Here is a 72,089-nt window from a genome sequence, read left to right on the forward strand (position 1 = left end):
AAATACAATAGCAGCTTAGGAATAAATAGCACAAATAAGGAAATTACTGTGTGTAAACGAGGAACATCAAAGAATATGATGAGAGCGTTGTTAAACATTATTTGATAAACAACATAAACCACATGAAATACATTGCATAAATTGAGATATAACATAACACATAAATGACAAGACAAGAAAATCAGAGTTGGAGCACCTTAAAATGATATGCGTGACCATCAAGTTAAATTACCTTTATAGGTTAGAGGCACTTCTTTACTTTCTTGCTTCCCCAATATTTTCAAGCGCAATACATGCTGTAACGTGCGTATTTTAGTGTCTTTCATGGGCTTTTATTTTCTTTATGTACGTTTTTGCAGGAAGACGCTTACGTCGTCGCATTCTACTGACGCCGAAATTCAACGACAACTATTCGTGGCATGGGAGCCCGAATAAGCTGCGCGTCTCACGTGAAATGAGCATTTTCTATTTCTTCCAGTATCTTTAGGATAAATGATTTGATATCACGAGTTATACAGCTGTGCTTCTTTTGCGTACATCCGGAGCAATGTGATGAAAATTGTGCGCACATTGTTATATTTCAGGTCAGTTCAACATTGAAACGCAACTATGTCCCGAGATTACTTGATCGATCAGTCGCTGCCTCGTACACATGAAAAGTAGAAGTGTTTGAGAAAATGCAGTCTGCTTGCTTCCTGCAAGTGGACAATACTGTGATCGGTAATGCCCCTCAGCACATGTATCAATCGACGTGATTACACGTACTTTTTAAAGACATATATAAAAGAGAACTGATACAGAAAAAGCGAGAAACAACTTATGAAATTCGCCATGCATTCCCAATTTCTGGCATGCCATCAACAGCCTTGCTTTGTGCGAGCAGTGGGATGACAACAGCAAAGGGGTGTTAATTTAAGTGCAACATGCACATTCTCGTTTTTCTGAAACCTGTACTATTAGCATTATCAAATCATCTGTGCTTTTTCAGATACAAAAGTGTTCAGAATGGCTGATTGGTCAAGTTCAGGATTAGAAAACATAATGAGCTTTTCCTTGTATTTTTAGAGAGAGAGAGCGGCGCAAAGGAATGCAGTAAGGTTAACCAGACGCACATTCGATTTGCTGCAATTTAAGTGCCTGCTAGTCAGGCGCTGGTATTTAAAGCATAATAAAAGAAGGCCATAAAGGTCTACTTTTGAAAACACATTCGTGTATTTCAATTGCGAATATATCGACACTCTCGCTTGGATTTTGCCGCTGGCGTCGGCGTTGCCGTCATTCACCGTATAGGTATATATACGTATCTATATATAGAAAAATGCAAGAAACAAACATATTCAGGAAAAACCTCTGGCGCGCGGAATCGATCGTCCGCCCTCCAGCTTGTGAGTGCGAAGCGTTAGCCACTGAGCCACAAAGGAGCACCTCCTCCAACATTGGAACAGCAAGCTATTTATAGCTATCACTTACCGCTGACGATTCCCCTATCGGGGAAACTATCGTGTTTTCAGAACTACCAGCAAGATGCCGCAATGAGTGTGCGTTGCCAGATCGTCACGACGCAGTGACGGGCGCTCTCATCTCCCACGCGTACTTTGGCCCGCGGAGAGGGGGGGAGGGGGACGCTCATGCGTGTGCGCTCTCATTCCGCGGTGGGAACAATTGTACGCCTGGAGCTTTCACTGGTACTATTCTGCTGTAGCTACCAGACGCAAAAATGTCAGTGCACTCACTGCAGTCTCTGTTTTCGAAATGGGCACGCTTTTCAGACACGGGAAGTAACAACTGAGGCACTTATTCGCACTAATCTGTACCTTTGAGTTAAATTTCATGCGTCATTTGTGCGTGAGCAACGCGGGGCAGGTTTCGAGCTGTTTGCCATTGTTCGTGAGGCATTCTAATCTGTTGCTATCACATTCGCTGCTTCGCCTTTTTGGCAAAGCTGTGACTTTTTAAAATTCATCAATATTCTTATGCAGCATACTTCTGTATATGGTTTGCTTAAAACACTGAACATTAGGAAACAAAAATTAGCAGTCCGATTAGCGATCACATAACCAAGGTATTGAATGAGCACGTTTCAACAAATGCACATTTTAGAAAATTTTATAGCGTGCCCCTGACTCGCTAAAATAGTTCAATAATATTAAAGAGCACTGGTATAGTTATCACTTTGTTTTCTATTGTCATTCAGCTGCTGTTATCTCTTTCCAAACTACTGCAGTAACAAAGTGATTTAATGTATTAGAAAACTATCAACTTACTAGCATCGTTTTAAAACGTTTTGGCAAGACATAGATGTGTCTTGTCTGATTCCTCCTGTACGTAAGGCGATGAAAACACCACAAGAAAACTGAGTAGGCAATCTAAAGTAGGCCCTACGTCCGCGGTATTGGTAGGGTTAAGTTATAAACTCTCCACGGAAATAATTATGATGTAGAGGCCATCATTGAAGGTGGTCTCATAAAATACGGATTGCCAATGACACTTATGATTCACTAATTTTAGTTGGTTCATCGTTTAGCACTACTTCTCTGGAAAAACTTTCTTCTGGTGAAATTATGTGTCTGTGACTGGAACAATTCCCGTTGACCTAACGAAACGAACAGACAAGCACTGCGAAGTTGCAACTGATTTCCTTAGTGCTAACGAAAGAAAATCAGCTGTAGCCTTAAAAACGACAAATTGAATGTTGAAATGGACGGGAGCTGCAGCACCCACCTCGTTTTTATGAATCTCTTGCAGTAGTGTGTATGCTCGAATATTTTGCATGAGATAGCAGATACCAATACTTGGTGGCAGTTGTATAAAGAAACACTGCTACCTTATTTATGGATTAAAACCACAAGTCCTAGTCGTCAGGAATATCGGCCGTACCAACACGCTGTTGAAAGATCCGAAATAAAACGTGTGATAACTATGTCCTTGTAAGTACAGAAAGCTTCATGGCTGTAAGGTTCTGCTAGACCTGGTTTTGCGAAAAATGTCGAGTTATCCACTATTTATTTATTATCGCGACTTTCAATAACAATGTCATTCACTGGTAAATAGGTATTAAAGGGTGATTCAGTAAAACAGGCAGTTGTGTTGAACAAATGTATTGCAAAATACATTTTTATGGATACTTATAAATAGAAATTTAGTGAGAGGGAGTCCTCAAGGGTCAGTCGGTCACTGATGATACGTAGCGATGATGAACTGCCAACTATGTCATCGATAAGTAAGCACATCCCCAAAGAAAATGCGTATATACTTAGAACTACATAGAGCTTTGGATGAACGCCCAGTATATGCATGTACTTCTTCCTTTGCCTACGTCATTTTCTGTATTGCGCCAATTCCACATTTTTTAATGTGCTCAGCTGCCGTGGTATGCGCTAGTTGAATGCGAGAACTGTAAAAAAGAACCGTGTCACTACCACCATCGGGCGCTTTACCAGCAAGTGTCCTTTAATCGATGGTGCCACGCTACCCGTCAGATGGCGAGTAATGTGTTGGCTTCGGGTTATTCATCGGCCTGGTAGAACTTACCAATGACCATCAATTAAAACAGGATCTCATTTTCCCGCTCTATATTGACGCCTGTTTCCCACATCTCCAGCATCATTTTACCTTATTTTTTCTTCAATTAGTGCTTCTGTCTGTCACTCTACTTTCTGTTTTCATTGCGTTTCTATTAGAAGGGTTGGTTGCATAGTTTGAAAACCACTTGTCTCAGACAGCAGTCTTCACAACGGCCTTAAGAGACAAGAAAAGGACCAAGTGGATCAGGGAACAAACCCGGGTTAAGGATATTATATATTATAGTTCAAATCAAGAAGAAGAAATGGACATGGGCTGGTACAGAGTAGTGACAGGTGGAAGTGCATACGTTAGCTGCAACATTGTCCATGCGTGGTATTGCACGTTTGATAAATGTGGCCTGACTCAAGTTCTCTGAGACAACATAAACACTAATGGCTCCTTCCGCTGCACCGAGAAAAAAAAAACAGGGCCATTCCTGTGAACTGAAGCTCAGTTAGGGTATAGTGATTATGTGTTCATTTCTACTCTGTGGATGCTTTTTTTTACGGACGAAGCTCCTTACGGCGTCGCCCTTTCATCTCCCGTTATCGCTTGTAACCACCGGTGGCACATACCTGAAAGTGCTGTCCTTCGAATGTCCGCTGGATGGCGGTACTTGTATATTGTCACGTAGGTGACGTCATACTGACACGTGGCAATATGATGAATACACGACGAAAAGATGGGAGATGGCAGTACTTGGTGTGTTCACCAGAAAGACGCACGGACGGACGAACATACAGATGAACGGACGTACTGATGAACGCACGGGCTGATGGACAGACAGACAGACAGACAGACAGACAACAGACAGACAGACAGACAGACAGACACACAGACAGACACACAGACAGACACACAGACAGACAAACAGACAGACAAACAGACAGGCAGACAGGCAGACAGACAGACAGACAGACAGACAGACAGACAGACAGACAGACAGATGAATGAACGGACTGACAGAAGAACGGACGGACGGATGCATGAACGGCCGGAAGCAAGAACGAATGGACAGATGGAAGCACGGACGGACTTACGAACGCTTCGCCCCACCAATAATTATTCGCTGCGATGCTGGGATTTTTTCATGCAGGCAAATGTATCATGAATTTGAAGATGTGCAACATAATATCTATGAAAAACTACAGCGTAGGAATCTGTATCTCGAAAAGTTAACGAGCAGAAAGCTGTAGGTCAAACACAAAGGGAGAATTTCTAAATGAAAATATCTCACCATACGGCAACATCTCCGTTCCCGCTTTATAAAACACGTGATTTTTTATGGGTATTACGGAATATTAATTACCACATACTACACCATTTCGTGCAGCACTCTGTTGAGCTTTGTATGCCTAATAGCGCAGGGTTCAAACTGCGATTCATTTTGTCACTTTAGATCCTTTCAATGCAAGCGCTGCCAAATAATAACCAACATTGGTGATTATACTGAAGCGGTTCTTGGTATTGAATAAATATTCAAGTAATTTTTTTTGTCTTTACCTGTCTATTTCTGCGCAACACTTGTCCCTCTCGAGACACTTTCTAGTCTACTTATGCAACGCATTGTTTCGCTACATTTGTCATACAGACATCTTGTGTGTTCGCGCACCTTGTCGACACACTTCATTGTGTAGACAGAAAGTGCGCAGTAACTAGTGCGATATCGCCAGCTGCATATTAAGCGAGTTGCCTCATCTGTAGGTGAATGTGGGCAGTGGCAAATACTTCCTGCATTCCGTTCTTGAATACTCCGTTGTACGACTCCACCATTCTTTTCAGCTTACGACAAGGAAAGGGCTAAGAGTGTAATTGCGGAATAAAACTGTAAATTATTGTTCAAAACGCACAGTTTGTTCTGCTATTAACTCCCTCATGAAGATAGCATGGCATCGTAATGTCTTTTCAAGGTAATTTTAAGGCCAGGTTATCTTAAGGCTGCTCTTTGCAGCTTTTTTGACAGGTGTCCTCGAAACCTTGTTGCGCAAAAACTTCATCCCATTCAAATATTTATTAATTCTATTCAATTCAATTTGTCTACCTTTTGCAGCGTCAGCTTCTACGAGCTCGCACGCTCAGTCAATAGTGGTGAATATATGTTGTCTCCAATTGTCGCTGGAAGTATCCGTCGCAGCTATCACGCACATTTAAAGATATGACAGAACTGCAAGGAACTGACAGCGCAGTCACAGCTAAATCTAGAAAAGTTGCCTTTCTATAGCCCCCTTGTAGGCTTTTGTTTGTATTCACCTATTCATTGTTTCTACAGCTAGTTTGGGAAATCGGGCTCAAATTGGGTGATTTTATGAAGGGTCTTAACTCTTGTGGCAACTAATGCAAGAAAAACTGCAGGATATCCACTATGCCTTAAATCACATCAAGTTTGCGAAGAAACGCAGCACCCAATACATCACTATTGGTCATTCTGCTGAGAATATAGGTGCCCGCTGTCTATCTGTATGGAATTATGTTCACTTATTTGATGCTGTGGCAGGTAATGATGAAGCATTATGGCCAAATACTCTGCAATGAGAATACCCAAGCACTCGTTGCGTATTTACAGTGTTCGACCACTGATTGTGTTTTGCTCGTCTACCCCGCCATAATTCATATGTTAACGTGACCCCTTGCCTGACAGGACCTCTATGTGTGGTCGTTTCGGAAAGGAATTTTTGCTCAGTCTTTACAATATTCAAAAAAAAAAAACACAGCAGTTGATCAGGCCAGTATTAGCACTTGTCCTCTCTTCCTTTCTGTTTATTCGTGCGCTTGAACTGACAGTTATACCAATATTATCAATATACAGCCTATTCATAAATAATTCCACGAACTAATCTCCAACTTTGTTAAATATCTTATGGACAGGAACCTGCAAGCATAGTGGTTTTTCAACTCAGACTTTTGGCACAGATTGTCTCTCTTAGGCATAAAAGAATTATAACCGTAAATGAAATCTGGCATGTCTCTCTGGCCAATTGGTTGGTCGACTACACCAATCAGAACTGTAGTTCAAGGTGTGTGTCTGTGAGGGCCATTTCATATCAATCAAACCCGGTCAATCTTCGACCATCGCCGATCATGCTGAAAATGAAATTGTGCAGCTATATGCGAATGTGAAAAATATTTCTTGAGGCGTTGTATTTCGCAAAAATCTGTGTTGCCTGGAGAGCGTTCGAAACTTTGGGCCCCAAAGGGAAACTGCGTCACGCCAAATAATTTGTGTAATATTACTAATCTGAATAACAAACAAGAAGTACATTTTTCATAAATATCAAGGCACTACTCTTTTATGACTATGATAGTTTATTCATTTTGTTTTATTTTTTACCTCTTTCTTTGAAGCGAAATTGCGCTATGCTGCATGTTTAGATATTTTTCATGAAAAGCACAAATATTTCTCTACTAATGCAGTTACAGTTTATGTTTTACATGCCCCTATATTCTATTAAGAAAATACTTCGAGAGCAATCGACGCAAAAAGGTTGCCAAAATATTGAGACAAAGCAGAAAACAATAGCATGTTCACTGATATTGAGACGTGGTTTTCCCCACGCAGCTGTCCAAGTATAAATGTTTCTTATATATTGTTGCATATAAAGTAAGATTTCTTAGTAAGACGTTCAGAACGTATCGGAAAAGTAGTTTTTGTTTTCACCGAGAAAACTTTCCGATCTGAAGAAACACAAAGTAAGTACGATACTTGTCTTTGCCTCGCCTTCACTGTATATCACGTCAGAGCAAAAATACTGTGAGGGCTACCCGGAAATGAGTGATGTGTGTCACACATCTGCTTGTATTTTGTTTGAGTAATAATGCTTGGTATATGCTACCCCTAAGCCACTCCAGGGCTTGAACGTTAGATTGGGAAGAGGCCTGAAAGCGCGCCAGGTAGCACCCTATCTGAATTGCGCAGGTAGTGGTTGGTTTAAAGCTACACACCTACTACGTTAGGCTCGGTAATAAATCCTCTTCATCAGCCGCAGCAAAAAAAAAATCACAGCATAGTCCCAAAGTGAATGATTGTTGTAGGCCCGTGTGCTCAGATTTAGGTTCACGTTAAATAACCCCAGGTGGTCCAAATTTTCGGAGCCCCCATTACGACGTCTCTCATAATCATATGGTGGTTTAAGGACGTTAAATCCCACATATCATTAAAGTGAATGAGAATGAGTGGGGCGAATCATCTAAGGCTTTCATCAGAAAACCGTGAATATCCGCTGGCAGATGATTCACGGTTTCTGTCCATTCATCCGTACGATGATGCCGATGATTCCGTCTGTCCGTGCGTCTGCCCGTCTGTCTGTTCACCTGTCTATCAGTCCGTCCGTCTGCCCGCGCGTGTCTGTCTGTTGATCCATCCATGAGTTCATCTGTCTGTCCGTCTGTCCGTCCGTCCGTCCGTCTGTATGTCTGTATGTCCATCCGTCCATCTATCTGTCCGTCCACAGTCTGACAGCCCGTCTGTTTGCCTGAATGTACGTGTGTCTGTCTATACGTCCGTCCGTTCGTCTGCCTGTCCGTCTGTCCATCTATCCGTTGGTCTGTCTGTCGTCTGTTTGTTTGCCGGTCCACATGTCCACCTCTCTGTATGTCTGTCCGTCCATCCCACCTGTCCGTCCAAGTACTGTCCTGTCTTTGCGTTCAAGTAGCGCCATCTCGCAACTTTTCATCATACATTGACCATATATAAGAACCCTCATCTAGCGGGCATTCCAAGGACTAAAACTAGAGCTGGCTACTACATACAGGATGCACTCTACCCATGCCTTAAGGAGCTTCGCCACTAAAATAAAGTGTACAACAAAGCAGCACATTGCATTACCGATGCGTAGTGCATATATGACCACATCGCAAAATAAATATCACTTACGCGGTGAAGGTTCCTTGACAATTTCACAAGCATTTGGTGCCCTGAAACAGTTGGTAATAGGTCTCAAAGCCGCCTTTATATGTGTTAAATAGCAGTCAAAACCAGCCGTAAAGCACAAGAAGATAGCAGTGGTAAGGACTGAATCAACCTGAAATAACGCTGAAAATTGTCCTTTCTTTTTATACTTACATGTTTGTCGTTGGCCACTATGCATATGGTTGATATGTGGGTTTAACTTCCCAAAACCACCATATGATCATGAGAGACGCCATGGAAGACTCCAGAAATTTTGACCACCTGGGGTTCTTTAACCTGCAGCACACGGGCCTACAGCATTTTCGCCTCTACCGGAAATGCAGCCGCCACAGCCGGGAGTCGATTCCTCGACCTGTGGGTCAGCAGCCGAGTACCTTAGCCACTTGACCACCGCGGTGGGACATGCATAATGTTGAATGTACTTTATAATTGTTCGCTGGCCACTACGCAAATGGGCGAATGTATTTTATAAAAAAGCATCAGTAGCAAGTGCAATGTGTGTATGTGATGGTAACACATAACTCACAAACCCAGGAGTAGTAAACAATGAAAAATTCTGCTAGCAATAAAAAAGCTTATTATACCGCCTTCTTATGAAAAATAATGAGTCTTAAAAGAGGCATGCCACCAACGACTTGTGCGATGTCACTGTAACACATTATTAAAAACTGAAGCTGAATAGTCAGTGAAAAGTCATTGCAGAAGTTCCAGAATTCTGAACACAGCTAACGCACCTGCGCATGTCATAGTCCATTACACAAAAACACAACTTTTAGGTGATTCCAGCTAAATATTTTGCATTTGCGAAGTGCGAACAAGCTTTTCTTGGAATAGGCAATACGATATAATGCGATATACTTTTTGCTGGCTGCTGCTCTTTCAAACATGTGCCACTTAGACCAGAGAAAAAAATGGAGTCTTCCTCGTCTGAAAAAAAACTGTCCTATGGAAGGACAGCATTCATGCACGGCTGCAATTTGCTTCACCTAGAATTTATATTTGTTTATGAAGCACTTTGTAAGCATTCCTGCTCTGACACAATCATAAAGTGGTGGGGACAGGGTGATTCAATGTAACGCGAGAGCACTATATAATACAAACCGTACACTTTTGGGGGTAAATGCATAAGCCTGTAATCAATTTCGCAGTAATAACTGCAGCATTTGTGTTCACATTCAGGTGTCCTGTGAACCTTCCTACACAATGGAGCATTGCAGCTATATTAGAAGACAAACGACTCCACGTCCCTGTTATAGCGTTGTTGCGGTGAAAGAATCATCATTCTTCCACACCACGCTGCACTGTCCCACGCACAGTTCGCCTAAGTAACCGTATAGGCTAGTGCAATGGGGCGTTTGTGCCACTGCCATGCTATTATTATGTGCATCGTCATCTTTTCTGGTATGTAACATTATCTCTAATGTTCATATTTGAAGCGAAAGCTGACATCAGGTAACTAAACCTAACCTACATGTTATATCGATTTCTGCAACCACGAATTGACTGAGCATGTCCTCGTGCTTCTCGCTTCTCTTCGGCCGTTGTTTCACTGTCTGTACAGAAGTTCTAGGTCGTCTATCGATAGAGCAACGTGTCCAGTATTAGTTAAACCTAATGATTCTTATTAGTTAGCACTTGGTCATCTTGTTACATGCATGTCTCAAATTCTATCCCACAGAGGAGCGAAAACACTGTTTGAAATTATGGTGGCCCTACAGAACCTTAGGAATCGATTATTTACCTGTGGACATTGACTTCAATACACGAATGTAACATTTGACGGTTAAAATACAATTTATTCTGGTTTTGTATGCACACATTGGCACCGTACCTATGCATGCCACGAGCTGTGTGTGTTCAGTTATGAAGTACCTTTAAGAAAATACCTCCTCATTGCACTAATCAGTGCCCGCGCCAGACTTGACAAAATTTCAGGGATAAGGAAAGTGACCGCGACGTATAAACGAGGGAGCGGGACCTGTTACAAAATGTCACCCATGAGCAAACAAACTCTGTGAACCGCCCAGGCTAGGTACGATTCCTCAGGTTTTCTCAATAAAGTCAGTTAATAGGTGCCGAGCACTTTAGGGATCCAGATAGATAGATAGATAGATAGATAGATAGATAGATAGATAGATAGATAGATAGATAGATAGATAGATAGATAGATAGATAGATAGATAGATGGATAGATATGTAGATAGATAGATAGATAGATAGATAGATAGATAGATAGATAGATAGATAGATAGATAGATAGATAGATGATAGATAGATAGATAGATAGATAGATAGATAGATAGATAGATAGATAGATAGATAGATAGATAGATAGATAGATAGATAGATAGATAGATAGATAGATAGATAGATAGATAGATAGATAGATAGATAGATAGATAGATAGATAGATAGATAGATAGATAGATAGATAGATAGATAGATACGTCTGACGTGCCTTCGGTGTCTAAGAAATGCTTCACATTCGAAGTCCTGTCGTGGAAGTCATCAAACCGTTTTCGACTTGACAAGCATGGCGATGACACGTGTGGCCTAATTATGAGCATACCAGAAGCCGCTGTATGCAGTACTCCACAGGTGACTGACAGCTCATATCTATACTTTGAAATGATGAGAACTGACATTGATAATTCGAATGCAAGGGCGTTAAGATAAACGTACATCTGCAGCCTTCACCCAACCAAAGGGGGAAAATCAAAATTCCAGTTGCAATTCAATCTAAGCTTTTAGCGGGGCTGTCAGATACTCTACCAGAGAGCCATGGTCATGAAATTTCTCAAGAAAGATACATACACAAGTATTGCCGCTGAGATTATAATTTGTTTGGAGTGTTGGATACCTTAATAAACATTGCATATGAAGTTGTTTTGTCACTACTTCAAAACAGAGGTCTTGCCACAGAGATCGAGATACCACAAGCATGTCGGTCTCTTTTTTAAAATAACGCGCAAGCGAGTGCTTCTTTGATGATAGCACGATGCGGGTGTGATAATGGACTATTTTCCAATTTTGGCTCCACTTTTATAGCGTTCGAATATTGATGTTGTTTTATAGCGGTCCAATGTTGATTCGACAACAACATTCAAATGTTGCTCAAACCTGGAGGAACACGTAAAGCAAACTTATAAATGATTTTGACATTATGGGTTTTAAGGTGCATTTCATTTCGATAATACTGTTATCTGCAGTGTAACGCGATCGCTGACGTTACGCTAGAGCATAAGTTACCCTTTAAAGGTACAAGCAGTCGATCTTTTCGGTAAACCGGCGATTCGCGCACAGACACTTTACTTAAATGGAGAAGCCAAACGAAGCACATCGTTACTCCTGGCCAACAAATGCACAGAGACAGTAACTGTTTGGTTGCTAAGAATAATGCCAATATCTTCAACACGTCGGATCAGCCGATACTTCATTGTAATGATCGGCTCTTCGTGCTCATTCATCTTTAGTGCACTCTCATGGTAACTTTCGTAAATATCATAATTATGAGAATACTATAAGAACGCCCAGATGTAGGCGGGTAGAGATACAAACAAGTAGGTAGAAACGATCGAAGTGTCTTTCGTTCACTAAGAAATACCTCGCGTAAAAAATAATGTGTTGAAATGATACACAGCAAGTGTTAAGTAATGAAGTGAGCCTCCAGTTGTTAGTGTGAGGAGCAGAGCCGGATTCATGCACTGAAATTATTTAGCTGAGCATCTATCACCAGGGAAAACTAGTGTTATAATAAAAATTATTTCAATAGTTTGCACTTCGTGTGGCATATCTGCTCAAAGTAGTTTGACAGTTCGTCACTAACAGGTCGTTTTTTTTACATTCACTATGCGCAGAAGCCAAAAGACAATCATCCTCAGTAATTTTTACTCGTGTCATAAGTCAGTCGCCATCGTATGACTGTAGCTACGCATGCGAAGCCGTCCGCGTAAAGCGAGACTAGAAAAGAGGGTTAAATGGGGGGGGGGAGGGGCAATGTTGCAATCTGCAATATTTTTTTCCGTGACTCTTACGGCCGAAATACGTGGAGGAGAAAATGCTGTAGGCCCGTGTACTCAGATCTGGGTGCAGGTTGAAGAACCCCAGGTGGTCGAAATTTTTGGAGCCCTTAACTACGGCGTCTCTCATATTCATATCGTGGTTTTGGACGTTAAACCCCTCATATCAATCAATTACGTCCGAAATGCCTCGTTTACTGTTTCGCAGATATCGCTAGATTTTTTCGGCGTTTTCTCATCGGGAATGACTACTGAACAATTGTAAATATGCTTTCTTTTTGGAGATTCAGTTACCCGTCACAAGTGAGAAATGAGGCTTAAAAGGTCACTCTTGATTTCAGGCTTGCGTTAACTTGTAATATTCCGTTTCCAATGAATAACTTCTCGCTGGAACCACAGACAATCCCTATTAGGGCATTTTGTTTTAACGACACCTTGCAAAACTCACTAAACAAAGCAATAACTTTAAAGTTTGATCATGTTTTATTAACATAGTCCATTTGACCAAAGCACAAACACGATGCCAAATATTCTAGAACAAAGTTATCACCCACATTCAGCGTAACATTCTGATAAAAATATACGAAAGTGCGCTGCATGCTTGTAGACCCTTCATTTATATCTATCTTCTGAGTAGTTTTTTTTTCATGCCAATCGCCACTTATTACAAAATTATGTGATCACTATATTGTATGCAAAATATATGAATAAAAAATAGGTGTATTGTGCTATACTTTTAGTTAGGTTACTACAATGTCTTAGTCAATCAGACAAAGCCTTTTACTTGACGTATAGCTTGTGTTTAGGTCTCAGCTGCCTTACTCCTGTTCTAATTCCCACCTACGAGTGCCTATGTTGCAAGGTAGTAGATCTGAAGCCAGCGCGCGTTTCTAGGTCTTTATTTCACGACTGATACGTGTTAAATAGGCCTACCGCATAGCCAATAAAATATCATGTGCGCAAGCTTGTAATCTATATCTTGACACAGCTCCAACATCGCTAGTAACTATTCATTTATTAATGTAGAAGAACCTTAATTTATCACATAACGAAAAAGGACTAAGTGGACCTTAATAAGAAACAAGGTAGGTTACCTGAGCATGCTCCTCCTACCCACCAGACAATATTTTTTCGAAGAACAAGGCCATTTCACTCTTCCTTTTACTTACGGGAGCACAATTTCTGGATTCCTTTGTCAAGAGCTCTTAATGCCCTAAATTTTTCGCTACCATTCAACAAAGAACCAAGAACCCTAAAACAAGATAAAAAAAAATCACAGCGTGTCCACGGAGTGAATGATGATAAGTGGGGCTAAGCGTCCGTCCGTCCATTCGTCCATGTGTCCGTCCATCCGTGCATGCGTCCATGCGTCCGATCATGTTCGAGAATGCAGACGGCGCACGGGTAACACCGACGAGGCTAGAGCCAAGGAAGCCAAGCGCGAGTGTCTTCAACGCGCCCGCCGCCCTGCTTCGTCCATGCCCCACCAACGGACCGCCATGTACGGCGACTATCCAGGAGACTGAGAGAGGCACTCGTTCTCCGTGTACCCAAACACACCCCGCACAGCAGCCAATCAGAAAGTAGCGGTATGCGCCAACTAGAATATCCTTACTCAACTGCAGTTTGTATGTACTCCTATGAGACAGCACCGTCTATTATGCTGTTCGGGAGATACTGTCTTGTTTTCTTTCTCGTCTCTTCTTCTCAAGGTGACGCGTGACGCATGACAAGCTTAGACTAGGAAAAGCTTCGCCCCTAAAATGGAAGGGTTGTTGTGGGTGGTTTTTGTGACTAACTGATGACGTGTGAGGATGTGCATGCCGAGCATATTTTCAAAGGCATCCAGGACGATGTACCTCAGATGCTTCTAGCGCAGAACTCTGCTTTTGTCATGGCGCATCACTCTTTGTCAACGCTTTGACGAGCTCTATCGAGAAAGAGTGTATAGGTGCAGCGCTTTCACATCTGCTGAATCACTCTCGGGCCTCCTGATCGCCCCCTACCCGTCGCATGCTAAAACACTGTCTCTTGAGCACTTCCACCAGATGTCGTGGGGCGGTTCATGGTGAATCACTTTTGAGGAGTGTAGTCGATGTACCGCTGGTCCCACATGAAAACTGCTCGTGTGACAGACCGCAAGCATTTCTTCTTCATCCTCCTTCTTACAGTTATAAACAACGCATATATATTGTTTAAGTGTGGTCACCATTTGTGGCCTTTCGTGAGTTATAAAACAGTCTCTCATAAATAAATCCCATGTTGTCGAATTTTTTTACTCAGTAGACATGACGGCTCATCTGTCAGTGCTGGTGATACTTTTTCAACTTAGATAATCACTGAATTCTTGCTATTAGTTCGTTTTCTAAGTGAAAATAGTAATTATATAAATAAACTTTGGGGCTTATGGGTTGCTATGTCACGTGCTCGAACATGACATCGACCCTAGTAAACTGAAAAAAGCTGAATCCTAACTACAATCCCTGGTCTGGAAATCTCTGAAGAATTCGTAAGTTGTTTCTACAGTAATATTTATCGAAGTATTATTGACACAGTTACAAAGCATGATTCATATCAATCGACAGATTATTTGAAGTGACATGTCATATCATCTTATTTAATAAACTTGAAGAAAGCAGTGATAATTTAGGGTTGGTTGCTGTCTAATAAGACTTATGTTCAAGGAGAACCAGAATAAACAAAATGCGCCACACCTGCCTTCTAGGTATGAAGGAAAGTGATGCCCTAAATGTCAATAATGACATTGGTGGGAAGAATGACGATACCGTCAATGAAACAGGTAAGTAACTTGCAAAGTGCTTTATTATAAATGTATTATTACTATCACAACTTTTACATCATCATATTTAGGCAAGAAGCATTATCTCGCACTGCAATAATTCAGGGAAGTGCATAAAACGACGTATCATTCATGATGTTCAATTTAAACCACTTTCGTTGAAAGCATACAATTGTTATGATTTATTTTTACGTAGAGGCATTACTTGTCTGAGGAAAATTTATGGGTCATGACGGTAGGCAGTACTGATTGAAAAGAAGTTTATGATATAGATTGCAATATTTAAGTCGCCTAGCTTGAAAACTTCTACCAATTTCTAATGACTGTACCCTGGTTTGCTCACGAAACGCTTGTTCAGACGAATCTTGCGCACGCCTCAAAATTTTATAACGCTCACCAAATTAGTCTTATTAACTCCCTCGACGAATGCCAGAATCAGTACAGCGTTTTACTGCTTTAAGTTATGACTGGCACAAGGGTATCCCGTGAAACCATTGCAAAGCATGCCCATACCTAGTGTACCACTGCGTAATAATAATTCACACCTTTCCATTTTCCACAAACTCTACTAGATATTATCTCACCTCACAAGCGCTACTTTGCTTCCACACAACCGCACTTCACACCCTCTGTTTAGTAACGTCAGTGTATACCACCTTCACGGCACCGCTAAAACCTTCAACAAATCCTTTTTACGGACTGGTATTTAGCCATGGAACGCGTTACGCAAAGATATAGCTATCGAACAATTCTCTAATAAATTTGGATCATATAGGTATACTTTCACTTTTGTTTACCTTTTATTTGCCGCCACTTCACTGGTAGTGTGAGTACATCTCTTTTTTAACTGCATTTAAAGCGTTTCTTTTATCTTTTAAACTGTCTATGTTTCACTTTTCGAATTCAAACAAATTATGAAGATGTGCCACTGTGAAAACAACGCAGTGTATCAAAATGCGAAAGCTCGCACGAAATGGTGCGTCTGATGCGTGCAATAGAAGGAAGAAAGACCAGCCACCATCCTCGGACAAACGGTGCCAGAAGCTGGAGCGAAGAAGACGCGTTGGCCTGGCCAGACGTCAGGGTTGGGGAGGCACAGTACTCAGAAGGTAGCTCATCAGATGTCAACGCCCAAAAGGCTTTCGTATGGCACGCCTGCTGCCTCGACGGTCAGTGCACGCAGAACCTGTGACAACCCACCTGGTTTTTATTGTCGAAGACCAGCGATGCAGCACCATTACGTCAAGACCCTTAGAGTGACCCAGGCAATTAATAAATGCGAAGCATTTCCTGACGAACTTCGGCGACTTAGAACGTATCTGTCTATCTCTCTGTCTAGCCGCTTACGTTGGGGTGCTTTCGTGGTCACTCCCTTAACTCGGCGTGAACTAAAGTTAGCATGGGATGGTAAGATGGTTTGACGAATAAAACGCGCTCGTCAAGACATGAATAATGTCCCAATCTCGACACGTACGTCGTCAAACACTTCCCGCCAGACAGTGGTATGTGCCACAGGTGACTGACACTTGGTATCTACGCAGGAACGACGAGCACACGCGCGGCAATTTTAACGCGGGAGCGTTAGGCAATACCCGACATCGGTAGCGTTGACTCGACGAATGCAAAGGATATATGTCGGTGTTGAGAAAACCCTGACATGTGCAGCGTTGACCACCAACGAATGCACATAATTATTTTAGGGTCCCAGCAGCAATCAAACCCAAGCACTCTGCGCGAGAGCCAAACATTCCACCACAGAGCTACGCCCGGTCTGAGAACTCCTTTTCAAATAGACGCTAATATTCGAGAAACGTCAATAATGGTTGCAGTACTGCCTACCCAATTTTAGAAACATTACATATGAACTCCTTTGATACAGCCGTCACGTATTGTTGACATAAATTGTGGTTAGATGCCATGCTCTGAAGTTCATTTACGTAGCAGTACCCAGGGCCAGCATCTTCGCGAGCATCAGCGCTTCATATGAGCTTCTGGTGTCGCTAATACGCGTGTTCCAGTTGACAAGGTTGCGCAAGTGCTAACAGCTGGTTATATAAACATCTGCAGCTCTTCAACAAACGCCTGTGCGTGCAACGTTTGTACACATATTTAGCGTTATTTCGTGACGTGTCACTCAATATAAAAAAATTTCAACTTCGTCACCTTCTTTCCGCATGCTTCGCATAACGTCAATTCCCAGGTACGTGGAATCTCCGGATTTTTTGAACAGATTTTTAAATATAATTTGAGTTTCATTTTGAGTGCTGTTTCTGCAATTGTGTTGTTTGTTCCTTTTTGTTTTGGAATACGCAATTGTGCGCCAGACCAGTTGCTTTCCTCGTGACTCTAGCCATCGTTTCTCCCACACTTCTTAAACCTACTTTCCGAAACTATTTCTTAACACATGTATACTGCAGTGCATTTTAAAATCATCTGTTTGCTTATCGCTGTATAGTATTTACCATGCGATTCTTGATGCTTTTGTGTCCTTCTTCTTAAGAAATATCTTGCAAACGGCAATTAAGAGTGAAATGGTTAGTGCGATGATGATTATTGCTTGCAAAAGGTTTTTGAAACAATCGCCACTAATGAATTGTAACATCCAATGGCAAATACAGAAGTTAATATATTTGACAGTTAAGCAGCACGTACTTTTTTCATTCTTTTCTTAGGTTAACCGCGCGCACGATTGAGCTAGAAGGCAAGGAAGTTTATAAACGAACAAAGCTCATACTTTCTTTAATTACATAGAATGTAGTGTCGAGACTCCTCGGCCTAAATGCTCTATTGAAGTTGCAAGTGTAAATATTATGCGCAACTGTCTAAACTGATTCGCAAGTCGTGTCAACCTTTTCAGTTTGCTAATTTCACTTATGTCTGAGTCAGTCACTTCTCTTGTTGAAGCGCATAGCGTTTTATAATTCTCGAATATTTTCATTAAGAGCATCTTCACATGATTGCTTGGAAACGTTGCTGTTGTACAATGAGAGCCATGAAAACATTTAAAGCTATATTGAACAGCAATCTAATAATATAGAGACAGTATTAGTGGCAAACCTTAGATTTTTGCATGATCACAGTAGGTTTACCAGGGCATTCTGGAACTGTCACTTCAATCCCCCTCAGAAATCTAGATTAGGCATGAACTATCCTGTACCTCAGCAATAATGCATGCACTCATGTGTGTCTCACTTCTGCCTAAAAACATTGACGAGCCCAGACTCGAAGGAAGCGTACGCAAGAGAATAATTACGGAAAAACACGCATGCTGGGACTATAGCCGAAGTTCATAGAAACAACAGCTACACGAAAAAACCAAGATGCACGTCATACATTATACAGTAGAGAATGGTAAGTATGGGACAAACCAAGTATCACCAAAACGCCCACGCGCCTTAAAGAAGCGTTCAGATAAAATCTAAGTTCATGGTACTTTCTATAGTTCCACTTCTCTAGAAACGACATCTCTATTCATGAAATAGCGCTATGAAAGGCGCATTTACGCACTAATGATTGTCATAATTTTGCATTCAATGCTCTTTGAAAATTTCTATTGGAACTTTCGTGAGTGCTTTTGCTATATTCTGGCTGTCTTAAAAAATGGTGGAGCAACCACATGCTTTGCAATTACCTGGTATTTTTGCGCCAACTTCTGAAGTTCCTCACATAAGACTTTTTTAATTGATTAGTGAAGCAGCGACGCGTCTTTCGGATGTACGTACACTCTACCAGAAGAAAGGGGTATGCGATGATCGAAATTTATAATGCATTCTGTGAATCTTATGAAAATCCGACTGTTGAGAATAAGCACCTGACAGTAGACCAGAGGGCACGACGAAGCTCTTTGGGCCGCCTTAGCATTGTTCGTACCGACCGCCGGGGATAATAAGAAAGTGGAACGCTTGCTGAACACAGCGACACGCTGAAGTGTCCATGCCCTTTTTGGCACGTTTTCAAAGAACGCTTCCAGGGCTTTTACATAATCAGCCGTGACCCCTTGTTCACAACTAAAAAAAAATCATATGCACGTGCAAGTTCGGTTTTTCTCCGTCTACTCGCCAGGCTACGCATTCGAAGACTCGGTTTTTCTGCGTCTACTCACTAGGCTGTGTGTTCTGACGCTATCTTCATATCTCTGAAACTGCATTGCCGGGTTCCAATACTCTTTATTTTCCGGTTTGAAATTCGGTGAATACCTTACATATATCGTGTATCGCATATCACATTTTTTTTAGGGAGAGTGTACTTTTAGCAAGTCGTGGTTTAACAGTGGCTCGACTGTCACCCATTTTCAACATTTTGAACGGTTCGCTTTTAAACGGTGCTGCCCCACCATGTGACCGTTGTTCCTCATGAAGTAGGCATGAATATCGTGTCTGCAGGACATCCGCACTTCAACTTTCCTCGCGATACTGTACACCGAGAAGCGAAATAAGTCAAGTGATTGGGCAGGCAATGCGAACTCAGTGTGATTATGCCATCGCGTTCTGTTCTAGCTAAGCTCAAGCGTCCCCCAAGCGTACCTCCTATTTTTTTGCATCCGATAATAAGCAGCTCTTCGACTCGCATGTGTACCGCCATACGTACATACGTCCGTGCGAACGTGCTGCAATGTGTTGCCAGGTGTTGGAGCCGTGCAGAGTAGGTCTCACCGCAGCTGTGTGTTTAAGTCAGGCTCCCCTTGCATGCTTTCTTCGCAGGAGTGCGCTGACGCCCCCCTCTCTCTCCCCTGCAGCACGCTCGCTGCAGCACCCACAGCTGCCAGCTTCTCCTCCCACTCGCAACAAATTTCTCTCTCTTTACCCTCTCCACCACCTGCAACGCTCGACCACACATCGAGTGGAAACACTCTTTCGGCTCATTTATCTGCGATGAAGCCCATGGCGTCATTCATTCGCGAATTCGAATTGACCCATGAACACGGCGCCAGAGCACTGCACTCAGGGCAAACGACGGGAATCTACCAAAGAAACACACGCACTCCATCTGTAGCAAATAGCAGGGTCGGAAATAAAAGCGATGCACGCGTCTGTCTTCTTGCTTGAGTGGGCACGCTGGGCACAGGGACGCTGCGCTAGCGAAACGTGAACTCTGACGTGAGGTGTAACTGACGCGACTGGCGTTCGTTGGCGCGCCTAAAGTTGGCATCGTTTCAAGGGGTTTCAAGGCATGGGGCGCTTGCGACTTCCGGTCGATTCTGCCGATTTTCTCGGAGTAGAAAAAAATTTGCAGCATATTCACGAAGTGAATGATGGAGAGTGGGGCGAAGCATTCGTCCGTCCATTCGTTCGTCCATTCGTCCGTCCATTCGTTCGTGTGACCATCCATGCGTCCATCAGCCCGTCCGTGCGCGCGTCTGTTCGTACGTCCATCCCTGCATTCATCCATGCATCCGACCCTGCGCCCATTCATGCGTCCATCTATGCATCTGTCTGTGTGTCCGTTCATCCATCTATTCAACATTCCAAGTACCACCATCTCGAATCTTTTCATCATATATTGGATGGATGAATGGATGAATATGGCTGTACCCTTTAGATCGGGTGGTGGCTAGTGCCACCAAGCCGTAACACTTAATGAACCAACAACTATACTTTTTTCCTTAAAAAGTAAGTTTTAGGATTCGTACTTTGCAGTGAAGAGCTTAATTTTCACTCGTGCCTTGACTTTAGCCACCAATCAGATAACCTCCTTCTAGTTAAGTCTACCCGCTTAAAGTCTATTTTGCCCTCCCGGTCCATAAACCCCAGTGCTTTGAAAAACTCTGCGCCATCATCCTGAACTATAGGGTGAAGCCCTTTACAGAACATTATCAAGTGTTCGGCAGTTTCTTCTTCCTCTCCACACGCACTGCATACTGTGTCTACCCCTTCGTATTTGGCCCCATATGTCTTGGTTCGCATTACTCCAGTCCTGGCCTCAAACAGTAGAGAACTACCCCGAGTATTATCATAGATCCTTTCCTTGGCAATTTCCTGCTTAAAAGTTCGTTAGATCTCTAGTGCGGACTTCTTAATCATGCCCATTCTCCACATGTCAGTCTCCGTTTCCTTTACTTACTTCTTAACCGATAGTTATTTTTGGTTTCGCCACCTGCTGTTTTCTAAGTATTTACCAGTCAACTTCCAGGTTCGCTTCCTCCATTTTGTATCGACATTCTTCATGTACAAGTAGCTGAAAACCTTCGTAGCCCAACGCTTCTCCCCCATTTCTCTCAATCGCTTCTCAAATTTTATCTTGCTGCTAGCTTCCCTGCCCTCAAATGATGTCCATCCCATATCACCTTGTACTCCCTGAATAGGTGTATTCCCGTGAGCTCCTAAAGCAAGCCTACCTATTCCACGTTGCTTGATATCTAATCTTGCTTGAACTTCTGATCTCATGCACAAGACCCCATTGCCGAACGTCAGCCCAGGAACCATGACCCCTTTCCATATTCCTCTCACAACATCATACCTATTGTAATTCTACAGTGCCCTTTTTTTCATGACTGCTGCATTCCTATTACCTTTAGTCGTCCCGTATATTTCGTGTTCCCTCAGATACTCGGTCCCATCGCTTATCCATAAGCCCAGATATTTGTATTTATCTGTTATCTCTAGCGTGACCTTCTGTATTCTAAGCTCACTACCTTCGTTGTCATTGAAAATCATGACTGCTGATTTTTCCTTACTGAATTTAAAATCTAACCTTTCTCTCCCATTACCACAGATGTCCATCAATCTCTGCAAATCTTGCTTGTTGTTGGCCATTAACACTATATCATCTGCGTACTATAATGCTGGTAGTGCCTGATCAATAATTTTTTCTTGTTTGACTAAAGAGAGGTTGAAGCCCAGTCCACTTCCCTCTAATTTTGCCTCTAATTCTTGTAGGTACATCATGAATAATAAGGGTGACAGGGGGCGCCCCTGCCTAAGCCCCCGTTTCACCTCTGCAGGCTTAGATACCTGCTTTTCCCACTTTATAGCTACCTTGTTACCTTTATTGATAACCTTTAAAAGATTAGTGACTACATGTTCCACGCCTAGTGTGTCCAGTATTCCCCACAATTCCTCTTGAACCACGCTATCGTACGCTCCCTTGATATCCAAAAATGCTAGCCACAGGGGCCGGTGTTCCTTTTCTGCTATTTCGATACACCGCGTCAGTGAGAACAGATTGTCTTCCAACCTCCTGTGTTTCCGAAACCCGTTCTGCAGTTCCCCCAGCACCCCTCATCCTCTATCCATGCCTTCAGTCTTTCCTTTATAATCTGCATCGCCAGCCTGTAGACCACTGATGTCACTGTTATAGGACGGTAGTTGGTTATGTCAGCTTTGTCCCCCTTTCCTTTATAGATCATGCTCATCCTGTTAAGTTTCCATCCATCGGGAAGTTCACCATCGATTATTATTGTGCTCATTGCCTCTCTCAAAGCCTGCTTAGACTTCGAACCTAATGTCTTTATCAGCCTAATTGGAATGCCATCTGGGCCTGTGAATGTACTACTAGGAACCCTTTTCTCAGCCCTTTCCCGCTCTCGTTGTGAAAATGGAGCCATTGCACCACTTGATTCGTCCTTGTCTATTGTAGTGCATAAAGTACTTCTTTGTTGAAATTTTTCTGTCACCCTTGTTCGAATATATTCAATAGCTTCGTCCCCTTCTGGCCTAGCACCTTGGGCTGTATTTATAAAACTCTGCTCTAGGCTCATCTCATTTCTCAGGGAGTTTAGATGGTCCCAAAATTTCGCAGCTGCCTTTCTATCTTTTTTATGTACTTCTGCCAGCCACTGAGCTCCCTTTGTTTTAATCTTTTCATTGATCAGAAGGGATGCATTCTTTCTACAGCTTAGAAAGGTTTCCCATTTTTTTCAACATAATCTGTCGGTTCACCCAGCTGCTTAGCGTGTCTGTCTTCCCTAAAGGCTTCCTGACGTTTTGCTATGGCTCTCTTATCTTCCTCATCCCACCAACTTTTGGGTTTGTGTCTTCTTTCCCGGGGTGACTTGTCACGTGCCTTAGCAAGCTCTAGCTCAAAGAGTCTAATTAGATTCGTGTATGTCCACACTGTCTTATTATCCACCGTGATTACTTTCTCAATTTGTTTAATGGCTATTTCAATTGGCCTTTCTGGATAAACATTTTCCTGTAGTTGCTCATCTTGTCTCCTTCCCACTTTCACTGCTCTTCCAAAACTTAGCTTGATACGTTTGCGATCACTACACAGACGTCTGGAGCCATCTTCCTCTATGTGCTTATCCCCTGAGCTTATCATACATCCTATGTGACATCAGTGCATAATCTATCGTCGACTGCAGCCTTCCTACCTCCCATGTTATTTGCCCTTCACACTTCTCGGTACTGTTGCAAATGATCAAATCAAGCCTTTCACACATATCCATGATCATTTTGCCTGTCGGGTCGGTATACCCATCTATATCTTCTATGTGCGCATTCATGTCTCCTAGTATAATTATCTCGCACACTCTTCCTAACTCCTGAATGTCCTTTGATATACACTCTACAATTGCCTGGTTTTCTTCTCTGGCCTTTGCTCCCGTCCACAAGTACACGAAACCAAGGAGTGTCATTTGACCAGCCACTTTCCCTTTTAGCCATAAATATTCCTTGCACTCCTGCTCGACCCTTTGCCAGTCTGTACTTTTATGAATGAATGCCCCAATACCACCCCCCTTTCTGCTGCCTTCTGTTCTATTACAATATTCCAACGCGTAGTCCGGATAGTTCGGAGGTTGTTCCATGTCCCTGAGATGTGTTTCTACAAAACCGTATACCATCGGCTTCTCTTCTCTTAGCTGTTCTTTTATCTCTTCCCACTGCAGCCTGTTCCTACCACCCTGCATGTTAATATACCCTATGTCTGAAAATTGGCTCGGCGCTCGTGGCTACGTCTATTTTTGCCCCGGACTCTACCTATCTTAGATATTGGGGCCATTTTGGAATCGTATCTGTCCATACCACCAGTCGAAGAGTCTCCCTGGTTGTTTTCCTCATTACTAGCTATCCTGCACCCCGAAGGGCTCGCTTGCCCCCAATAAAACCTACTGCGCGTCCTGCAAGTCGCCAACCCACCTCATGACCTAGCCGCCCATCTAAGTGAATTCTGTCTCGTTGAAAACCACCCGACCTATGTACCTCTCTGTTTATTTACACCACCTTAAAGCCTTTCTCTCGACTCATCCGCCATATCTCTTGGTTTGCGTTGACAACCGCTTTTTGCAGGTTGCTATCACGCACCGGTACCTCCGGTATCGTGCATATCACTACCTGTACCTTACAAGAAGTGGCGCGCATGTCATCGACGCCTTTCGCCAGTGTGGCTGCTAGTCCTGCTGTATCTTCATTTAAGACATCGTTTAAACCGCCTGAAATTATCACGAGGTTTCGTCTCTCAGCTGTTGTTTTGAGTTTTGCGCTCGCTTGCCTCATGACTGCTTCAAGCTTGCGTCCTGGGAACGCCCCTACTGCAATCCTCTTGTCACCTCTTACCCTCTCTTTTATGGCTTCTGTGCATCGATTTAAATTCAAGTCCCCGGCGATTATCACATGCTGTGACTTTTCAGCTGGAGCGTTATGCACCTGGGGGCTACTTGTACCTGTGACGCCGGCTGCTTTGTTCTCTCCCTGCCCCACCACTACCTCGCTGAAGCTGGGCCTTGCGACAGTTGAACCGGCTATACCTGTTTTTTCCAAACTTGCTTGCTCTTCCTTCTCCACCGTTCTTGTTGCCGGTTCCCTACTGTTCTCTCCGTAGGCCGCTCCTTTGTTCAGCTTCGCTAGTGCTTCCTCTGCGGACTTCAGTCTTTCTCCCGTTGCCCTCGTTTTCTCTTGCTCTGTCGCCAACGCAGTCTCGAGCTCGGCGATTCTCATCAGCAGTTCACTCTGGGCAACCATCATTTTCTCCATTTTTTCCTCGACCTCACATTGCCTACACTTCACGTCAGCCTCTTCTCTGTCCGCTTCTGCGCTTGGGTTCACTTTCAAACCCACTCCACATCCTGAACACTTTACAATCTTTTTAACCATGTCTTTCTGACACCAATTGTCCCTATACTCGATAATTACTAAACTCGAGCCCTGCACTACGAAAAAAAAAGAAAGCCTAAGCTCTACTACAAAAATTTGCGTCTCCAATGTACGCGCACCTCCCCCACGGGGTGGCAAAAGAAAAAACAACAAAAAATTAAAACACACACACCCGCACCAACTAATAAATACCTGGTGACTGGCCCCCGAAAAAGCCGTACCATAAAATAAGTGCCACGAAAATTTCAACCGCTGCCTTATAAATATAAAGACAAGCTCAAAACATGCAAAAACACTTATCTGTGCACTCGATCCGGAGCGCTCAAAAAACACGTCCATCCACCGTGACAGCCCGAACTGAACCTTGGGTGATAACCTGGCACCACTACTTGGTCACTTGGAGAAATAGAGTGTCAATTGTAGAGCAATGGGAAGGGGCGTGGTGCAACAGACACAGAAAAAATAGAGGAGGTCCAGGTCTGTCGCAATGGGTTTGAGACCACTTTTTGTTGCTACTTTCGCGACCTGTTTAGATTGACCTTGGGGGTGGCACACGCACACTTTCTGACGGCTTGCGGTTCGGGTCTACTTCCCATCTTTGACCACCTCGAGTTGATGGTATATACTATTTCACTGTATTCATGGCACTGTGGCCCAACGCTCGGTAAACCTTTCTACAACTAAGGAGGTTACACCGAGCGAGTATAACATGGCAACCTTTTCATGTCAGATAATGCTCAATGTAGATGCCAATGGCTGCTAATGGAGATTGCAGCGTGCGCGTTAACTAAAAGCCGAATGCTCCTGTCTCTCATTCTCCTTAGCAGCCATTGGCATGTACAGTACGGTCCACTGTTAGGGGGAACACGCGAGCACGCTGCCTGTGGTCCGCGGGGCGCCAACTGCTGGCGAGATTTAGAAACGCGGAGCATGCGTGCAGAATCGCAAGGGCGGTACCTGCCCGCGTCGTCTGCTACTACCCCACCCTACGCTCGGCGGGCACTAGCGACAATCTTGCTGCGCTCGCTTCATCGACCATCAATTTCCATGTCTGTTATCAAAAGCGGCTGGCTGGTTCGAACGGCTTTTGAAAAGCTTACGATAAGATTTTTGGTGAGCACAAACATTAGACTACGCGAGTGATGGGCTTCGTTATCGCTTTCAAAAACTTGCACAGCTGGGGGCATATTTATTCGCTGATCACATTTTCGGCGGAGCTAGTTCTTAGAAGCGGCATGGCTAGAGTACCTGAGGACGAAAGGCTTCGAATAGTCGAGCTGTACACCAAAGAATACAGCCAGCGTGATGTCACTGCTATCGCGAAATGGCCACTTTCTCATTAACAGCGCAATCATCGGCATTACGAATATCTTTTTTTGCATTTACAAGTTCTGCCATGCGTATTGTCCTATTTTGCTTACATAGATTGGCATTTTATTGTGCATTCCAAAGGACTCGGGTGTGTTCCATTAACTTTGCATTATTCAAGTGTTTCGAGGCTACAGATCTGACCTCAATCAACCTGTCTAAGTTAGAGAAATTAACTTTTTGTTGTTTACTCTATAGTGTTCTACGTACAACATTTTTCAGCTCGCGTATTGTTGAAAAATATAGATTTTCGAAAAAGTGAACGCTATCGCATATTCGAAATAAGGAGCTTCTGGCGTTTTCGCTTCAACGAAGAAAACGAAATGTAGCGCGAGTTAGAACTAACATTTGCTGCGTATTGCGATCCACAACAGCTTTATTATTCACTGTCACGCCGTAGTGGCATACATTGAAGTATTTGCAAACATGTGTTTCCTTAACATGTTTCTAAATACTATAAGCACGTGGCTTTTCTTTGCATTTCGCATGTTATCTAAAATCGGCTGCTGTGGCCATAAATAGAATCGCTACAAAGCTGCCGAGAAAGCACAACAAGAACCGACAGGCACTTTTTTCCTGCACGCTGATTGCCCAGGGAGGGGCAGGGAGAGTGGGGAACTGGAACGCTGTATCCAGCGCACGGCAAGCGCCGAAGTGGGAAGTAGCAGAGGAAAGGCGGTGAGCCCCGCCCTTTCGCGTCTATGCGCATGCACAGTGTTTACAAATCTCGCCGCTAGTTTGCGCCACGTGGGCCGCCATCCACGCGTTGCCGTGTGCCCTCCAAAAGTGGACCGTACTGTACATTGAGCACTATCTTTTTTTGTTCAACAACGCACAGAAAAATTCTCTCACCGGCACCACTTTGGATGTCAAAGTGTTATACTTGTTACACACTACTACTACGAATACGAGGGACAACTGGGTGCTTCTATAAGGAGCTTCGCCCCTAAAAGTTGCTTTGTGGAGTGGATCTCGCGATGGAGATATTCCAACTCTACCAATGGAATATACAGGGACCACTCTAAATCTGCCAATGGAAGAGACCTTCTTCACATGGAGCAGCAGAAAGTATTACGGAAGTGCTCCGAATCTGCTAATGGATGACACCATTACACAAAAATCAACCCACCTCTCATGTATTTGCGTTTCAAACAAATGTTTACTTGAGTGAACGCTACATCGATTTTGCAGCACCCGCGTCGACGCCCGTTTGAACCGGGTCAACGCCGTGCGCACCGCTGCTGTTTCGCATCCCATCAGGGTTCCGTTCGAGAAGATGCTTCATAATTTTTGTGTTACGTAGCTCGTCGCGCTTATTCTGGCTTTGTCGGGGATGACAAGCGTCAGTCAAGAAAGTAGCGCCGTTTTACGTTAACCTTCACGAAAGACGCGGCCCGAAAAACACAAATGACGTCTTGAACGCTCTCAACATGCCTAAGTTTTCAAGATTTTTATCATATTTGATCTTTTCGGGAGCATTGTTAGTTCAAATGTGAACAATTTATGTGTTTTTGAGCTTTTTATGACGTACTGCATCATCCTATATATACCCAAATTATTTACATTAATACTTTACCTGTCGCAAACGTATAACATGCTATGGAAGCTGGCCATCGTAAGTTGTAGGCTCAGGATATGCATATATCATTCCGCTGTGTGCTGCCACTTTACTTATCATTTGTTTTTGAAAACTCTGATCGTTCAATCAGACGACTAGCCATAAAAGACATCATGATTATGGCAAATATGACTAAGTCACTATAAACTTATTGCACTTTCACTGCTATAAGTAAATATTTTCCCTAATTAGTGATTTTTACACTACCCCATTTTAGGTGGCAGTCACATTGGATCCCCACGGGGAAGTAGGAGCAATGTTGGTTCTACTTCTCACAATTTCAATAACACGATCGACAAAGGTAAGCATGTCCTTCTTGTGGTAATCAAAATATTATATTTCATACTTCATCTGCACTGGTTGATTAGAGGCATATGTTGATAACAAACGTTATTTTCCTTGGCGTGACACTACTATATTGAGTCAGTGGAGTTACGGGTTAGAACTGACAAGTTCGCATAGTGATAGCAAAGAATTAGCGTGTGCAACTGCTTTCGTTCACTAAAAAAGTCATGAAATCATAAGATAACTTCCTTCTCCTCCTCAATTAGCTTCTACACTAGCTGAGGAGGGAAGATGATTGAGGTTCGGAATGCGTCCCCTCAATGACTCAAGTGCACCGTAGTAGTCCGGTGAAGAGACGCTTTATTGCAGCCTCAGGCATGTGCCCCAGTCTAAGCCTGAACCTCCACTGTTCCATTTCAGATTGAAACATCCTCTTTTCAACCCTCAGTCGAACAAAGGGTCTCCACACAAGCCAATCACAAATGTGGGCTTGGATCGCCACAACCAATCGCAAAAACACTTTCACAACAAGCACCGCATTGATAAAAATCACGTTACAAAATACAACACGAGAGAGATAGGTTCTCCCCATGTCACACTCTTTTTCATACCAGGCCGACCTCCATCGGTAAACATTCTCACACTCAAGCCCCGTCATCTCTTTCCATTAATGTTGCTTCGTAAAGCCTCCTTAAGAGCGGCGAGTACACCATTGGGCTCTGTGCGTTTACCAGGTGTGCATGCGACAGCGAGGCGCCCCGCCATTTCAACAACACTCGGTAATAACGTATAGCGGGGTAGGATAAGCTCGTCTCCGTGTCGCCACCATGGTCAACCCAGTGGTCGTGTCCCCTCGGCATTCTCAACACGCGGGCATGCCAACAATAACTTAAACTCAGACGGCGGCGCCTGGCCTGCTTCTTGCCGGACGCTCTTCCGAGTAAGCCTTCTTCTTCTGGTCCCAAACGGGGGTGACCCCTGCCGGCTCAGTTCGTGAACCGTGTAAACGAAGGAGTCCCCTTTATTTCCAGTGCACCGGTCTCCGTGTTCGCCTTCGCAGAACCGATCAGCTTCGTTAGTTGACGGGTCGGGAACCGGCTCCGCGCTCTGCATCAGCTGCATTTATTCCGCTACACACAACACGCCGCTACTGGTTACCTCATACTAACTTCATAGGTCGCCAATCACCTTGTGCCACTGTTCCTGGTTTTACCAATATCGCCCGACTGTCTAGTGTGACTTGAGGTGGCTGCAGTGTTATATTTTAGGGTCGAAGCTCCTTACGATGTGGCTCAGTTCCTGCTCCATTGTGCGTCGTAGCCACCCCAGCTGCTTCTCACAATGTTCACTAGATGGTGCTGTGATGTCAATGTACGTGAATTGATTACTAAGTGGCGAGGATTCGCATGCTGCGTGTGGGGCTCAGTGTGAGAGGAGAACGATAATTCGAGACAGACAGACAGACAGACAGACAGACAGACAGACAGACAGACAGACAGACAGACAGACAGACAGACAGACAGACAGATGGACTAACGTTACATTCCGTTTTTCTCTATTAACGCTCTAAGCGGAACAGTAGATAATTATGATAGCACATGCTGGTAGTTTGCTATTGTTTGCGTTATCTACATCAAATGCATTTCTTTGAAATTCTGTCAATTACAATCATGTATATTTTGTGTATAATCTTATTTATCTGATAAATTATTCATGTGTATCTCATAAACTGAAAAAGCAGTTCCGCGCGCTCCTCTTGTTTTCCATACGTTCATCCAGAAGCACACCAAACGCTCGATCAACACACTGCGTACCCTTTAGAAATGTAATTTTAAGAGCTTGTTTTCTTTGTTAGAAAAAATAGAATGAAAACTAACAGACAATGATGCCAGGGAAAGTATAGGGAATGTTAGTAGAAAATTGTAATGTATGTGAAGAAAGAAAAGTGGTCGAAAAGATAACTTGCCACCGTCCGGGACCAAACCTGCGATCTTCGACGGCCCCACGTTTCTATGCACATATATACCGTATTATGTGGACAGGGGGATGAGAGCCACGTGCACCGTAGCTCAGTGCTAGTACATAAGACGTTTGATTGGAAAGGTTGCAGGCTTAGTACCTGCGGGTGGCAAGTTATTTTTTCGTCCACTTTTTTCTTCACACTTACATTACAATTACTTTTATTAGCATCCTATATGTAACAGTTATATTAGACGACGCAAACAACCGGAAATAAAAGGCGAAAGCAGAGAGCTCATTTTGAAAAGCTCAAGTTTTACTAACATCCCCTATCCTTTTCTTGGTATCATTGTCTGTTATCTCTCAATTATATGGTGTCTAAGAAAAAGAAAACGAGCCCTTAAGTCTACACTTTTTTCCTTCATTCATATATAGCGAAGGTCTCATTCTGGCAAACTTGATGCATACTTGATGCCTGAACTGCAGGGCATAGTTTGGGTGAAGTGACGAGCTTATCGCGTACAATCATATCACCTCGGCTAAGAAGCGCGGCACATATCTTTGTTATCTGACGGGACACATACGTCGAGGTTATAGTTTAGTAATTTAGGGTGCCGCAAGCTTTCAGTCAGGAATATCAGAGGTGCAGCTTTTTTACGCATATCAACTTTCTTTTTATTTCCAGGCTACAATAGAAAGTTTCCAAAGATTTGTCAGAAAGCTCCCGAAACTGGCGTTTGTAAGGCATATATACCAACATGGTATTTTGACCTCTGGGATGAAGTATGTAAGATATTTATTTATGGAGGGTGTGGTGGCAACGAAAATCAATTTGAATCGGAAAAGAAATGCCAGCGCAAGTGCCTACGTGAGTATTGTTTACGCATTTCATTAATTGAGAAATGATCATATTGTTGACAGTAGAAATATTATTGGAAGTGACTACGAATGTGAAATGAAGAACTAACGTAAAATTATACCAACGATTGTATAGGGCTTGTTATTACAATCACTTCTCATGCGCATATCAAGAAATAAATGTAGATGGCAAGATAACTAGCGACTAGTAGAGAGCAAACTTGCGACCTTCGAATGAAGCGTCCGATGCTCTATCAACTGAGTTACAGCGGCGGTCACTGGCTATTAACTTTATTGGGTATGCATGTGCATTTAATTATGGGAATATTTGAAACCCGGCGCCAACACTTCCATGAATAAATGGACATTCAAACTGGGTGACGTGAGAACACCGCTGTAACTCAGGATGTAGGGCATCGGGTGCGTCATTCGGAGGTTGCAGGTTCCATACCTGCAAGTGGTGAGTTATCATTTCGTCTACTTCTCTTTCTTGACCTTTACATTACCATTATTTCTAATAACATCCCCTATAGTTTCCTTGGCACCACCCTTCTGGTATGTCTTGCTTTTTTGCGCACTAATACTTACATCTTGTGAAAGCTACTTGTGCGTTAATCAGTGATAAACTTGGACCAGTTCGGGTATCTGCCCGTCAGCGGCGACTGTCACCGTCCCAGCACCGTCAGCGGCGACCACGCCCAGGAAGTGGGTGAGTCTCTACTGCGACAGTGATGATATTGATGTCTACTGATTGACAGGTGAGGAACCCTCTGATTAGTTCGAATTTTTAACGAGCTATTAGCTGGAGAGACGTAACAGCAGAACCTCTTCATCGCCGAACACACTGAATGGAACAGCGCCGCGAGTAATTTGTGCTCCTGCTCAGCCCACTGACAACATGAAGTGGTTCGACAGGCAATACGTTTCGGCACTGCCCAAGCGACTCACTTCAGATAAAAATATCGACATCAGAGTGAACCCGCGTAATAACGTCAAGGCGATTTATGTTTCGCACGCTGCTCGCTGAATGCTATGCAACGTTACAGAGCTCGATGGAATCAGCGTCTGCTCCTACATTCCGATGGGCACCAATGTTGTCACCCGTGTAATCTACGATGCTGACGCTGTCATTCCTAGATTCTACTTTTGTGACCAGGTCAAGCCCGCATGATGGAGCTAGTGTCATCACCAGGGTTGCTTGGTAGGGTATGTCTGCTGCTTCAAAATGAATTTTAAAGTGGCTCTCCACTTTTGCAAATAAAAGCGGGCCACTTCCGACACCCTGTAAGACCTTTTGCGCCGAAGCCACCGCAACATCACAACTGCGTAAAATGTTCGCAAAGATAAGCACGAATAATCTTGTTGTGTGCAAGCCCATTCTGTGGACTGTTGTGAAACAAGTGTCCTAAAGTGTTTATATTGTGATGTTCCCTAGAAAACTGTCTCAAAATATTGCCCAAAAATCAAAAATAAGAGAGCTATATTGAGACGAGTGGCAAGAAACCATCAATCGCATTGAGAGACTGCCGCAAATGTCATAAATCAGCGCCATCGGTGCCCAAGTACATCGGAAATAAGTAATGTCTCTGCATCTATGGCGCCCACTAGATGCATTCTTTCACTACTTTTCTTCCCACCCAGATTCTAGATGGCTGTTATGAAACAGACGGCAACAAAAGGAATGGTTGCTGTGAATTCCACTTCACTTACATTGTCGAAGACGCCGCCTCGAGGATCTACGGCAGCTGATGAAAACTAGAAACCATTACATCATGAAAATCAATGAATCACACACCTTACGCAGCTTGGCCTTCGTTGCCCAAGTGGCAGCGACATGCAGCTTCACAGAGCACATCAGCGAGAGTGAACCCTGAGTCTCCGATTGACATAATGACAGTATATGACCAATAAATCCTTATGGTGTTTCAATAACTGTTAAACACACTTGGCATGTTTGACCGCAGGCTAAAATCACCACATCTTGAGTTTATACAGCCGGTACTTTACGTTTTATGTCTAGTGCCTACGAGCCATCAGTTGACAACATGACTCGACCATCTACAGTCGAGAACGATACGTCTTAAATTATACGTCCACTACCATCTAACGCAGAAGTGTAGTTTAAGACCACGTGTATTTTTATGTCTTGTTCCTTCTATCTCTCCAACTTGTCGTCTCTTAATCCGCTTCCCGCAGCATAGGATAGCAAACCGGGCGCTCTTCTGGTTGACCTTCCTGTCTTATTTTTTTGCTCCTCCTCCTCTTTGATTGTGCTTGAGTGATCTTTATAATTTTTAAAAAAACGAGCCCTTAAATTTGCACTTTTTTGCATTCATGGTGAAGACCTCATTTGGGCAAACTTGGTGCCTTCAGGTAGATTGCGAGTGATTATTTCCCAGCTGCCAGCTGACTTAGTTCAACCAGTGCCTCCTGTTATAAAGGAGGCACTGATACAACATTCCACGCGTTATAGGAATGTCGCAGGTTCAGTCCCTGCCAGGGGCAAGTTATCTTTTCGTCCCCTTTTCATTTCATTTGCGCGGGATGTACCGCTGTAAGGTTGCCAGCGATGGAGGGGCAAAATACTTCAGCAGATGACAAATCGGAAGTGGAAACAGCATTGATGGTACGTGACCTGAGACAGCGCATGTCATCGGGTAGGTCCAGGACTTGTGCGTCGTCGACTGGTCCCACTCTGCCGAGACATTCCCCTCGAAGCAAGGTGGCAGTGTACGGGGACGGGTTGGTTACCAAAATATCAGCGTTCCCTGGTTGACCTGCACGGTCGCGAAAGGTATTAACAACTCTTTCCTGCTGCAAGAGCGGTCAGATGGTGAAAAGAGTGCAATGGTGTCGGAGAGACCGGCGCAAAAGACAGACACAGCCGTCGTCGAGTTTGGAGGCACTGTTGTATCGTCTTTCGTTAGAATCTTGCTCAGAATCATCTGGCGTCAACTGAGAAGAGTGAGAGTTCGATTTCGGCGGCGGCACATTGAATGACGGCGTCATGGCGGGAGAGAAAGTCCCATCCTAGGATGACGTCATTAGAGCATGCCGGAATGATGATGAACTGGGCTACATACAGAACGTCCTGAATGACAACGCGAGCTGTGCACCCTGCTGTAGGATGAATACGATGCAAACATGCAGTACGGAGGGACAACCCAGAAAGTGGCACCGTCACTTTTCGAAGTAAGCGGCAAAGTTTTTCGTCCATTACTGATACGGCAGCTCGAGTGTCAATAAGAGCCGATACACAAACACCGACAACAAGCACGTCAATGACATTCGAGGGGCTGCTCTGAGGGCTTTCAGATTGCGATAGCATCGCAGTCCTTGCCTCGGGGACTGCGACGACTAGTTGTTCCGCTCATGAGCAGCCGCACTTGGCCACTTGGAGGACAGGGAACGACGTCGTGGAGACGGCGATCTTTGCGATGGACCTGGGTGAGATTGAGGTGGCATAGGCGGCGGTTCTTCGTGATATGGACGGCTGAGTTGGCCAGCAACAGGTGAAGAAATTGGAGTTGGCTGTACGCGATGGCAATAACGGGCCACGTGACCGGCGTAACCGCAGGCAAAGCAGATGGGCCGGTTGTGGGGTGTGCGCCATCTATTCACCGGGGTAGGATTCACGCATGTCGCAAGGGCCGATGGACGGAACAGTGGCTGCATGGTGGACTGAAGCTGAGGCTGAGGGGTTACGTGAACATAAGTAGCGGGCATACCCGCTGCAAAGGATGGAGGTCGAGCGGCAGATTCGGCGTAGGTCAAAGGGGCGGGTGCTGGAACGACTTGGGGTGGCCTGGCGACCACTTGCGCGTAACTCAGGGACGCAGGAGCCGGAGCCTGTAGGGGGTGGTACGCAGACATTACCTCCGCTATTTCCTGTTCAATCGTTCGACGGATGGGTGGAAGAAGGGTAGTAGCCGTTTGTTGAACAGCCGGTTGGTGGGCAAAGAGCAGGAGCGAGAACTGACGCACGATTTCCTCACGGATGAAGGCCTTTAGGTCTGCCATCAACGCCACTTGGTCACAACTGGCCTCCAAGCCAGCAAGCGATGCAGCTCGTGGTGGGGAGCGTCGGGTCATCGAACGCTGAAGGTGGAGCTCCTCGTAGCTCTGGCACAGTGTGATGACATAAGCCACTGTGCCGGGGTTTTCGGCGAGCAGCATCGTGAAGGCATCACTGTCAATTCCTTTCATGATGTTTAGGATTTTGTCAGACTCGGACATGGTGTGATTAGGTGTGTTGCACAGCTCCAGGACGTCTTCAATATAGCTGGTGAATGACTCACCAGCCTCCTGAGCACGTTGACGGAAGCGCTGCTCGGCTTGCAGCTTGCGAACAGCAGGGCGGCTGAAGACGTTTATGATTGCGGTCTTAAAATCGGACCAGGTGGCAAAATCGGACGCGTCGTTGTTGTACCACAGACTGGCAACACCCGCAAGGTAAAATACCAAGTTGGTCAGCTTGCCGTCCTCGCCCCATTTGTTGGGGACGCTCACGCGCTCGTAAATGGCGAGCCAGTCCTCCACGTCAGTGCCATCAGCGCCAGTGAAGATGGGTGGATCGCGGATTCTGGGAACACCAGGACAAGGGAGTGGCATAGGAGGAGGCGTTTGCTGAGAGGCGTCGTGGGACATGGTAGATGGCAGGGTACGTGATCGTAGCTCTAAAGGCATCGAAGCGGATCGCAGCACCTCCACCAATTTGTTAAGGCGTTTAGTAGCCGGCAACCAGCGAGCATAGACAATGGCGACAGTCACGGCCAAGCACGGACCCTCAGCACGAGCGGCGTCCTTATTGGGTAGCCCCACTAGGAGGTACTCAAGAGTTCGACTCATTTCAGAGTTCGGAGGCTTCGCTACAGCTATTACACTTACTTCTGGTAACATAAGGAAAAGTAACAAATACTTCTAGTGTGTCACGGACTGCGCAAGTGAAGGTGAAAGACTGCGGCTGAAAAACAGGATATTCCGATAGGCTCTACTTCGGTGTTATAGTTGTCGACGAAACCTATGAGAGATAAAAAAAACTGGTGAGAAATACTCCCTCATCGGGACAACCAGACAGATTTAAGCCCTTTTAAAATTAGTGCTGACTTTTTAATAACAAAGATCGCAAAAAAATTTCTAGTCTGCAAGAACTTTAATGCTAATCAACGAGTATTTGCCTGGTAATTCGAGCCAAGCCCACTACTCACCACTCCGGTGTGGCCTGCAAAAACACTGGTGAGGGATCGAAATAAAGAAGCAGAAAGATAGTCGAAAAAATAACAGAGGATTAGAAATTCTCTCTGAAAATGAAAACTTTTGACGACGCCTGGTCAGCCTGATTGCCACCCGTGCACCATTGATCCAACAATGGGCGTCCTGGATGGATGGATGGCTGGATGGATGGATGTAAACAACTTTATTTACACGTCCTGTACAGGGTATAGCCACCTGCCTGGCTAATCCCACGTTGGGACTGGGAGGTCAAGCCTCCTAGCCCTGTCATGGGCGTACTGGACATCCAGGACTTGGGGGATATGGTCGTGAGACTTTATCATTCCTGTAAATTGTTCACGGGAAATGCCACGGCCAAGCGACCCACATTCCCAGAGCATATGATCAAGCGTGCATACTTCTTTCTTACATGCCTTGCAAACAACATCCATATCTTTTATATCGTACCATTCTTTTACCTGTGCCGGTGAGTAATAAGACTGTGTTTGTAATTGTCTAAGTGTGACCGCTTGTGCTCTGTTTAGTCTACTGTGAGGGGGTGCAAACTCTCTCCTCCCCAGGTAGTAATGTTTAGTTTTTCATTATATGTCATGGGCGTATCCCGTTGTAGATTTTCGAATCCAGCAGAATCAAAGCCACGTGTAAAAGCGTCCTGGTCCGTAAGTTCGCGGGCAACGCTGTTGGCCGATTCATTTGGATCCATGGGAATGTCATCGAGTGATCCAAGGTGCGCTGGGAACCAATATATGTAATGTGTATCAATGGCCTGTTTACTATTATAATTCGAACTGCTTGTGGTGTGATCCTGCCCCTGCTGAAGGCTCTGATGGCTGGTTTTGAGTCACTGTATATCTCGGTGTATCGATCATCCGTCAGGGCCAACGCGATAGCAACCTGTTCAGTGACTTCCGGTTTGGAAGTGTAAACTGTGGCGCAGTTGGTACACCTGCCCTGGTGGTCAACTACTACCGCGGCGAACTTATTTCGGTCTTTAGATGAGGCTGAGTCGACAAAGCAAGCCCCGCTGCCTCTTTTATCCAACTTCTTTATTAAAGCCTTAGCTCGGGCTACCCTTCTGGTGACGTTGAAGGTTGGGTGCATATTTCTTGGCAACGGGGGAACGACGATGCTCTCAGCAAAGTCCTGTGGTATCTTGGTGTACGTCTCCTGGTCTATGACAGGGTTGATCACGATTCTATTGAGGATCGATCTCCCCGTGCAAGTGGTAGAGAGTCTTGCTATTTGTAACCTTTCTTGAGCCTTCGCAATTTCTTTAGTCGTGTTGTGTACCCCTAACTTGAGCAATTTTTAAGTGCTGGTGCGAAGCGGGAGACCCAGTGCATTCTTGATGACTTTCTTGATCACCGCGTCGAGCTTCTTTAGTTGGGTTTCTGTCCAGTTATACATAGAAGCTGCATATGAAATGTGACATAGCACGAAAGAGTTGATCAACCTGATGAGATTGCCCTCTTTCATGCCTTTTTGTCTCCCTGCAAGTCGTTTGATCATCCGGTATGCATTCTCTGTCTTGAAGATAATTTTCTTGAGCGCCATGTGATTCGTACCATTTGCATCAATAAAAAAAGCCCAGTACCCTCATCGTGTCAACTCTGGGTATATTTACTACGTTTTCGGCCAATATATGTATGTCACTTTCGGATAGTGGCTTCCAGCCTTTAGGTATCCCCCTTTCTCTTTTCTGTAAAGTAGTAACTCCGATTTCTGTGGGGAGCACCTGAGACCAGTGGGCCGCAAGTATTCCTCCACTGTCTGCACCGCTTCTGTGAGTGCATCTTGTACCTGTCCTTCACTACCACCAGCACACCATATAGTAAGGTCATCAGCATAGATGGTGTGGTGAATATTGCTGATATTGCTCAATTTCCTCGACAGGCCGATCATGCACAAGTTGAAGAGGACGGGAGAGATCACCGAGCCTTGAGGGGTTCCACGATCACCGAGTTCAACCACGTCTGAGTTGGTGTCTCCTACCCTTAGCCTCGCCGTACGTGCCCCTAAGAAAGATTTTATGTAATTATACAATTTCGATCCAAGTCCAATTTCCTCTATTGTTTGAAGGATGTATTTGTGCCTAATGTTGTCGAATGCTTTCTCCATGCCTAGTCCGAGGATGGCTTTGGTATCTCTAGAGTATCCGTCTAGAATGTCGTGTTTAATCTGCTTCATAGCATCCTGAGTAGATAGTGAGGATCTGAAGCCTAACATATTGTAGGTGTATATGTTGTTATCCTATAAGAAATCCTTAAGCATGTTGAGGATTGCATGCTCGGCAACTTTTCCTACACATGATGTTAGCGATATTGGTCACAAGCTCTCCAGACTTGGAGGTTTACCCGGTATCGGTATTAGTATGACTTGAGAAAGTTTCCGTTCATCTGGAACTTCACCCGAATTCCATGCTTCGTTAATAAAATCAGTCAGTGATTTAATAGAGGGCTCGTCGAGATTCCTGAGTGACTTGTTGGCGAATCCATCTGGGCCAGGGGCAGACTTTCTGTTTAACTCACTCAACACCCTTCTGATTTCTGATAAAGTGAAGGGCCGATCCAGTTCCGGCTGAGGGGCTCCCCGGTATTCCGATCGTGGAAATCGTTTGGCTACTGAGCGACTGGTAGGTATTTGTCTATGAGTTGTTTAGTAACTGTTTCATTGTCTTGATTTTTAAGGGCTGTGTGTATGGCCCGGGCAAGACAGTGTCTCTGGTTGGACCTGGTGCCTTGCTCGTCTAGGAGGTGCTTAATAAGTTTCCATGCTTTGCCGTTCCTGATCTGCCCATCAATCGTTTCACAAAATTCATCCCCCTGCTGCCTACATAGGTTGGTGCAGTGCAGTTCGATTTGCTTATTCAGTTCTGCTATTTTCTTCCTTAGTTTACGATTCAGTCGTTGAGTCTGCCATTATTTAGTAATGGCCTGCTTTGCTTCAAATAAGTGGGCTAGTTTAGAATCCATGGCGTCGACGTTAGCGTCAGTGAGAAGCTTTCTGGAGGCCAATTTGATATCATTCCTGATGGATTCACACCACTCTTTCAAGCTTGGTTTGGTAGCATTTTGTTCGCTTTGCGTTCTAATTCTACGAAAGCCATCCCAATCAACAACACCAAATTTTTGAGTGCGGCCTTTCTCAACCTCCAGCGTAACCTCGAGAACATAGTGATCACTGCCGAAGTTATGACCGGTATTTGTCCATATGGGATGCTCTATGTTCTTGACAAAGGTTAGGTCGGGTGTGGTGTCTCTACAGACAGAATTGCCGATTCTTGTGGGATACCCTTTATCCGTAATCAATACCAAGTCTTTCTCGTCAGTAAGATGCCATAGATTCCTGCCTTAGGGGTTTGTCGCACTATATCCCCAGAGTTCATGAGCAGCGTTGAAGTCCCCTAATATGATTAGAGGCCTATCTTCCGCGAGTTTCGTAGCTTTCTCAAAAATTACCTTGAATTGTTGCTTGTAGTGCTTCGGGGTACTGTAAATGCTGAGGACAAATGAGCTGTTGCATCTTTGATTTTTGTATGAGACCGGCACTAATACCTCCACCATGAGATACTCTTGTTCTTGTCCCGAATGCCTAGATCGTGAGAGATGTGTGTCAGCTGCCTATTTACAAACACATATAAACCTCTACCATAGTTTTTGCACTCTATAGCTCTATACCCAGTCAGCGTGACGTATCCGTACCCAGTTTCTTGGAGTGCTATTATATCCGGCTTAGATTGTAGTGATCTGAGATATTGCTGGAGTGTGGCACGTTTGTTGTTGTACCCCCCACAATTCCATTGCCACACTCGAAATTCTCTTTTAGTGTGGGCCATATTGGATATTCGTATCTTCTGTCTGGGGAATAATGGGGGCTGTGAGGAACGATGGTCCACGCTGCGCTCTGTCGTTGCCGGACATACTCATCACTTCAAGATTTTTCACTCTTTCGCTAAATGCCTTAAGCCCTTCCCTAAAATCATTTATAGTACTCTGCATTTGTCCCACACTCATCGTCAACTGTGAGACGCTGTCCATGATCTTTTGCATTTTATCTGCAAATGAGGCTAGTGTTTGTTTCATTTCCTCAATGTGCGTTTCAGTATTCTTGAGCTTACTTTCGACGGCTCTGCGCTTAGCCGACATGACCCCATCACTCACAGGCGCGGGAACTGGCGTTTCCTTTGGCGTGTTTTTGTTCTCGGCCTGCTTGGTTTCACTTTTTTTAAATAAAGTTTTTTAATTACTGCTAATTCTGTAAGCATATTTTGTTCATTTCCCTTAGTTCTTCATTTTCTTTTTTAAACCTCTTCATTTCCCTACTTTGCTCTGGGGGTGGGTCGCAAAGCATGATACTTACCGGTTCGGTTCGCACACCATCGACCCAGGCAAGTTGTCTGTTGTCGGAAGATTGTCCTCTGGTAGTTGGCGTCTTGTCCGTCCTTGCCAATCTCTGGACTTTGTCGGCCCACGTGGAACCAGTGACTTCTTCGGATTCTGGGTTGACCAATGGACTTCGATTCCCAGACCTCACCACGGATTTGGACCTGAATGCACTCCTTCTTCTCGATTTAAATGCACTCCTTCCTCTGGATCGGGAGCGATTTCGAGACCTGGACCTGCCGCGAGATGCTGCAGTTGGCTTCGAGTCATCCATTGGAGCTGATGTCATGGAGTGCAGCTCGGATGAGTGCAGGTTCAACGGATTGTCGGCTTGTTCCTTTTCAGCGTTGGCTGCCATTGCTCTTTCACTTCATCTTCTTCTGACAACGTATGGAATTTTGTGACGCTGTCTGCACATCTTGTCCGTCGTGGGGTGTGGACCACCGCAAAGTTCACATCTGAATTGGCACTTGTATTCCTTAATCACGTTTATTTCGCCACATCCTCTACACACGGTCTCTTCCGGGGTGGGGCACACGTCAGCTCTGTGACCGAGCCGGCCACAAGCATAACATATATCGATCTTTTTCTTGTAAAGTGAACACTTCACCAGGATTAGACCATACCTGACGAAATTTGGAACCCTGTAACCATCAAAGGCGATGATCACCGTGCCGGTATTCCTAATGCTTTTAGCCGCGAGCGCCAAGGGGTTTCTTGGGTTGACAATATTTCCCTCAAGCTCCGCCGGCCCGTCGGCGATGTCGATGTTTCTTATCACTCCTTTGCACGTATCGTCTGGTGCAGCCTCATAGGCGTTGATTTCATAATTGCAACCGCCCAGGTCTATTGATCTTATTCTCACGTACCTCTCAGCATTTTCCCGCTCCGGTGTACTCGCCACCATTATGTTCTGGCTGACGTTGGGGCAGATGATGTCTGACGCCGTCTGATCCGAGCCCAACCCTGCAGCTCCTATGATGGCTTTGCCTACCTTCGTGGAACCCATCTCGCTAATATTGATGCCGCCACGTGGTCGTAGGATAGTATTGAAGTGATCTTTAGGCATGTAGGGCATGTGGGACGCCCTTGTGACTTGGTTCTTGACCTGATTGCCTTTCTCAAATGTTCTAGACGCCGCTTCCGTGTTAGGCCCAGCTCCGGCTGAGTCCCCGCTAACAGCGGATTCGGCCGACATTCGCTTCGAAACTGCTGCTTGCCACCCGTACTCTTCGGTACACTCATCGGGAGATATGCTCTCCCCGTCCATCATTACTTGCACGTCGAACGCGCGGCCACTCGCCCCCGACGAACGCCACTTGGCGCGCGTCCATGTGACGTTGACCCGGCTCGGCGTAGGCCTACCTCAAGAACAGCGTCGTTGGCACAAAAAGTCTCGTAAAATGACTAAAAGTTTACCCACCGCAGAAAATTGATGTAGCCTTGTTCTCCTCGATGTTATGCATCGATCGATGTAATCCATACAATGACACACATTCATTAACTGGCGGAAACAGATACTGAGAGCAGGAGCCGATATTTTCCTTCCTCACTGTTAGGCGCCTGCGGCGTCTCCTCCAATGGGCGTCCTAATTATTCTGCTATTCAGGTACACGAGCACGAAAATTGGGAGACGCTCGACCTTCGCCTTTATGAGTATATCGCGATAAGCGTTATCGGGCTTCTTGTGCATTGTCTTCTGAACTGCAAGCCTGCTTCGGTTATCGGCACCTGCCTCAACTCTGCCCTTAAGATAAAAATGTATCTTTCAGTACCCACTACAAGCACATTTTTACAGCGAAAGCTGTTATGAGACCACAAAAAGGGTCACGTGTGCCGCAGTTGTCCCCTGCCACCATCGCCGCCACCGCCGGCATCCGTAAGCTTTATGGCACGAAGTAAGAAAAAAACTGAGTAAATAAAAAATGACAGCATATCCAGGGAGTGCATGATGATTAGTGGGGGGAAGCATCCAGCCGTTCATCCGTCCTTGTGTCCGTCCGTCCATGCATGCGTCTTCAGATCGCGTTGGAGAACGCCGACGGCGCGCGGGTAACACCAACGAGACGCGAGCAATGAAGCCGAACGCAAGCGTCTTCAACGCGCTATATAGTCAAGTAGATCCTCCGTGAGTGGTCACAACGTGGTTTACTTCGACCTTTGGCCGTCGCTTGCCCAGCGTGTCATCTCATGCAAGAAAAGGGAAGCGCGCATCACGTTTCATTCTGACCCTGTTTATCTATCTTCGTAGTAGCCAAGCTCCATGAGCGTGGCTACTACGGCGAGAAAGATAAACAAGGCTGGAGCAGAAGGATCAAGCTCCTGTAACACTAAGGACACGATTGTATCCGAGCCCGGGTTCCCTGTCTCTCAGCCCAGTGTTCTACCATTGATTCATGGCTGTGCTTCAAACTCCGTTTCAAGCTGAACTTAGGCAGGTGTTATATAGTGTAGTATATAGTGTATAGTATATAGTGTAGCAAGTAGGTGTTAGAAGAAAGTGTGATCGTAAGCAGACAATATCTGTGGGTGAGGAGGAAAGAAAAGAAGACAGGTAAGAAGTATCATGTAAAAAGAACTTGCACGATCTCCCCGAAGGGGACCCTGATGGGCTGCAAAGCAGCAGCGCCGTGCATGTGTTGCGTCACGGGTTGAACTCAACCTCCTCTGTGGAACTACGCTAACGCGAGTCCTGAGGCGCGCACTGGAAGATTTGTCTGAAGCGACATCGGACGTTGGTCTTGTAGGTGGAATGTACAAACATGTTTCAATGCGTACTTTAGGCACGCGTCACGTTTATCGCACGCGAACCGACAAGTCGGCGGTGTAGCGAGCGGCGGTCGCGGCAGGTGTTGTGGACCAAAGGACGTCGCACCGCGGTGAGTACGTGGAAGGCGAGGGAGAGAGTGACGTAAGCGCACACTATGACGAGAGCATGACGTCAAGCACCAGCCGTTACGACACCTACTTGGCACTGTGCCAACACCTGTGGCGTGCGGCACGCTTGTACGGAAGGGCAGCGTTACACAGGCTATTCGAAGTGCTGCTCCGCATCTAGAACCTATTTAAGTCCGTCGGGGCATGAGCTAGTACGTCACGCGCCGCCTCCACGGCAGGACAGATATGCCTAGCCTCTCCGCCGTATTGTGGGCCCATCAAACTACCCATAGCTGTGTCACTAAATCCGGACTGCGTAACACAGCATCCCGCTTGGACGTTGCAACGTCTTCGTCAACCCGTAACGCAATACATTGCCACAGCTTGTAATCTAAGCTGACTCAACAAAGCGCAAGTGTTTGGCGTCTCAATTTCTAGAAATCTTGTGCAAGATTGCGGGACTGATTCGTGTCCTGACCTGCAGAAGTCCTAGCACCAATGCCTCAGACCTGTTCAATTTAGTGTGCGGTGGTGGTTACCTTCGCTGCCTACCAGTGAAACATAGTGCAGAATAAAATGAGATTGAGCGATCAATGAAAAATAGAGCAAGAAACAGAGATAGCTCTGTTTCTTGCTATAGAAGATCGAAACAGGAAGATCGCGAGAGGAAGCAGGTATGGAAACGTCTCGCGACCAAATATCGCATTACTTGACAAAGCCGCGCATGCACAGTATTTAAGCCCAACCCATCGACACGTGCATAGCCTCTCCCTGTGCATAGCCTAGCTGCCACCAATTGACCGAAGAGTCATGGTGCACCCTCAGAAAGAACACACTTGATAAGAGAACAGGCCACGCATTTCGAATCTCTACGGTTCTGTCAACGGAGAGTACGAGCGGCGAAGGGCCTCTGCCAAGCTTTGCGTAAATGACTTCAAACTTTCCATATGGGCTGGCGCTGGCATAAAACGTTAGTCAGTATATCACTCTTATTTAATTTGTGTATCACATTGATGCTGACAACTCATCGAAGGAGATGAAAGAATTAAGTGTTTATTCTATGCATCGGAACCATATGTTCTATTGAACTGATGACTAAACTGATAGTCGGATATTGCAGCAGTTCTATTGAATAACTTCGACTTTTGGTATCAGTGCTGTACTATGTACCTCTGTATAGTTTTGTTGTCTACTTTGAAACGATAACTCTTTGGAAAAAAGAGGACTAGCCAGCGCCACGCATCAGCTCCGACCTCTCGTTATGCGTTTTGAATTTAAAAAAGGGCTTTATTATCTGTTTTAGCACTCATTGCAGTACTTTGTGACCAAGTTGATTTCTTGCAACTCTCCTTTCCCTTTTTCCAGTGTAAGATAGCGTACAATTTTCTGGATGGGCCAGCATCCGCGCCTTTCCTTTGTCTCCTGTTTCTTGCTTACCTTATATGTGCGTAAAACAAAGTGTATATAGACGAGCGCACAGTGACCATCGGCAGTTTCCGCAGGGATGAAAAGCGGATAACGAGACTGCATTTATGCATTACGTGAGACAACTGACACCATATTCAAGACTTTACTGTGTTTACTTGCGAAATGAGATGTAATTGTGATGACCTGCGAGTGCCCTGAGGATGAGACAAGGTTTTTGGTAAATAATAGCATCTCGTGTGATCTGGCAGAAATACAAGCCATAAAAGTTGTCTTGTGATCTCACAACATAACGGCACAGGTTGTAATGAAGTGTTACCCTTTCGGTGCCATAAACTGGCTCACTTTCCTGAAAGCTCAGTTATAGAATTTCTACCGTGATTTTTGAAAACCTCATCAAAGTTCATGTTTAAATTGCAGCCCTACGGCGGCGAAGACCAGTGTGCGGAGAAAAGATGAAAACCACAAAGTGTCGGCATCCAAAGCTGACATGGTACTTTAATGCTGATAAGGGAACATGCCATAAAATTGGAGAAGGCAAATGCGGTATACGGCCAAACGCCTTCCCGAGTTGCAAAGTCTGTATGAAAAGATGCAGCAGTAAGTTCAAGTTGGTGCTCCTACGTGTGCTTTTGTGAAACTGCTTCGAAATCTGTCACCTCTTTACTGATAACAATACACATACGGTAACAATACATACTAACATACATAATAGTATACATACATACATAATAACATACATACATAATAACATACGGTAACTATACACATGACGTTTATGACAGAGCACGGAAACTAAACATGGAAAACACTGAAGCAGGAAGGGTATATACAATGCACAGAGAGAACTAAGCTTGATTTTAAAAAATTACTAATTAGCGTTCAAGTAGAAACGTTCGAAAACCTAAGAGCCAGATCGGCGGTACGACAGAAGCCGATGCGGTGCAGGGTAGGAGGCGGTGGAAAGGCGCTATGGAGAGGGCTCGCTTGCCGAAGTGCGACGCCCTCGTGACGACTGCGCTTGACGGCGTGGGTGCGAACACGGAGCAGTCAACCCGCACCGGAGACGCGATGCTCCATGCGTGTAAATGGCCAGCCCGTCCAGCAACCAGCTTGCGTCGAGACGCGATGCTCGGCGCAACTGTGACCATTAGCCAGGCCACGTACGTCGCTGTGCCGAACGTCTGACAACGGAGACGCCTCGCCGAGATCCGCGATGCCCTCGGCAATGAAGAGAACAGCAGGCCAGGCCGCGCCCCGAGATGCAGTACTCGTGCCGGCAACGTCACCCCAGCTGGTAGTTGGACGGCAGTAGCGTGGACAGCCGCTTTCCCTGGCCGGAACCTGGATCGCCTGCGTCCGACGCTTCGGCCCGCTGTCTCCCGTCTGCCGCTGCTTCAGCTTGTCCCCAGCAAAGAAGCTTACCGCCACGTAATGGTCACAGGTGGCCTAATTGTGGCACGCCACATCTATGGGCCACCACAGGTCATCAGCTGATTGGCTGACCTCACGCGCACAGTTAATTGGCTCGAAATCACACGCGCCTTGCCCCGCACTTTCGTCGTTGTCGTCGTTTTCTACAATCATCACATTGAGCTTTGCTGTACAGAAACACTGTGCCTAACCATATAATTAAAGGTAGGACCGATTTTTTTGAACTGTAGCACAAAGTAGGGCGACCGAATTGCAGTGTTCCTCCGCAATGCTTCCTTTTCCAGCAGATGTCATACAACACCAGAGAGAAGGAATAAAAAGCAAGAATGAGTTGGAGTTCCTAACAATAATATCAAGAACTTTGCGTTCCAAAACTATCATTTTGTTACGTGCTTGGTCAAGAAAGACGATGGCAGTTGTGCATGTGCCGCGAAGGACTATGAAATAGACGAAAAAGAAGAACTCTTTCCAGAATGGCGGCTTCTACAACATTCACAGTTATCTTTCCATCGCAGACCACTCTTCCTTCGCAGGTGACTCTTGAACATCCTCGTGTTCCTAAAGTTTTCCGTAGGGAAGAGTACGAGGATGTCGAGGACTGGCTGAAACAGTTCGAACAGGTCACTGTTTCCAACCACTGGAGCGAACAGCACAAACTTGGCCGTGAATATTTCGCACTGGAAGATAGCGCTCACACGTGGTACGAGAACCGCGAGGCTACTTTCAAGTCTTAGGAGGAGTTCCATCGAAAGCTCCTCGCTACATTTTTTAACTCGTACCGACGGGACCGCGCACAGCAACTCATTGAGGCCCACGTGAAAAAACCCAACGAAACAATCCCCATGTACGCAGAGGGTATGGTCCATCTGTTTCAACGAGCTAACCCCGACATGCCCGAGGCGAAGAAGGTGCGCCACCTAATGCAGGATGTTAAGGAACCAGTGTTTGCGGGCCTCGTACGAAATTCACCTACAACAGTAGATGAATTGATTAGAGAGGTGACTGTCTTCGAGCACGCACTGCAACTACAATGCCGATATTTTGACCGCCTGACGAACCACACGGCAGTACGTGCTGCAGCTCAGAACACTGCTGTATGCGAAAGTTCCCTGAAACAAATTATTAGGGAAATACTGCATGGGGAACTTCGGGCCCTCTGCGTTCCCCCTACCCAACCACCTGTCGCATCTGTTGCCGAAAGCATCCGCCAGTAGTTGAGGCAAGCCGTTACACCACCCGCGCCAAGTCCTGAGCCGCATCCAGCGAGCTACGATGATGTGGTCCGTCCTCCTCCACCATCATTTGTGGTGATGCCCTTCCAGCCACTACCCGCCGCCGTACCTTGGTGGCTACTGAATCTGGTGAGACGACCACCAGTTCGCCGCACTGGCTTATGGCACATGGCCGACGGTCGACCTATTTGTTTCCGCTGCAGAGAGCCCGGTCACATTGCCCGCTATTGCCGACATGGTGGTCCAGGGTTCCGAAACTTTTCTCTTCCATCTTCTTTCCGCTCTGAAGACCATCGTGCCCACAATGCCAATCAACTGTCGCCCGGCCAAGCAACTCCACCGCGTCGCTGACGATCTACATCACCTGCGCGTCACCATGACTTCCCTCAGAGCTACGTGGACGTCACCAGAGGCCGTTAACCTAGCCCACGCCGGGGAAACTAACTGCTACAACATCCGGAGGCAAGGTTGCCAATCGTCGGGACACCGAAAGATCCCCCTATTATCGAAAAAAGATATGACGACAACGACGACGAATATGACGACGAATACCAATGCTGGTGAAGTTGTACGTGCCGATTTCAGCGTTCTCATTGACGGACATCACGTTACGGCGCTGGTCCACACTAGCACTGACTTCTCAATCATGTGACAAGAGCTCACCTACCACCTTAAAAAGATTAAGACACCGTGAACTGGGCCACACATAAGAAGTGCTGGTGGTCAGCTGATGAGCCCCATGGGTAAATGCACCACTCGACTTCGCATCGGGGATTCTAACTTCGTGGCCACTGTTGTCCGGTTCCAAGACTGCTGCAAAGAGCCAATTTTAAGCATGTATTTTCTTCAAGGTCATGGCGCTGTTATCAACATCCTTCAACGTATGGTGACGTTTTGCGCACATCCGTATGCCGACAATAGCAGCGATGAACCACGCGGCCGTTTGCGAATAGCCGACGATGTGACGCTCCCACCGAGATCCTGCTGCCTTGTGTCGGTTTTCAGTGAGTGGTCTTGCTATAAAGATGTGATAGTGAAGCAAATAGCGGCTCTTTTGCTCACGCAAGGCATTTCCATCGCAAGAGGCGTCCTGGCGCTTACTGGTGAAGAGGCACAAGTGCTCCTCACAAACTCCAGCAACGAGCTTCGTCAAAACCAGAAGGCTACCGCAATTGCCTACTACGATGATGTAGTAGCCGGGGATTGTTTTGCTTTGCAAATAGATGACGCGACTGTGCCCGCCTCGACAACTTTGCCGGTGGACATCTGCTCTACGCAACCACCCTCTGATAGGAAGCACCTGCTTGAACTTATACACCAATTCGAAGACTGCTTTTCGCGTACGTCAAAAGTCCAGCAAACACCATTGACCAAGCACCGCATCATTACTGAAGACAACAGGGGACCGATTAGGCAGAACCCCTACCGTGTGTCTCCGAAAGAACGCGAGGAGATTCAGGAGCAAGTACAGAAGATGCTCGCGGATGACGTCATACAACCTTCGAAAAGCCTTGGGCGTCCCCTGACTTTGGTCAAGAAAAAAGACGGCAGCCTGAGCTTCTGTATTGATTATCGCAAGTTGAACCAAATCACGAAGAAAGACGTCTATCCAATGCTTCGCACGATTCACTCCATCGGCTGCGTCATGCGTGCTAATTTTCTTAAATGGACCTCCGAAGCGGCAACTGGCAGATAGAAGTCGATGAGAGAGATCGTGAGAAAATGGCCTTTGTGACGCCCGATGACCTTTTAGAATTTAGGGTGCTTCCTTTTCGGTTGTGCTCGGCGCCAGCCACTTTTCAGCGTCTCATGGACACCGCGCTATCAGGCCTCAAGTGGCAAACATGCTTGGTCTATCTGGACAATGTTCTTGTACTCTCAGCAACATTTGAGAAACATCTCAGCCGTTTATTCGCCGTCCTCTAAGTCATACGTTCAGCCGGCCTTACTTTGAAACCAGAAAAATGTCATTTCGGTTTCAACGAACTCAACTTTCTAGGCCACGTCGTCAGTCACGAGGGTGTTCGACATGACCAGGCTAAAATTTTTTGAAGGACGACATAAAGAATTTTGAAGGATGACGTCAAGACGTGCCGTGGTTATTGCCAGAAGACTGCCATCTTTTTGCTTGAGAAACGATGTTATATAAGAAAAATTTCTCGAAAACCAGCAACCCGCACTTGCTCGTCGTGCCTGCCTTTCTTCGAAAAGAAATTATGGAAGCGTGCCATGATGAAGCAACCTCTGGTCGTCTAAGCTGCATCCGAACATTGTTGCCGACTACAATGCAAGTACTATTGGCGAAAGTTACCTGCTGCTGTTAACCATCACGTGCGAACGTTCACCGACTGCCAGAGACGCAATGCACCTCCCAGCAAGTTAGCTGGTATTTTACGTCCAGTCGAAGCACTAGAGAAGCCGTTCATCCAGATTGGAATGAATTTCCTGGGTCTCTTTCCAACTTCCACAACAGGAAACAGATATATTATTGTGGCCACTGATTACCTCTCCGGTTATGTGGAGACTAACGCTATGCAGCGCGGCACAGCAGCAGAAGCCGCTCAGTTCGAGAACATTGTCCTTCGGCATGACGCTCCGACGAAAGTGATCACAGACAGAAAACCTGTCTTCACCGCATAGCCTTTGAAGTCGGTTCCAGACTCAATGGTACCGCTCACCGGAGAACATATACATACCATCCGCAAACAAATTGACTGACGGAGCGCCTCAATAGGACCCTCAAAGTAATGGTCAGCATGTACGTTGACAATGAACATAAAAACTACGATCAGATATTGCCGTACGTGACCTTTGCCTATAACACCGCTCGACAAGAAACCACTGGAATGACACCGTTCAGTCTGATCTATGGTCGGGAAGTCACGACAACGTTGGACGCCATGTTGCCGCATGAGTGTGACGACATCCATGTAGACGCCGAAGAATTCACTCAGCGCACCGAGGAAGCCAGACAGCTTGTGCGTGCGTGCATCTGTCATCATCAGCATCAAGATGCACAACGGTACGACCCCCGACACAAGTTTATTAGCTACAGACCAGGCGATAAGGTGTGGGTCTGGATTCCGGTAATGTCGACGTGGACTGTCTGAAAAACTGCTAAGACGATACTTTGGCCCATACAGCGTCACGCGATGCTTGAACGACGAGACCTACGATGTTGTTCCCGACACTGACTGTAGTTCTAAGCACGAAAAGCGTTTGCCCGAAGTCGTGCACGTCGTGCGTCTGAAACCGTATTTATTGAGTTAATTAGCTCCCGGTTATCGTGTTGGCACGACCACTTTATACGCCTGGTAGAGCGCCTAAGTTGCGCATCAGGACGATGCCTCTTTCGGAGGGAAGCAAATGTCACGTGCTTGCTCAAGAAAGACGATGGCAGTTGTGCATGTGCCATAAAGCACTATGAAATGGATGAAAAAAAAATAACTCACTTGCGCGTTCTAATAAATGACCGACCTGCTTCTGGTGTATCAATCTCTGCGGCAAGACCTTTGTTTTGAAGTTGTGACAATATTATTATGAGAGACGCTGTCGTGGAAAGTTGCGGAAATTTGGACCACCTGGTGTTTTCAACGCACACTGACATCGCACCATACACGAGGCAGACCTTATCTGTCGTTATTTCCCCTTGAGGCGAATTGTCCACATAAGTCGACGCAATTCGTTTCCACCTTTTTTTGGCTAGTCATCAAGACAAAGCAACTTGCCTTGGGCATTGTATTCATCGAACATTATGCAAACTCAATGTACTTTCACTTAATCTACATTTGCCGCATACCACAGGTGGTGATCACTTTTGTGAGGACGCTGTATTGTTGGACGACTCTGTCAATATGCCACTTTCCAGATGAAAACAAACATCTCATTTTGTTTATTTCTAAATGAATACAATCAACAAGAATTTGCGCCTGCATCTAGAGCCTATGACTTTTGTTTTGTTTTATGCAAGAAAATTGCATGACTTCGCCTATTAAAAATTTAAAAAATCGGTAGATCCCACGTACCTAGGAATCGACGTTATGCGGAGCATGCGAAGAGAATGTGACCGTGTTGCAATTTCTTTATTAAGCGACAAGTCATGAAATGACGCTAAATACATGCAAAAAAGTTGCGCACACAGACATATGTTGGAAAATTGCAAATGTTTATACAACCAGTTGTTTGCACTTGCGCAACGATGCCCACTCGACCATACGCATTAGCAACGCCAGAAGCTGATATGAAGCGCTGATGCTCGCGAGTATTCTGGCCGTGGACACTGCTACATAAATCAATTTCAGCGCATGGCAACTAATCACAATTGACGTAGACCCGATGGGACAGCTGTATCAAAGAATGGATTGATATGTAGGGTTTAACCTTCAAAAACCACCATGTCATAATGACAGACGCCGTAGTGTAGTGCTCCGGAAAGTTCGACCACCTGGATGTATCAAAGGAGTACATATAATCTATATAAAATTGGGTAGGCAGCCCTGCAACCACTATTGTCGTTTCACGTAGATTAGCATCAATTTGAAAAGTAGTTCCGAGACGTGGCGTAGCTCTGTAGTAAAATACTTCATTGCCACTTAGAATTTTTGGGTTCGATTTCAGTTGGGACCCTGAGAATTATTCTTTTCATTCGTAGGGTCGAGGCTACATATGTCGGGTATTTCTTAACGCTCGCTCGTTGAAACTGCCCATGTGTTTTCTCGTCGTTCCTGGGTACATACTAAGCGTCAATCACTTGTGGCACATACCCGCATACCAGCGGCACATATTCGCCCGTGGGTATGTGTCACTGTCTGGCAGATTGTGTTTGACGAAGTACGCGACGGTATTGAGACATTTTTCATGTCTTGAGCAACGCGTAATATTCGTCACACCATCCTACCCTTCCATGCTTAATTTGGTTCATGCGAAGGGGGTGACCATGACAGCGCCAAAACATAAGCGGATAGATAGATAGATAGATAGATAGACGGACGGACAGACAGACAGACAGACAGACAGACAGACAGACAGACAGACAGACAGACAGACAGACAGACAGACAGACAGACAGACAGACAGATAGATAGATAGATAGATAGATAGATAGATAGATAGATAGATAGATAGATAGATAGATAGATAGATAGATAGATAGATAGATAGATAGATAGATAGATAGATAGATAGATAGATAGATAGATAGATATGCTCAGCGTCACCGAAGTTTGCTAAAAGTGCTTCGCTTCAATTAAACATACATCAAATTACACACTAATTTGTATATACTGCTGAAACTAGCACAAACATATTCCTTTTTTCTGTAATGAGATATGAGAATGACTACTTCGAAATAATTCTACGTAAATCTGTGAATTTGCCGATTGAACATCATATTTCACGCGTGAATGACTTATTCTCACCTATGTTATGGTAATATACCCACATGAAGCAAAATAAACTGTTAACCTAGATTTCTAACAGTCATACTCAGCGTCCAGAAAACTCTGCACATGTATACTCATACAAATAGTTTTAATCTTAATACATATATTTGCATCTACCTCATATTGTCGTTCACATACAACACCTATTTTTGTTCTCACTCATAACTAACAACGCTTGCGCCGACAGTGGAATTCCTGCGAAACAGTCCCTTGAACGTTAACGTGTCAAAAGGATAAAGCAGGCTACCAGAAAGCGCTTTTTTTAGGCCCATCAACAGAAAGTTGGAACGGCTTCTTTCCCTAAATACGAAATCAGTGCCAAACACTAATATTTTGCATTAAGGAAGAAAGAAAGAAGAAAAAAGAAAAAGAAAGAAAGAAAGAAAGAAACAAAGAAAGAAAGAAAGAAAGACAGAAAGAAAGAAAGAAAGAAAGAAAGAAAGAAAGAAAGAAAGAAAGAAAGAAAGAAGCAGAAAGGCTGGGAGATCGGCAAGTTCTCAGAAAGGCTGGCTTGGGGGAGGGGTATGGTGTATAAAAAATTGCCCGCAGCTTCCCTCGGGGGAACACTGAGGAGGATGCGGACCATATAATTGGTTAACGGGGTGTTAAAGTGCGACTTACTTGGGTCGATGGCTAAATTGGTTAACGTGGTTGTGAAATGGGGTGTTAAATTGCGACTTACTTGGGTCGATGGCTAAATGGGTTAACGTGGCTGTAGGAGGGGGTGTTAAATGAGTGAACACGTACACACGTATGCGAAAGGGCGGCGCTGGTCCAAGGGACGTCGATCATTGTGTTTGTGGATTCGTTGGAATTCATTTCACCGCGACCTTGGACGTCGACGCGCCGTACAAACCAACCGACGAGCGGAAACTGAGCGAGCGAGCGCCGACCTTGAGTATATATACAGCACGACGGCGCATGCACTGTCAGCTGTTGAATGTTCTCGAAGCGCGACGCCACATGCGCGTCCACTGGAGAATCACGAGAATTGTAGATGTCGAACGCGGTGTGTAGAGGAGGAAGGGTGCACAGATGGTGGAGGAGTGAAGCGCGCGCGGTGTGTAGAGGAGGAAGGGATGCACAGATGGTGGAAGAGTGGGCGACGGCGCGACGGTGCATGCGCGCGCGTCAGCTGTCGAATGTTCAAGAAGCGGTGCGGACGGCGCGGACGGCGCACTACAAGGCGCGAGTATAAGATGCTTCCGCATCTAAAATAGATAGAAAAGAGATGTTACAAGAAAAGGAAGAGTAGGAAAAGAAAAGTGTTGATAGAAAAGGCCAATAAGGAACAACCCGTCACTGTACGAAACTCAAATTAGCAGGTCTGTTCGGAATAGTATATTGAGAACACTGATGGTTATTTAAATTTCGATATCCATGCTTTTTTTTAAACATCTCATCTCGACATCTTTCTTTCTTTTTCAATAGATCTTAATGCAGTGCATACATGCGGAAGTACTAACACGACACCACAACTTGGCCCTGAATAATCACTCAGTGGCGTTCAGCTTAAGTACTTCAAACAATTGTTTCAGTTGCTGAATAAATCGCTTACTCAACTCAACAAATAGTCTGTCCATTTTTACTAATAATATAAATAATAAATGAGGGCATCAAAAGTCACTGATAGATTGGAATGCGGGGTTTAACTTCCCAAAAGCACCATATTGTCACGATGAGTCACAAGTACTGGGGGATATATTGAACGACCGGGTAGCTAGCTCTAGGACGATGCGTCAGTCGTGGCTGGCTCTCGAGCCAAGAAGAGACACGCAAATCTTCTTTCTTTCCTTCAGATGGTAGAGCCGCTCTTGCAGTCGACCCACTACGTGTGGGTGGCATTATCCCCCCTTTTTGAAAAGAAAAAAAGTCCCAAAAGGGGGAAAGAAAAGTGCATAGCACCACCACGATGCTACAACATAGGCACGTGGAAAAAAAGAAATTGGAAATTCGGATAAAGTAAAAATAGAAACGAGCGTGCCAATATAGGTAAAATCAGCGAACGAAGAAGCAAGTTCACAAAAATAATTAAATAACATAAAGAACAGTGTACGGCAAGAAAAAAGTTATGAACAACGCGCAATAAATGGTTTCATGCGCAACACATGAACGACATCCGTCCTCGGTCGTGTCCTACTCCGTGCCTGCGATGTTGAGTCCGGAACCACTTCGTAGTTCACGTCACTGACGCGACGTAACACTTTATAAGGGCCAAAGTACCGGCTCAGTAACTTTTCACTAAGGCCACGGCGGCGGACGGGCGTCCACACCCAAACTTGGTCTTCGGGGTTGTAAAATACTTCACTGTGGCGGATGTTATAGCGCCGTGCGTCTGCCTGCTGTTGCTGGCCGATGCGTAGTCGCGCGAGCTGCCGGGCTTCCTCAGCGCGCTCTGCGAATTCATCGGCGTCAGTTGCCAACTCGTCTTCGTCTTGACACGGTAGCATAGAGTCCAGCATGGTCTGCACTTCGCGGCCGTAGAGAAGCCGAAATGGCGTGAATCGCGTGGTCTTTTGCACGGCGGTATTATACGCAAAGGTCACGTAAGGTAAGATCTGGTCCCATGTTTTGTGCTGTACGTCGATGTACATTGAGATCATGTCTGCGATAGTTTTATTCAGTCGCTCGGTAAGTCCGTTGGTTTGCGGGTGATACGCAGTTGTCTTTCGGTGTCTGGTGTTGCTCAGTTTGAAAACCTCGTCCATAAGCTGCGCCGTGAATGCCGTCCCTCTGTCCGTTATTATACTGGAAGGAGCACCGTGTCGTAACACGATGTGGCGCATATAAAATTGTGCTACCTCAGAAGCCGTGGCTCGTGGGATCGCCTGCGTCTCAGCGTAGCGTGTCAAATAGTCGGTCGCGACGATCACCCATTTGTTGCTGTCCGCACATAGGGGGAAGGGCCCGAGAATGTCCATGCCGACTTGGTCGAATGGCGTGCAGGGTGCTTCAATGGGCTGAAGCAAACCAGCTGGCTTAACAGATGGTTGCTTTCGGCGCTGACATTCCCAACAGCTCTTGACGTACTTCTTGACGCTCGCCGAAAGTCCTGGCCAATAGTACCTCTCGCTCACTCTGGCAAGTGTCCGTGAGTAGCCCAGATGACCGAATGTGGGTTCGTCATGGAAAGCGAAGAGGACGTCGTCTCGCATGTCTCGAGGAACCACCAGGAGGTAGGTACGGTTGTTCGAACGAGCGTTCTTCTTGTACAGCACACCATCTCGAAGGCAGAACGACGGCAACGAGCGGGATAAATGACGTGGTATGATTGTGCCCTGGCCCTCTAAATGATCGATGATCGGACAAATCTCTGCGTCATCCCGCTGTAGTTTACTCTAGTCTGATGAGCTAGTAGCGCCCAGGAAGCCTTCGTCTTCCTCTGCTTCCTGACTGACGACATGAAGGGGCGCGCGTGACAGTGTGTCAGCGTCTTCATGCTTACGGCCGGATTTATGGACGATGGTGACGTCAAATTCCTGCAGCCGCAAGCTCCACCGTGCTGGCCGTCCTGAAGGGTCGCGCAGGCTTGCCAACCAGCAGAGGGCACGGTGGTCCATCTCTACCTTGAAGGGACGACCATAAAGTTACGGGCGAAACTTGGTGATTGCCCACACGACTGCGAGGCACTCTTTCTCCGTAGTGGAATAATTCGCCTCGGCACGGGATAGAGAGCGGCTGGCGTAGGCTATCACCCTTTCGATGTCGTCTTGACGCTGAACGAGCACTGCACCAAGCCCAACGTTACTAGCGTCAGTATGAACCTCCGTGCCAGCATCATCGTCGAAATGAGCGAGAACGGGTGCTGATTGCATGCGCAGTCGCAGTTCATCAAAAGCTGCTTGTTGCTCATTTTCCCAGACAAACGGCGTGTCGTCCCTTGTGAGACGAGTCAGAGGTTCTGCTATCTGTGAAAAGCCATGAATGAACCGGCGATAGTAGGCGCACAAACCAAGGAAGCGCCGGACGGCTTTCCTATCGACAGGAGCTGGTAATTCGGCAACAGCGGCAAGCTTGTCTGGATCGGGCCGGACTCCTTCAGCGCTAACTACATGTCCAAGAAATTTCAGTTCTTCATAGCCGAAGTGGCACTTCTGTGGCTTTAGAGTGAGGTCCGCCGATCGCATAGCCTCCAGCACGCTGCGCAGGCGCTGTAGGTGCTGCTCGAACGTGGCAGAGAAGACCACCACATCATCATGGTAGACAAGTCTGCCACTTGAGCCCTGTGAGGACAGTGTCCATCATTCGCTGGAAAGTTGCCGGCGCTGAACACAAGCCTAAACGGAGTACTCGAAATTGGTATAGGCCGTCTGGAGTCACGAAGGCTGTCTTTTCGCGGTCTCGCTGATCTACCTCGATTTGCCAGTACCCGCTTTTGAGATCTAGAGAAGTGAAATAATGGGTACGACGAAGTCTATCCAGCGAATCGTCAATACGCGGTAGCGGGTACACATCCTTTTTGGTCACGTTGTTAAGCTTTCGGTAATCGACGCAGAAGCGTAGCGACCCGTCCTTCTTTTTGACAAGCACGACTGGAGATGACCACGGGCTGTTGGATGGTTCGATAACGCCATCGTCAAGCATCTCGCGAACTTGCGTACGTATCGCTTCACGTACTTTAGCTGACACGCGGTAGGGGTGCTGCTTTATTGGGCGTGCGTCCTCGTACGTGATGATCCTGTGTTGAGTGATGGACGTCTGGCGGATCTTTAAGCAACTTGCGAAGCAAGACCTGTACTCGAACAAGAGCGCTCGCAGCGCAGTCTGGTTATCGGTGGACAGATCAGGATTGATGTCATTGTTGCTCATTGATGTGTCTGCGTTATTCACAATTTCTGACGTGAGACAATTGGTTACATTTGCTACTTCGTGGGCAAACGCTATCGAAGTGCCACGGAAAAGGTGTCGATGCTCGTTGCTAAAGTTGGTAACGAGCAATTCAGATCGGCCGTCACGAACGTGTATTACACTTCTCACTACACATATGCCTTGCTACAGGAGGTGTTCTAACTTTGTCTCGGCCACCACATCGCCATCGCTCAAACCACAGCATGTTACGTAAACTAGAACACTGGCTCGGGGAGGAAGCGTCACGCTCTGTTCAGAAATACGCAGTACGTCGACACGCATTCCGTCATCCTGCACGTTAATTGCTCGCTGGGCTGAGAACGTGATGCGGCGCTCTTGCAGATAAATGATAGCTCCATTTTCCTGTAGAAAATCAACTCCCAGAATGACGTCACGGGAGCATTCACGTAGAACAAGGCAGCTTGCTACGAATGTGTACCCTTGAATCTGTACTCTAGTTGTGCAGGCACCCAGTGGAGTAACGACATGGCCACCAGCTGTCCGAACCTGCGAGTTATGCCATGGTGTGATCACTTTCTTCAGCTGCGTTGTCAGTTTCCCGCTCAGTATGGAATAGTCTGCGCCGGTGTCCACTAACGCATTAACTACACAACCATCAATTGTTACTGCTATGTCGAGTGAAAGCCGGCTATCCTTCGCAGCAGCAGGTGATGTCGGACCAGTTTCTGTACAGTTCTGCGTCAATAGGAGGTCTTCAGCGCTTCGACGTTCAGCGACCCCGCCCCCAGAGGTCGCTTCGGCTAGTTTTCCCGGCGGTGGCTGGGAGATCGTGCCGTAGAATACCGCTGGGGCATTGATGAAAATCGCCTCGGTGATGGCGAGTGCGACTGGCGCCCGGCAGCCGGTGGTGCATGCTGCTGGGAGAGGTAGTTTTGGATGTCGCGTGGTCTCTGACCGTAACGGGGGGGGGGGGGGCGGCGAGTACGCAGAGAAGCCGCGAAGCCCAAGACGGCGATAAGGACACTGGCGGTACAAGTGATCAGCTTCTCCGCAGTGAAAGCACAGAGGCCGGTGATCGGGTGTGCGCCAGACATCAGACTTCCGAGAATACGAGAGCCGATCGTCGATGTACTGGACCGGTTGCACTGAACGATGGGCAACAGAAGCACCACGGACAAAGGGCAGGGGCGGTGGCGTGTACGTGCCTTCGTAGTATGGTACGTGCTGCGCTGACTCGAGTGAAACTGCAGGGACAGGATGAACGAACAATGACGGCGATGCAGCAGGGCGTTTCAAGGCTTCCGCGTAGGTTGTTTTACGGTGGTATTCAGCAGGAGCTGACGCAGCTGTATAAGGAGGCAAGGTGTCCCGGAGGGCCTGGTGCAGCTCATCTTTGATGACAGTTGCAATAGAGCTAACCGTAGGATCAGGTGCTACACCAGCCTTTTGCAACTCTTCACGTACGATATTACGGATGAGTTCACGTAAGGAGTCATTGCTGGTTCCAGCGGCGGCGAAAATGTCAGCAGTGGACATGCCACTGAGTTGCCTGTCGTATTGGTTTGATCGCTGCTGTAGCATTTTTTCCATTGTCACGGCTTCAGACAAGAACTCCGCGACCGTCTTTGGAGGGCTTCGCACGAGGCCGGCGAAAAGCTGGTCCTTGACACCACGCATCAAGTGACCCAACTTCTTGTCCTCCGTCATTCTTGAATCTGCCCGTCGGAAGAGACGCGTCATGTCTTCGACGTACGTGGTCACAGTTTCGTTTGGCGACTGGACGCGGGCAAGAATAACTCATTCAGCTCTTTCTTGGCGGTCGGCGCTGGCATATGTCTGCAGAAGTCTACGACAGAATTCGGGCCACGTCGTCAGCTGCTCCTCTCGATTTTGAAACCACGTGCGAGCCCCGTCTTCGAGATAGAAGTAGACACGACCCAGTTTCGCCGCGTCGTCCCACTGATTCAAGTTGGCTACGCGCTCAAAGTCCGCCAACCAGTCCTCAACGTCTTCGCTCTCCGTACCATGGAACGTCGTCGGTGCCCGTGGGCTTTCCGACGTATATCGGTTCGACGACGTGCTTCCCGTGCCGGTTGGCAAGGTTTGTACTGAAGTGCTGGTCATGTTTGTTGACGTGGTGGGAGCAGTATCGTTGACTTCCGGAGGCAATCCCCTGATTCGGCGGCTGGTCCGATGCACGGGAGTATTGACTGGCACTGAACTCGTATTACGGCTTCCTGGGGGGTCTGCAGCATCCGTGAGACTACCCAGCACCTCCACCAGTTTGTCACGATGAGTCACAAGTACTGGGGGATATATTGAACGACCGGGTAGCTAGCTCTAGGACGATGCGTCAGTCGTGGCTGGCTCTCGAGCCGAGAAGAGACACGCAAATCTTCTTTCTTTCCTTCAGATGGTAGAGCCGCTCTTGCAGTCGACCCACTACGTGTGGGTGGCAATATGATTATGAGAGATGCCGTAGTGGAGGGCTCTGTAAATTTCGACCACTTGAGGTTCTCTAACGTGCACCCAAATCTGAGCACATGACCCTACAACATTTTCACCTCCATCGGAAATGCAGCCACCGCAGCCGGAATTCGATCCCCCGACCTGCGGGTCAGCAGCCGAGCACCTGAGCCACTAGACCACCGCGGCGGGGCAGCATCAAAAGTAACCTGACCATGAACTCCGTAAAGGTGGTGGGACAGTGAAGCTGCCATATTTATAACGAGTGTTACACCACATGTAAAATTTTTGCTTTTCAGCATTGATGACTACACGAGATCCATAGATATAAATCAGGTGAACTCCTTAAGCGCAAAGTCCTTGAGTGGCTAGCGTTGTATTAATATGGTTGCAAAAACACGCGAGTTATTATAATTTGCTCGTGACGTCACGTGATGTCGTTAGTCTACTGCTACTTTTGAAAAGCGCGCGCTCACACCAGATTTTTTTCTCGAATGGCGAGATGATCTGTCCTCCCACGAAAAATTCAATCGAGGCTTTATTGAACTTGTTGCGTGGTAGTGGCCCCGCCGCGGCGGTCTAGTGGCTAAGGTACTCGGCTTCTGACCCGCAGGGTGCGGGTTCGAATCCCGGCTGTGGCGGCTGCATTTCCGATGGAGGCGGAAATGTTGTAGGCCCGTGTGCTCAGATTTGGGTGCACGTTAAAGAACCCCAGGTGGTCTAAATTTCCGGAGCCCTCCATTACGGCGTCTCTCATAATCATATAGTGGTTTTGGGACGTTAAACCCCACATATCAATCATTGTTGCGTGGTAGTGGCCTATTGAATAGGCTATTGCAGCCGCTTTTTTTTACGTGCGCCAATTTCTCTCTTAGCTTTTCTTCGCATCTTTTTCCCCCATTTTTCCTCTCCTTTGTGCTTGGTAACAAACCGGATGCTACATTTCTGGGTAACCTCCCTGCCTTTCTTCAAATTTATTTTCTTTCTTGCTTTCTCTTCACCTGATTGGTATATTGATATGTGGGGTTTAACGTCCCAAAACCACCATATGATTGAGAGAGGCCGTAGAGGAGGGCTCCGGAAATTTCGACCACCTGGGTTTCTTTAACGTGTGCCCAAATCTGAGCACACGAGCCTACAACATTTCCGCCTTCATCGGAAATGCAGCCGCCGAAGCCGGGATTCGATCCCGTGACCTGCGGGTCAGCAGCCGCGTACCTTAGCCACTAGACCACCGCGGCGGGGCTGCACCTGATTGGTCATACTAAGGTTATGTGACCTACCGGCTCAGCCTACGGCGTTCCAGCAGACGTCATTGCTAGCAGTGATTCATGGGATCGGTGATGGGCAATAAAGCACCCCGTTCATGCAGTCTCGCCACTAATGAAAAAAATGCGCTGAATCAACCAATCGCTGAGTACCGCCAACGATACTTGGTGCGTTTGAATAGCTCGCCGTTAGTAAGTTGAAGAACGTACTCTCGGTAACTAAGTCGTTTCGCGCAGCGCCCTGCAGAGCGAGGGTTCGTCGGTTCGGCTCCAAGCGACGAGACTCTTTCTTGCAGTTTACCTTCAATATTTCTTGGTGTACAATTTACAACGTCATATCTGGGACTGAAAAGCGTCAGCAGAGCCGTCGGTGACTACGGCATAAACCACTTCCCTGTAAAAACTCTGATGAACAAGAAAATGGCTACAGAGAGACAAAGAAAAAAGTAGAAATCTTGAAAAGAGAAAAAATTCTGAAAAAAATGGCCCCGTATCTGCATGTAATCTGCACATTTCACCGAAAGACGATAGTCTTGCGTGTACAGAAAGTGAATAAGACATTTATTTGATATTCTACGCAAGAAAATCAGTGAATTGTTCTCTGAAGGCGCTGCGTTAGAGTGCCTCGAGCGTATACAACGGAGGCGAACGAGTGCATCGTCACGTCGCACGTGAGACATTAGCGCCATCTGGCAGTTGTCTTAGAAAACAAAGCCCGTGGCTCTGAGGTGGGTGTGTGCACCCATCTCAGAGGTGACAAGGTGAAGAATGCAAGGTGACGGGTAGGTGCCACCACCGTTTCGTTTTAGCAAAGCATTGGAAACACTCGCCTTTCCGTACAAGCGTTGTATGGTCAGCGCAGCGTGATAAGTGCTACGGTCCTTTAGATTACTTATGCTTGCCTTTTATAGTAAGAGACGTGCATGCGAAACATACACGTGTTGTTATGGTACCCCAGACATGCACAATAATTGCTTTTTAATTGACAATTGCACAAGCATGAGCACTCAACTTTGAGCAACGTAGGTGGGGGCTGCGGATGGGGTCGGCCGTTTCAAGTACCCGATGCCGTTAAGCGTGGACAGACAGACAGACAGACAGACAGACAGACAGACAGACAGACAGACAGACAGACAGACAGACCAAAATTTTTCGTCGAAGGTCCCCAAGAAAGACTATCGTCTTCAAAGAAAGATCCCGGTGTTGCAAATGGAGCTTCCCCCTTTGTCAAGGAAGCAACCGGCGCTCATGGAAAAAATTTAGTAGGGATGTCAACCAAGCTAGAATGAAGTCCTAACTACACTGAAAAGAAAGAAATGCCCAGCTGTGAGAAACTTTGGGATGCTGCTCCCGCTCTACTCCGGTGACCTCACTGAAACCGGAATGCACAGGAGCATGCACATTCGTTTTCCACCATTTTCCTCCCGTGGGCGATGAACCAAAGCAACCGAAGGAAAACGGGGCCAGTTCCTTGGATATGCTCTGGTGTTTGTTCCGTCACTTCTCCGGCGCTTCGCTTATGCTGCGGTGAATGCTCCGCAATCGCTCCGGTGCATCGCTCACCAGATTTCATTGGCTGTAGGAGTAGTGAAGTAGGCAGCCTCGCCGCCAGACGGTCGTTCTTCGCAAACCAACAAGGCGCCAATCAAGCCAGTGCAATGAGGATTGTGCAAAGCCTTCAGCCGCGTTTGGGAAAAGGAAATCATTTTGTGCACTTTCTGGATATCAGAGGTGACTACAAGCGGCAGCAAAGGTTGTCATCGGCAGAACCGAGTTTTGTGAAATGTTACTCATGTGATGGTTTGGTGCAGCGAAAGACACCTTATGATTTCGCGAGTGTTGAACGAACCGGCGGTGGCTGGTGTGGTGCAATAACGGTGAGGAAGCTTTTGAAATATGTGTGTTATTCTTGTCAGGTAGTGCTAAGATTGGGTAAATTTGGATTGATAAATTCAAAATGTCAGTAGGAAGCCAGCGCAATTCCGATAATAGGTGGCTCATGCTGCGGTGAATGCTCCGCAATTGCTCCAGTGCATCGCTCACCAGATTTCATTGGCTGTTGGAGTAGTGAAGTAGGCAGCCTCCCCGCCAGACGGTCATGGACTACTTATGTGGACTACTTATTCTTAACATTACATCGGTAAATTTAAACAAGCCACTGTAATATTCGGAGTGCTGATTCAATATACAGCAATAGAAAATATCACAGTTTTGGGTGAATTATATAAAAAGTTATAAATTGATAAAATAAAACGTAACTGGTTAAAAATTGTCTGTTCTTGTCAGTGCACATAAACGGTTATATTTGTCCGCTTTCCATATCAATAATAAACTGGCGAAGGTTTACCGCTGCGTAGAAATTATTGCGACCTATCATTTAGGGTGAACTAATAAACATTAAATAAATAAAATCAGCATTAATTCTTCATCAATGTAGTCAATTGAGGTAAGGCAATATGTTTGCGTCAGACTTCTAGAATGCGTACACGCACTCATATCAGTGAAAAAGATATTTTGATTGTATAGGTGGTATCTGAGATATTATTCCATAAGTATACTGTACTCTTCAGGGGACGTGATCCTTTCAACACTAGAGAAAGAGGGGTGCACGGAACTGATGAGACTAGGGGCGACGATTGCGAAAAAAAGGGAGGGGTTGCTTGGCAATGAGTCCTAGGGCGCTCGGTGTTTGTGTAGAAATGGGAGGGGGGGGAGGGGAGGGTGGTGGTGAAGTCAAGAAGTCAACACATTTACAGCCCGGCTCAACATTTTAGGGCGGAAAACGTGGTAACATGAGAAAAATAGAAAAAGGGGAGGACGCCTTTTCGAAAAACTAGCTGTATTTTCTGTGTTTTATTGGGAAAGTGTAGTACCCCGCTCCTACATTTTTGTCTCTCTTTTCAGTCCTGCTGCCAAAGCCGTGACTGCAGTTTTTTTTTTGCGGAAAACGCGAGTAAAGTTTTCTCGACCAAACAGTTGGAACTGTTCAAATGTTTGTCCTCTTTGAGAATAAAACTCTTCTTCCTGTCTTTTTCTGACGAACAGTGCTGAGACAAAGCTTTGACCTGGACAGTGCATTAACACTGTCGTGTGAACAGAACAGAGAAAAAGAGAATTTCTGCAAGCCTATAACAAACATCGTGACACCTGCACGTGCATCACCTTTCTTTGCCTCCGGACGTTGTCACGAACCTGTAGGTTGAGTAAACTGGTCAGCCTTCTCTTATTTCTGTCAGTATATGTAAAAGTGCAGTTGGCCTAATTGTCGTATGTTTGTATCTTTTTTGCTGATTTCATTTGCTGCCTTGTGGTGAACTTTTGTTTATTTTGTGCTTGAGGCTGTTAGTTTTGAAGGAATACATGCTCATATAATCAATACTTTATAAAATTTCGAGTAGCACAAGCATAATAACAGAGCGAGAAGTGAAAAGTAAAATATATATATATATATATAGCAATGTCAACTTATCTCGAAAGTTACTCTGCAAAGGAGATGAGGATACGATTTTCGTAAAGACAGGCCACAACCATGCAAACTATAACGACCTAATTAGATAGATGTATGACAATGAACATGTACTAAAATGCGACTGTAATAATCAGCATTATTACTTGATAAAATTAGAAAACAATCGGAACGTGGACTCTTGATGCTGTCTACGGGAGTACCAAAATTCGATTATTGTAGTCAGAAATTCCTTTTGAGTGTGTCAGCAAGTGTAGACCTATCAATTCAGAAATACATAGGCAACTTCGACGTGTTGCGAACTTTGTTCACGTCACGGAGGTGTGTTTTTTTCTTGCAGCGGCTGTCTGTCACTGAAGTACATGAGATCTGCTTCTGTATATTGAACGCTATTACGAAGGCAAGATGACAACATGGTCCCGAAGGCGCCACTGATCCGAACTCCACCGACAAGGTCGCCAGTCATTTGGTAGCGTGTGCTACTCAGTTCGCCACTGCTTATGCGATGAGCTGACAGACGAGCGGACGAGACGACAGTGAGTTAAGGCAAGGTTTATGTAGAGCATAGAAATAGAGGCGTTACATATTCGGCACTGGAGTCGACAGCTGTTACGAAGCGCACCGCCAACGAGGTTACGAAGGGCGCCACGAAGCTCGTCGCTTACAAGTACATTGGCCGCGCGATCGCGAAAGGGCCCGAAGCAAGGAGAGGCTTCCTGACACATAGGTCTACTGCTGGCTATGCGCCGCAGGGTTGTTTTTATAGGCACCGGGTCGATCCTTTGAGTCGCCAACATCCAACCAGAAGCGCCGCTGGCCGTGATGTCAGAATCCTCCGACGGGGTCCGCTGCTGGGCTACGTCATGCTCATCAAATCCGAAGTCGCTGCGCGTGGTGGCAGCCAAGGACGAGTGACGTTCCCACACAATGCGTAAGATTCGCCAGACTGGAAGGCACTGATTGCTTCAACGTGCTCGTGGGCTGAGTGATCTCGCTGTGCATTGCGTGACAGACTGGCACCGCCGCTTGATGACATCGTTGATTCAATCGTGTCAGGTGAGCTCGATTGCTGACCTTGACACAGATTGCCTTTGCAGAGGCATTGACGTTCGGTGTGGACTTAAAGGCGTAACAGCACCCCCACCACATGACAATGCGCCGAAACGACGAGCTGCTTCCACATGGCTCAGATGTCGGGCGCGCTCGATCGCCAGGTGCTTCCGGGTTTGCCTCCAGGGTCATGGGAGATTGTAGCTCCACTCTCAGTACCGTGAATATATCCTTTCCTTGAGGACGGATCTCAGCTCCACTGGCTTTCCGCCACAACTAGTCGGCCAGCTTCACTCGTCCCTTCTGACGATTTTTGGCCTCAGCACTTGTCGATGGTTCTGCAACTTGTCAAAAACGGTTCGACAACGGACAACACACGACACAAGCAAGTGCCCACGGTTACCCGGCGGAACACTAAACAACGTATAGTACAACATATACCTAGCTAGGAGTCTATCGAAATTTTGTTCCCCCTACATCAAGAGGCACATGTGGGACACAAGACATTTAAAATGGGAACTGAAATTTTTACACGTATGACAACGTAATGAAAAAGAATAAAACATAAAGTTGGCCCCTTGAGATCACTCTGAACGAGAGCGCTCAGCTAAGGCCGTGATGAGGGCAAAATTTTGCTCCGAATCACCAGCGAGAAACCGAAAGGTGGAGAAGGTATTAACTAAAACGCACGGCTCAATGCGTCCGCATTAGCGTTTAGCCTTCCTTTTTGTAGCGAACGTCAAAGTTGTGCTGTTGGAGTATCATGCTCCGCCTCAGTAACCACCCTTACGGAAACGCCATAAATGGCCCATATATAAGTTATATCTGGCCATATATAAGCATGTATGGCAGCATATGTGGCCATATATAGGCATATATGGCAGCATATGTGGCCACATATAAGCATATATGGATGTATATCTGGCGGAGTCGGTTCATGTATGGGGTTATATACGGCCATATATGACACGGTTGGCCCATATAAGGAGTCAAATCTGGCCAAATAAGGCACGGCCACACCATATATAACATATCAAGTGGATCCTTATATGTGGAAGTGCTCTCTTATTTGGGATGAACCACGTATATATTTAGCAACGTGATCACACTTTTATGCGAATTGTAATATATAACAATTTGTACACAAAGCTGACCTGCTTGTTTTTCATAACAATAGGAGTATTAAATGTATATGTTGTTTCTGTCATGCAAAAAAACCGAAATTTCAGGTCAGATTTGTGTACGTTATAGTTGCAACTCAGTTGAATGCATATATGCATGCATTCGTGTAATTTAACTCGTACATTTTTCATGGCATTTAGGTTTGAAACAATAAGTTGCAATTAATACGACGTAAATAATGCATACAAGAGCAGACATGTTTTACGAGGAAGGAATCGTGTCAAGTCACAAAACGTATTGATGCTTCTGAACCTCGCTATTATTATAGAGCAATCCTATATAGTTTTATGTAAAGACAAAATGCATGCAACTTATATTGTTCACATTAATGCATTGTTTAAAGTGGCAGCAAGAAAGAGTAATTTCAATGCACTTTTAGCTTCCACATCGGTGGACAAAATTTCTGATTATTTGAAAGTTTTGATGGCTATATTCTCCCTTCATATAACAAGATTTCTCTTAATCCTGTTGACCCCTCATCTGCGATTGCTTTCAGCAGCCATTTACTATAATTGCATGCGCAGTGCAATGTTTAAGGAAGTATTTTCAAAAACAAAAACAACTTACGTGAATGCAACTTGCAGGCACTATTATGATTACATTCAAGATAGAAGTTGTACTAATTTATTGCAAAAATACATCTTGCGTTTCCTTTGGCTACATATAATGTTCCTGGCTGTGCACATAGTAAATTTATCGAAAATTTTATGATTGCACAAGTGAACAAATAATTTAGTGTAATGTTTGCAAGCGTCAAATAAATCTCACGTCATAGACATGTACGTTAGGAAAGGTGCAACTGACTCACACGTGATACATATTTAATGGACCATGTAATGAAATGCTGAAGCTTTATAGCAACATTTAACGTAAGCTGCCGAATTCACAAAACTTCTATTTTGTGTCGGTGTGTCATTACTTAGTCGAGGTCACTAAAACGCACGTGCCATCATCAGGATTAGCCTAAACATTGCCTTCTGAATACAATTAGTATGACACATTTTTTTGCGGGCTGGCGTGATACCTAAGCCAAACTCTACATTATATAAACAGCCCCTTGTTGTGCAGGCGCGTAACGATTCAAACTGCTTGCGAACATATCCTTTCAACACCAACACGGTAGTGCACTTACTTATGAGATATGTATGCCGGTACATACCCACCAAACTGCGCAAGTGCACACTCACGTATAGAGAATCATGGGCACCCGGACACTGGCATTTCATTCAATGTGGCTAGATATTTTCGGCCATGTCAGAATGATATGAGTGTATTATTATTAATATTATTTAATGTTAATATTATTTAATGTTAATGTTAATGTTAATATTATTTAATGTTAATGTTAATGTTATTTAATGTTAATGTTAATGTTAATCTTATTTAATGTTAATGTTAATCTTATTTAATGTTAATGTTAATCTTATTTATAGTTAATGTTAATGTTAATCTTATTTAATGTTAATGTTAATCTTATTTAATGTTAATGTTAATGTTAATCTTATTTAATCTTATTTATTCTTATTTAATCTTATTTAATCTTAATCTTATTTAATCTTAATCTTATTTATTCTTATTTAATCTTATTTAATCTTATTTAATCTTATTTAATCTTAATCAATCTTATTTAATCTTAATCTTAATCTTAATGTCGTCGTCGTCGTCGTCGTCATCGTCGTTGTTGTTGTTGTTGTTGTTGTTGTTGTATTTCGCAAAACGCCCAACAGCAAATCCATATGCTGTCATACTGCGTCATTATGTAAGTTTTTTGAGATCAGTTATCTTGGTGTTCTTTTTGATAACATGCTGAATTTTTTCTACTTGCATTAGATGTGCTGCCATGCGAGGCCTTCATTCTCTTCCTGTTGGCTGAACATCTCGCGAGAATCCGGTTCTTTTACAGCCTTCTACAAATTGTACACCGCGATATGTCGTGGTCAACTTGAGTACATATGCATATTTGATTTGGAATGGCCTTGCTAAATCCAGCAGTAGCGCCACTGAGTGAGTCCAGAAAAATTTCATAAGTATTTACCCTCATCCTTTCACTAGAATCCTTTCAACACTGCTAGAATATTATATTTGCCATCAGTTAACGGCCGGCAAAATCGCGCTGAGGTGTTATTTTTTTACACGCTAGTTCAGGGTGAGATATTCTGCCCTTCTCGGTTGCAATAATTTTGAAACTCCGCGTAAGTTATCGAGAGACAATCGACCGTTGCATGTACCTGCCAGCTTCTTTCAACACTCTATCCTTTACAGAATACCGAGTCTATCTAACGTCAACTTTCTCAATTCGTTATGTTTTTCATAGTCTACAGTCATTTTTTTTGTCAGTGAGGGCTGCCCTGTCCTAACGTAGCTTTGCACATGCACAGATTCTTCCCTTTTCCGTCTTTCAGGAAGCCTTCGCCTCAGTTATGTATATTCTACATTATTTTTCAGTCCCATTCCATGAATATCTACTCTTCTTTTATTTGTTGTTTCCATTGTGCGTTGATTTCTTTTCGACTGCTCGTTTTTGCTCTTTTTTGCATTTCTGTGGACAGTCTGTAATGTATTGTTTCTTTTTATTTTCTTTTCGCGCGCGCCAGCATGAAAGACCCTATGGTTGTTCTTGGGTAGGTTAAAAAATGATTGATTAATTATTGGTTGATTGAATATTATTATTATCATTTAAATGCTTGCGAAATAAGATGAAAATTCCGCTGAAATGCGTCTTCGTAGCCAGCGTACACGAAGCAGCGATTTCAGCTCCACGGAATGCCTGTCTCAAAGGTCTTGCCCGTGCAGCTTTCTGGGCCCGCGGGAGGAAGTTGAAGTCCATTGTTCGAAAAACTCGCCTGACTGCATTGGTTGCAAGGGGTGCGCACAGTAAAAAAAAATACAAAAAAAGGCGCCCGTCGGATGAGTGGACACTTCGGAGAAAGTTGTTCGAAGAAGCGTGGCGCGTAGGCACCATGTAGCCCTGCCGTACGTGGCATACAACAGTCTGTCGACAGTGGACACAGCAGGAAAGAGAGTGCCGCGGCCCATTTCAAGTAACGACAAAGAAAATAGTTTGCACAAACATTCAGTCGTATGGTAATAACATTGCGTCAATAATACTTAAAAAATGAAACGTCGTTCACCAATAAGCTCAGAAAAATTTAGTTCTAGTGAAAAGTGCGTAAATCATTGATCTCAAGGAATAATGTAGTATCCATTGCAATATTCATTGTCAAGCCTGCGTGCACTGTACCCGTCCGCGTCATTGTTGTTTTTTTTGCTCGCCGGAGTCATGGGTGCCGTGCTGATCGAGTTTGTTAATTTTCATTCCTTTTGCTCTTATTTCGTGTTCAACTAATGCTCCAATTTACACAAGATAATCGCGCAGCTCTCAGGAATCTACTTCGCTGTACGTGGCGAAATTGTGGACGGACGTGGAAGTGTTTTTGTGTGCGTGTGCGTCTGTACGCTGCTGAATTGGTGATCGTCAACTTTTCGTGCGAAAAGAAAATGGACACCCACGCTTGCGGGCAAGCGTTGCTTCAAAACTTCTTCCTAAAGCAGTACGAATGCACGTGGTGGCTTTAAGGTGTGAATAGGTTATCAGGATTAACAGGCTCCTTGAAAGACAAGTCTCGGTTAAATGTTAAGGTAAGTTCATCATTTTCATTACCTTCGCATGTTGTTCATGAATATTATGATAACTCGAAAATATACCACATTGCATGCTTGCTGAGTAAATAACTTTATGCTAATCGTGGTTACGTCATTAGGCTGTTTTGTTTAAGCGATACGACAACACTTTCTTTTTTTTTTCACTTGATCCAGACAGTTCTCTATTTAATCAAAAAATCTACGCCAGGAAAATGTTGGTTTTTTGCCATTATACTTTTTATAAATATATTGATGTAAATATACTTGTGTCTTATTTTTCTCATTTTAACGCTTGAGGAAAAACCAAGGATAAATTACAACTTGCGCAATTACAAATAAAAAAGAGTTGCATATCTCCAACTCCAAGGGTGTCATGAGATATGAGCCCACGTTTGAATTTGCCTTGCGTTTGAATTTATCTTTCTTCGTCTACGTTCTACTTGTTTTTATATTTACGTGTGTTTTGATAAGGACACGCAGTTAAAATTTTGTTGCTAGTTTGATTCTTCAAAGCAGGGTGCTATGTCACGGATCCAAATGGAAAAACTTAAGAATAGCCCGTAATTTAGTTTCCGCCATCTACAACCAGGGTGATATAAGTGTAAATTTGACTGCAATGCGTATATCACAGGCGACATTATCGTTACTGATGTCGCAAAATCGCGTGGTTATCTTGAGGAACTGCGCATACCCGCATACATAGTTACACAAAATAATGTGATGTCACGTTTTAATCCGTGAGCACTGTAGATAGTTTTATGCAAGCCGACAAATA

The 72,089-nt window shown here is 45.4% G+C and overlaps 1 protein-coding gene across 1 annotated transcript; it reads left to right on the plus strand.

Moving 5' to 3' along the window:
• Positions 1 to 9,736: 9,736 nt before the first annotated feature.
• LOC142765046 (amblin-like) lies at positions 9,737 to 54,999 on the plus strand. The gene is made up of 6 exons (XM_075865609.1): positions 9,737 to 9,871; positions 15,215 to 15,289; positions 28,524 to 28,607; positions 31,236 to 31,418; positions 45,745 to 45,924; positions 54,863 to 54,999. The coding sequence occupies exons 1-6, from the start codon at positions 9,817 to 9,819 to the stop codon at positions 54,922 to 54,924; spliced, it is 639 nt and encodes a 212-aa protein (XP_075721724.1). The 5' UTR covers positions 9,737 to 9,816; the 3' UTR covers positions 54,925 to 54,999.
• The last annotated feature ends 17,090 nt before the right edge of the window (positions 55,000 to 72,089 follow it).

The sequence above is a fragment of the Rhipicephalus microplus genome, chromosome 6, assembly GCF_043290135.1.
Source record: "Rhipicephalus microplus isolate Deutch F79 chromosome 6, USDA_Rmic, whole genome shotgun sequence".
Classification (NCBI taxonomy): domain Eukaryota; kingdom Metazoa; phylum Arthropoda; class Arachnida; order Ixodida; family Ixodidae; genus Rhipicephalus; species Rhipicephalus microplus.

Excerpts from the sequence above, each read along its gene's own strand:
- LOC142765046 (XM_075865609.1), top strand. The coding sequence starts at position 9,817 with ATGGGGCGTTTGTGCCACTGCCATGCTATTATTATGTGCATCGTCATC. Across the intron at positions 15,290-28,523 it reads CGATACCGTCAATGAAACAG|GTGGCAGTCACATTGGATCC; the intron begins GTAAGTAACTTG and ends ACCCCATTTTAG. Across the intron at positions 45,925-54,862 it reads CTGTATGAAAAGATGCAGCA|ATCTTAATGCAGTGCATACA; the intron begins GTAAGTTCAAGT and ends CTTTTTCAATAG.